Raw genomic sequence first — 72089 nt, 5'->3', positions numbered from 1 at the left:
TGTAAAGGTCGAGGACATTCACAAACACTAATATATGAATGTTGTCACACATTTGTGAACATTCTTAAGGATTATTTACTTAAAGAAGATTCACATGGCAGTTCATAAATGTCATACTATATATGAGATGGTAGTATCTTATATGCGGAGCTCAGCTAGAGTGTAAAGGTCCAGGATATTCACAACACTAGTGTGCTAATGTTGCCACATATTTGCAAACCTCCTTGAAGATCAATTACTTAAAGGAGATTCACACTGTATCTCACAAATGTCATACTATATATGTGAATTTTTGTATAGTATTTGCAAAGTTACACAAGTTTTAGTTACAAGAGGTTCTCAAATTTGGTTATGCGAAATTCGTAAGTTCTACAACATTATCGTGTGAATCTACTTTAGTGAGAAATTGAGAGATCCAAACAGCTTACCGATATATCGCGCGAACCTCAAGAGGTTTGCTCATTGTAAAAATGTCCTAAAAAAGTTGAAAATTTGTGGTTGTAGACACCATGCAAAATTTGCAATTTATAGGCTATTTTAGGAAATGTGCCACTTTTCGATGACAATATGATCATTTTTTGAACATTTTTTTATCATGTTTGCAAATTAGAAAAGGCATTGTATGGGTTCAAATAGGCAAGGAGGGCATAGTTAACAAATTGAGTTCTTTCCTTCTGAAATTGGTTTTCATGTACTATTTTAGACTTCTCCATGTTCTTTTATCACAAGAATGGTGACCTATTGAGACTTCTCACATATGTTGATGATATAGTCCTTGTAGAGAACAACTCATGTTTGTTAAATAATTTCATAAAAACTTAGAAAAGGAGTTTGCTATGATGGATTTAGGGAAGTTGCATTATTTCTTGGGTATAGAAGTTCACCTAAAGGGAGGATTATTCCTCTGTCAGTCAAAATATGCACAACATATCCTTGAGCAGGCAAAAATAAAGAGCTGCAAACCCATATCCACTCTCATGGCTACAAAACCTTAAAAGGAAGACCAAGATGCTCAAAATTTTGAGGATCCCGTTCGTTATAGTAGCATTGTAGGGACTTGACAACATCTTACCATCACCGGGATGAAAATATCTTACAATGTTAATTTTGTCAGTCAATAGATACATAAACCTACGGTTGGACACTATCAAGTTGTTATGTGCATCTTTTGTTGCATAAAAGGGATGGTTGGTATTGGGCAAATAATTCTTTCTCAAAGCTCCCCTATGCTTTCTCAGATGCGGATTGGGCAGGATGCCCACAAACTCGAATATTAACTATGAGGTTCTGCACTTTTATTGGAAGTAATTGTGTCTCATGGAGCGCAATGAAGCAGAATTGTGTGGTCAGGTCTAGTGTAGCGGCTGAATATGAGGCTATGGTTTCAACTGCTGCACATTTCTTACATTGGAGTTGGAGTTAAAGATGCTCCCATTTTGCATTGTGATAATATTAATTAGTGATTTGCATATAAGTGTTAATCCGGTTTTCCATAATCGATCAATGCATATTCTTTTAGGAATCTCTGATCGTAGATGTGCGTGGAGAGGGGTGTAGTAACAAAGAGAGAATGAGAGAATAATGGGTTTGGAAAATGGCTTGTGTCAAGGAGTGATTCTTGCTTCCATAGTCTTGTAGTGCGCATGTGTTGGGGTTAAATAGACCTCCCCTAAGAAGTTTTGTGTGTTCTCTCTTGCTCAAATTGCATACCGAGTCAATGACACGAGTGGTGGTCTTACACAACACTAATGTGTTTTGATTTGATGGTCACATATTGTACATGAGTTGTGATTTTATCATATTGGCTATGTGGTGAGCATTAGTCTCATATACAATTGATGTGTTTCTCTATCTCTATTAGATATTATGCACGTCTTACACCTATTCCTACTATCATATAGACAACATAAAAAATCAGTTGGGCCAATGTGTTGTTGATGACCTTAATGCACACGTTTTGTTTTTCCTTTTTTTCTCATGCTATTGAATTACAAACAGATAAAAAATGCTGCTCTAATAAAAAATATACAATCCATCCAAAAGTTGGTGGCAATAGCATTGATGAAATGGTAAAGTTGTTGCTGCTCTATGTTACCATAAAATGGATCGTGAAAGAGCCACTTACTGGATGCGGCTATGAACGATCTGAACAGTGCTTCGGTGCATGCTGGTGGTCGGCATTTTTTCCAGCCAATCGATGCCCATAATGAGCCCAAGCCAGAATATCGAAAAGTGAGCAGGACTCTTTGAACCCAGAAGTGGTGAGAGAGACCGACAATATGTTGATAGCACACATCACACCACTACAGGTCTCCTATTTATAAGGAGATCTCTTGAAGGTCCATAATAGGTCTATAATGGGCATTGGTGGAGGTCCATAATGGGCATACATGGACAGTTATGAGGCCTCATAACTATCCTGTAACCCCCAAAGACCCAAGAGCCAAAAAACATTGGACCCTTGATGTGCTATGGGTCACATCAAGGTTGGATATGATCTGACCCAAAATCCAACATTCACCCACTTGACCCATTGACATAAAAAAATACATAATCGAGGTTCTTTACCATTATCTCAATTCAATTTCTATGTAGAATTACATGCTATCATGTATCACAAGAATGAACCATACGAGTCATGGAGATGAACATCTCTATATAGATGTCATATTTTTTCATGTACTATAATATTATTCATTTTATGTATTTAGCATGTTAAGAATACCTTTATAAATACGTTGGTCTCTTAGCCACTCTATAAATCTTTTTAATATTGTTATTCTGCTATTTTTTCTTCACAAATGAAACATTTTATACAGAATCAATAATGCACAAAAATCATAGAGAATCAATTTAGTTTCATAAATGTGATCACATATAACCATAATGTATTGTCATACATAAGAAGGAATCAAATAGATTCATCCTCATTACATGTTAAGAATATAATCCTAGTTCTAACCCTTTAGTAAGAGGATTTGTAGTCATTTCTTTTGTACCGATTGTATCAGTACATACTAAATGATTCTCAGTTCCTTCTTTAATAACAATATACTTTAACTCTATGTCTCGACATGAGGTGAAGCTTTTGTTGTTATTTAAGAAGGACACGACAACTTCATTAACATATAAGATCTTTAGTGGACTCTCAATAGAGTACACTATAACAAGACCCATAATAAAGTTTTTGATTCATATGGCCTGAGATGAAGTCTCATATAGAGCATTAAACTCTGCCTCCATGATGTGAGTTGTAATTGTAGATTGTTTTTCGCTTCTTTACGAGACATCACCACCTGTTAATAGGAAAATGTATCCAGTAGTAGACTTTCTACTGTCGAGACATTCTCCTAAGTTTGCATCAGAATATCCAATGACCTTTAGGTGATCAACCTTTTTATAGGTAGACATATAGTCCTTCGTTCATTGCAAATAATGCATGACCTTCTTTGCCACCTTTCAGTGTGCAATGCCTAGATTAGACTGATATCTACCAAGCATCTCAACGATAAATATGATATCAGGTCATGTGTATGTCTGCATATATTGCAAACTCTCAAACACTGAAGCAGACATGATGCTTGTTATCTGAGCCTTTTTTATATCATCTTAAGGATAATCTTTTAAGCTCGATTTATCCCCTTTTACTATGGGTGCTGATCTAGGAGAATAATTCTTTATCCTATATCTTTTAAGAACCTTAAAGGATATAAGATTTCTAAAAAAGACCATGGACAACCTTAGTTCTATCATGATAGATCTTAATTCAAAGGATATAAGCAGCTTCACCCATGCCCTTCATATTAAAATAAGAGAAAAAAATATTTTTTGTCTCATGTAACATACTCAAATCGTTAGTTGCCAGAAGAATATCATCAACATATAAAACCAGAATTATGAACTTACTCTCACTAGCCTTAAGGTATATGCACTGATCAATAATGTTTTCAGTAAATCCAAAATTCAAAATCACCTGATTGAACTTTTTTTACCACTGACGGGAGGCTTGTTTAAGTCCATAAATTGATTTCTTCAATTTGCAAACTAAGTTGTTTGAGTCATCTATATTGAAACTAGGAGGTTGTTACATATATATACCTACTCTTCTAGAGCCCCATTTATAAAAGTAATTTTCATATCTATTTGATGTAGCTCTAAATCAAAATGAGCTATGAGGGCCATGATTATTCTTAATGATTCCTTAATTGAGACAGAAAAAAAGGTTTCACTATAATCAATGCCCTCCATTTGAGTAAAACCATTTGTAATGAGCTTAGCCTTATACCTCTCCATCTGCCCTTTAGAATATGTTTTGGTCTTAAAGACCCATTTATAACCTACATGTCTAACTCTATCAGGTCAATGTTCTAAATCTCATACTTAGTTCTTTGTCATAGAGACAAGCTATTCTTTCATTGTATTAATCTAATGGGATGATTTATCACTATGAATGACTTTTGCAAATGTTAAGGGATCATCATCAATATCTATGAAATCATTGGACTCTTATAAATACACCATATAATCAAGGTGGACAACATATCTCTTGGTTCTTGTGGACCTCCATATAGGAGCTACTGATAGTTCAAATTGAACCTCTGCATCATGTTGTTGTTGTATATCCTTTCAAACAACATGTTCTACTTGGGATTGAGGTTCATTAACATGTTTTTTCTAACATTATTCAAATGGACACTCATTAGAAAAATTGAGTCTTTGTCCTTCGTAGGTATGAAAACTGAATCCTACAATTCCTCAAATGCAAGACTTTGAGATGCATTTATCACAATAAAACTATTTTTTAAAAAATTTATTTTATCTAATTTCATTATCTGTAATATATGAGTTAGACAATAAAACCTAAAGCCCTTTAACCTTTCTAAATAACCAATGAAAAATCTACTATTCGTCCTATGATCAAAGACTTTTATATATGGGTTGTACAATTTAGCTTCAGTTGATGATCTACCAGTTCATAATTCCAAAGGAGTTGTTTAGACAGCCTTCGTAGAAACTTTGTTTAATATGTTCACTATTATCCAAAGAGCTTCTTCTCACAAGGTTAAGGAAGGATCTGAGTGATTTAACATCGTTTGAACCATTTTCTTAAGCGTATGATTTCTTCTTTCAGCTATACTAATTTGGTAGATACTGCAAGGCATAGTTTATTGAGGCATTGTGCCTTCCTCCTTTAAAAATTATGCTAACGACCATTCCTTTTATCTTATCTCAATGAAACAGCTATAATATTCACCACCTCTGTAAGATAGAACATAAAATGTATCAACCAAATCCAAAATGAATTCATACTCCAACACAACTTTGTAGGTCCCAACATTCTTCACATGTGAACATATCTTGTTTCTTGAGAATATGCTTTTTTCATACTCCAATGGTTTTCTTTTATTCAGAAATGCCTACAAAGAGTTGACAATGTGCACCGTGGCACCATAATCAATTCATTAACTATACAATGGAACATGAATTAAATTACAATCATGAGAAATAAATGACTTATTACTTTTCTTCTCGAGTCATTTCTTATGCTTTAAACAATCCAACTTCTTATGTCCCTTTCTCTTATAAAAGAAGCACTTTATAAAAGAACCTCCCGACTGGGATTTGGCATTCGTCTGAGAGTTAGAACTCTCTTCAGAGGCTTTTTTCTTGCTTTTCTTTTTGAAAGAACTCTTCTTTGCCCCAAACTTATTCCTTGCCCGATAATAAGTCATATGTGCACTCTGCACCTTCTCACCCTTCAATCTTTCTTCCTCTTCAATATACTTAATCAAGAGGTCATTAAAAGACCACTCATCATTATGTGTGTTGTAAAAGATTTTAGAGGATTTGTATTTTATAAGCAATGAGGTCAAAATAAGATATACTAAGAAGGAATTAGAATTGGAGAACTTCATAACATTCAGTTGAGATGCAGTGTTCTCCATTTTCAAAATGTGTTATCAGATGTTGCTATCTTTTAAATATTTCATAGATACTAATTTGGACATGAGAGTACTAGTCCTAGCCTTATTAGAACCGACAAACTAAGCCTCAATGACTATAAAAAAATTCTTCACTATTCTGCAATGGGCAATGACTCCTCTAATATTTTTAGTCACTCTAAATTGCAAAAGCAACATTTTGATAGACTGCACTTTTCTATGTTAGAGTGGGAGGTTCATCAATTCTTAAAGCTAAATCTAGGTCTATGTATCTCAAAGTGAATAACACTATTTCTTTCCATTTAGAAAAATTAGATCCACCTAAAATAAGAATATTACTAGAATTGTCAATGATAAAAACAATCTGGTATTGCAAGAATGAAGAAAAAGTACTAAATTATTGCTTGTACAATATTCATATTGAAAAGGTAGATATAAGACCATTTATTATTCACCTTTTCTAAGGAAAGCATAATGGAGTTATTATCGTTCCACTTTGGTGAAAACAATAACACAGAGTTGCTTCGCTCCTCAATTCTCAAAGAAATTACTTCAATTGGTGAAACTAGTAGATCATATAACCATAGGTAATTCAGAATTATACCTTTGGGTATAATCATACTTCAAGGACTGGTGTGCATCCCCACTATTATACCTTGTATGAATTTAGAACATAATGACTTACCTTTGGGTAGAATCATTGTTTCATAAAATCATATACATTCGCAATATCGAATCTTAAAAAACCCTTAATCAATATAACTCAGATTACTTTGGTGATTGCAAGAGTGAGTTGATTGAGATCTTTTACTACAAAGATATTCCTATTACAAAGCATGCCTATGCATGCATATTTATGATAAACTATGTAAAAAACACAAATTCATGCTACGTCACATATGCACAAATGAAATTTTGATGAAAGTATTACATATATCATGAATTGAGTCATAATTTCATGTTTAAACATCATGGATAACTTAAAATAACATAACATGCATGCAATATCATGAAAAAGTCAAGTGAACATTATGAAAATACACATAAACCATGAGAAAAAATGACAAGACATGCTTTACAGGTAATACCCTGGGTCCTAGTGTTGGAATCAGTCAAAAATTGCCTGTAATCGATCTTAAATGACCTGAAATCAGTTAAGAAAGATCCTAAATCGGTCTGAAACATGCATAAAAGCCTCTAAAGCCTTAAAATCGAATAAAAACCCCCAGAGTACAAGCCAACATGATCTACAAATCAAAGTGGACCAATTGACTAGGAAAGTTGATCAATTACTAGCCAACCCAACTTCATTAAATTCAATAGGAAAAGTGTGCAAGTTATACGCTAGCCCTGCACACTTTATTTTTAAGTGTCCGACAACACCACTCTATCCTGAATTCGTTCAAAAGCAAGTGAATATTGCCTAAGGTTTTGCGAGGCCGGTGCACGATCCTTATGCACCCACCTATAACCCGGGACGACAAAATTATCCCAACTTTGGTGGAGAAATCCACAAGAGCCACCCCCACATGCCTCCCTAGACACAACACAAACAAGGTAACCTTACCTCCCACAAGGTTACCCGTGACCCACATTCCCTCAGGCCCCTCTTTAGCTTAGCTTGCCTTCTCCTCAGGAGCCCACATTGAGTCCATCTTTTCAGAAGAAGTTGCTCGAGGCCTTTTCTGATATTAAGGTTAACCTCAGTTCTCACACGCAATCGATAGCGAAGCTAGAGATTCAAATAAGACAGTTGGTTGAAGCCTTGAGCAGGTGAAGCGAAGGAAGCCTACTGAGTTAAAACGTTGTCAACCCGAAGGGTAAGAAACCCATGTATCATGATCTGCATCTCACAGAATCCCACCAAGAGCAGGCCAACTCTATTATGACCCTTCAAAGTGGGAAGGCATTCCGCCCTACTCAGGAGTGGACTGGCGAGACCACTGCCACACCTTTTGACCAGTTGATCTCCTCCACTAGGCCCAAGGAGAACGGGCAGTGCCCACGGCCTGTGCTTTCTTCGTATATCTCCAAAGCCCCTTTTCCTCAGGCCTTGGACAAACCACAAGATTTTGGAAAGCAAAGGGCACACATGCAAAAGATGCTTAACATGTTCAAGCAAGTTCACATAAACATCCCCCTGCTTGATGACATTCAGCAGGCGCTTGCTTATGCAAAGTTTCTTAAAGAACTTTGCACACAGAAGAGAAAATCGAGGTCATTGCCTAAAATGACCTTCTTAACTAAGCATGTGAGCTCCGTGTTTCGGCACCAAGTCACACCCAAGCTCAAGTATCCTGGAGCACCGGTCATCTCGTGTGTTATAAGAAACATGACAATCGAGCGTGCATTGCTCGATCTTGGGGCAAGCGTGAACATATTATTGGGTTCCCTTTATGACACCTTTGGAATTAGGGATTTAAAGCTCACGACTATTGTCTTGCAGTTGAATGACAGGTCTACCAAGCGTCTGTGAGGAATCTCGGAAGACGTGTTAGTCAAGGTTGAGGACTTCTATTTTCTTGTTAATTTTCTTGTTCTGAACATAGAGAGCACTGAGGTCGCTCGCCAGCCCCCCATCATTCTGAGCAGACCATTCTTGGTCACTGCTCATGCTCGTATCGATTGTCATACTGGGGAGATGGATGTTTCTTTTGGCAACAAGTGTTTGCGCTTACATATCTTTGATCCTGCCAATAACGCGACAGGACATGATGACTGCTTCCAAGTGATAGATGTCACAAGAAAGCATTCTAATCCACAGTTGGATGCATATAGATGCTCGATTTATGACTCTTTACCCTTTGAGAATAGCCTCCACGCGGAGACTAATCTCATTCTTCTTGCTAGTCTAGAGAGTCATCTTAGGGTACATAGGGATAGAGTTGGAGGAAACACAGTGGGCAGGGTCATAGATGAAATCATTTTCCTCAAACCTCCCGATTGAGTATGACTTCGCGTCCATTGGTCTCATGGATGATAAAGGGTCACTAGAGATTCGTCTGGCTGAGGACGTAAAACTTAGCGCTTTATGGAAGGCAACCCATATTTGTGACGTACTATTAATAGTTTTAGTAGTTTGTCTATTTTTAGGTAGTTTTCTTCTCTCATGAGTTAGATGACAGATCATGTATGCATTGCAGTTTGTGCATTTTTTATGAGTTATATACATTGAGACAAGTGGAATCTCTGCAGAGCCAATACAATGCAACATCATGTAAGATTTTACAGTATGGATCAGGTGACTTCTACTACTTTCCTCCTACTTATGTTGTTCTCATGTCCATTCATATAATTTCATGCAAGGATTGGGGAGTGCCACTGAGGACAGTGTCATTCAAGCATGGGGGAGGGTGTAGTTTGCACGCTAAATTTTTTTTTGTCTTTGTACTTGCACTTTTGATGACAACTCATAAAAATTGGGCTTTTAAGGAATGAGTTTGATCTTATATGAATGCTTTGCAAAATCAAATATTTTTAGAGATTTTTTAAGCTCCACAAAAAAATTTTCTAACACTGATCTAAAAAACTGTGGTTATTTATGTGAATTTCAAAGAAATAATTATAAATACATATTAGAGTTTATTTTGAATCATAAGTATGAATATGCATAATTTTATTTTTGAAAAGCTAAGCAAATGAACAACATTGCATTCATGAGCTCAAAAAGTGAAAAGAGCATACGTTTAGTTGTTTGATATATTTGTATTCCCTAGTAGTTGGGCTTAGACACAAGTTGAAGTTTTTGATTCTCATATTGAAAAGGATAACAAAGAAAATCACTCATTTGTCTAAGTTAATATCTATAGCCTATTTTGTTCGAGCAAGTAGAGCCTGAGGGGTGTTTACACCTGGTACCCTAAAGACATCTGATTTGGTAGTCACCGACCCAAAAGCTTCTTACATAAACTTTATAGAGAGCCTGATAGATGTTGACATTGCATGTGACATAGAAGCAGACTATACGTAAAACTATAAAAATTAAAGTTATAGTGACTTGAGCAATTAAGTCTAAGGGGTACTTAGTATCTGGTGCCCTAAGGTTATCTGACCTGGGAGTCACTGACCCAAAGCTCATTACATGGGTCACAAAAATTGAAATTTGATATAGTGCTTAATAAAAGAAAGAAAAAGTGTGAAAAAATTGAAAATCTAAAAAAAAAAGAAAAACGATAAAAGAAAAAGTTCACTGCTTTGAAGCAAATATTGAGAAAACCTGTGCAAAAAATATATGAGTGATGATTAGTAAATAATAACATGTACATATTTGATTTTCTAAGAATAAAGCATAAATAATTATGATATTTAGAAAAGTGAAAGAAAATATTTTATTCAGTGATGGCATATAAAAGGCTTTAATTATGTTTTAAAAGTGTAATGACATGAAATATTTATGAAAAGCAAACTCCTTAATTGCCTAATGTTTTTTTAAGTTAAATTTTTATGTATACATGAGAGAGATGTTTGTGGGTAGCATCACTGTAAACCCTCAGGAGACCTTACTGGGGTAACCCAGGGGTTTAAAGAGCTTGTTGCATACGCTAAATACAACCGTGATTCCTACGAAAGTGAGTTAGATTTTTGTCTTGGTTATTTTGTTATTTTTGCTTTTTGCTTCAATTTGCTCGAGGACTAGCAAACAATAAGCATGAAAAAATTTGATCATGCATATATTTTACATTTTATTCATCTTATTTTATGCATGATTTATAGAAAAATCGCATTAAAACCCCATTTTATTGCTAATTTCGAGAAACCACATCAAAATTGAAAATATCAAAAAATCACCAATTTTAAAGCTTGCCCTGCGTTTTTCAGTGTTTTATCTAATTTAGGAGTTTTTAATTTGTAATTTAATTAGATTAGGAGAGTAGTTACTAATTTTAATTAGTTACGAAAACAACCTCTTTTGAAAAATACATTTTTGAGGAAGACTTGTTTTGGAATTTCTGATTTTTTTTTAGACTTCCATAAAAAATCGTGTTTGACCTAATTTTTATTACAAATAGAAAATTTTCAGCATACCACCATATTTTTTCCCTTATGAGAAAATGCATGCCTCTTCTCCCTATTCTCTTCTCTTCCTCCTCCTCTTCATTCCCAACCGGTTCTCCCTTGATCTCTTCCTTTCTCCCTATGATTCATCTTGCTTCTAACGTTGTTTCATCGCCGGTTCTTCTTGTCTTGATCGACAGAGGTTCGTGTAGCTTAGAGAGAAAACCACATTCTTCTTCACAACCCCAACATCGGAGGTAAACCATACGGTTTGCTTCTTTTTTCCCGTTTCACTGTAGTTTTAGTTTTTTGCATATCATAAATCATAGCATTGCATGTAGTTTCGTTTGATCATTGCATATTCATCATATGTAGATTAGATTAGTTTAGATTCAGCATCTAAAAATATAAAAATAAAAACAAATATATAACTTAATCTAGTTTAGCCATTTTTCTTGGTTTGCGCATAGAATAAGATTATTTTATTCAAATCGATAGATTTAGCATAGAATATTTTTATGTTTTCATGAGTTTTAATTCAGTTATGTCAGATCTAGGTTAGAGTTAGTTTAGATTAAGTTTTCTTTTATTTTTCATATCAATTAGATTTAATTTAGTGATATTTCTGAAGTAGCCGATTAGGGTTTTATGGCTTTTGTCAATTTATTATTATTAATATTTTTTTGATCAGATTATTGCATGTTATTTTTAATAGATTACTTAGTTCATGTTATCTCTAGTTTCAGAAATTTTAAGTTTGGCACTTAGAGTAGAAATTAGTTTTTAATTGCTTAGATTATTAGTCAAGTTCTTAGTTTTTAATTGCTTAGAGTAGATTATACATTTTTTTTACGTCATTGTCAGTAGGAAAATCGTTTACTTCATGCTGGTAACTCTTTATGTTTGCTATTTGTTGGAAGTATTAGTTTTTTTATTTTAATATAGCATAGAATAATCGGTTAGATCAATAGTCGTTGCTTGTTTTCTTTATTCCTTCATTCAGCCGAGTAGTGCAGTTTTAATGTTAGTTTTTTTTAGTAGTTAACGTCATGATTCATTTGTTTTAATGTTCAATAGGTAGGTAATCAGTTTTCATTAGCTAGCATCAATTTTTTATTATTATTTATTATCATCGAATTAGGGCAGGTAGTTAATTAGCCAGTTTTTGTGTATTAAGTAGTTAATTAGAATAGTTAGCATAGGCTAGTGTTATTATTTTTATTAGATGTGAAGTCTGTACAACACGTTGGTTATTGGTCATTGGTTTAATCGTTAGTTTTAATTAATTATTATGATTCAGTTAGCATTGTTATTTGTTTTGTTATTCATTGATTAGCTAGTTAACTTTATTCATTAGCTAGTTCTTGTTAATCTTTATTATTTATTCATGTTAGATTAGTGATTAACTATTCATATTAGTTGATTCCTTTCTTGACTTTGAGTTACTTAGTTTCTTGTTCTTTTAGTTACATTGTTAGATTAGTTGTTATAAATTAGCTTAGTTCTGGTTAATTAGTTTGTTTTGCAATTTTGTCTGTTAGTGTAGTGGGTTAGTTACAAGTAGTTAGTCTGTTTCATGTTAGTTTAATTCATGTTTTATGATTTTTAGTTGAAACTAACCTTAAATTTATGTGAGTTTTTGTGTTTTGTTTTGTGTTTCATATTTTGATTCTGGCAGGAAAGCGTTTAAAAGTGCAGAAGTACCCCTGAAGAGCCGTCTGAGGTCCCTAGAAGGTCCCCTCAAAGGGCCCTTCAGAGAGCCCTTCCGCAAAAAGATTAAAAACCAATGATGGAGAAATAAAGAAGGGAACACAATCAAATAAGGGACTAGAGACTCGAAGCACTGACGACTTTTTCTCTTCTTTTAGATTATGATTTATTTTATTAATTCAACTTGGGTTTGTAATAAGGCACTATTATTTTATTGGTTTCAGCCCTCTACTGGGGCCGCACTCGCTTAGTTATTTATTTAATCAATTATTTTTATTTTTTGGCAATAAAGAGTAGTTAATTGTCTGTTTGAATACAAAGTATTTTTCCGTTCCCTAAGATCAACCCTCACTCCACCACTCGTACGAGCCAGTTTTTATATATTTTGGTGTCTGACTTTCACACTTGTTTTTACTTAAAATACCTTATTAAAAATTGTTTTCCAAAACTCACACCAGCTGCTACAGTGAAACCTGACGTTTCACCCCCTTAGAGAGATTTTCTTTGAAACATTTTGCCCCCACCTCCACCATTCGGCCACTGCCGTGAGTGGGCACCATCGGCGGCCCACCATAGAAGCTGTTGGCGACGACCAGTCGCCATCGACTTGGGCCGTTTGCTGGTGGCAAAGACGGTCTGGTGATGGGGTTTATAGGGTTCTGCCCCCCTCCATATTCAACCTACAACGGTCGCCACTGGCGATCGACCTTATCAAATGCCAACAACGGTCGACCTTCGGTGGCCAGCTGCCAACATCCTCAGTCATCCGTTGGGGACAACAACCAACAAGAGGGCCACTCTGGTCGACTGTGTCTGTTTGCATCCACAGTCACCAGCAACCCTTTTAGCCGCCACTAGTGGCCCCCATGGTAGTCGTTGCCTGTGGTGGCAGGCCCAAACCCGACCATTCGGTGGCTACAAAATACATTTAACGATAACAGAAGGGGCACCTTTCGGGGGCTCTGAAAACTTGGTTGAAACCCTGGTTATCTGATGTCCCTTCTCGTCGATGGCAACCATCGCCAGCCTTCGCAGGGGAGCAACGACAACTGTTGATCCATAGGTGGTGGTGCTCCAGTCAATTCCTCCCCCTTCACCGCCGACTTCCCAAACTCTGAACGAGAATCCAACGAGAGAGAAGAGATGATCACCGGTGAAAAAAAATTGGTGAATGCCGGCGCACCCATACCCCAAACATGCACAGCAGATGCACAATATGTGGGCCCATAACCCAATATAACTATAAAATGGATCATGAAAGAGCCACTTACTGAATGCGGCTATGGATGATCCGAACGACGCTTCAATAGATACGGGTAGTCGGCGTTCTCCTTAGCCAATCCACCCCTACAATGAACCCATGTCAGAATTCAAGAGGTGAGTAAGATACTTTGAACCCAAAAAAAGTGAGAGAGACCAACAATAGGTAGATGACACACATCACACCATTACAGGACTCATATTTATATGGAGACCAAGTGGAGGTCCTTAATGAGCACCGGTGGAGGTCCATAACGGGTATACATGGATGTCCCGTAACTCCCAATAACCCAATAACCAACAGCCACTTGGACCTTTGATGTGCCCGAGTCAATGTGGGTCACATCAAAGTTGGATTCTATCCAACCCAAAATCCGACACTCTAAACTTAGAAAACAACACTTCGGTTTCTAGTTTTAATGGCAAGTGTACTTTGATACAAATATGCTTTATAGTGTACTCGGAACCGATCACTGAATCTGCTATGAGAGTCTTTGTCTGACTATCAAATCTTTTCTTAAATCTTCTGAAGATGGACGGCTCCCCCGCACGAGATCGAAACTAGACAACTACGCGGACGGATATGAAAAAAGGTGCCTCCCCACCTCTTCCACCCTTTCGCCTCGCGCGGATCTTGTTTGGCAAGCTTCTCTGCTTTCTCGGTAACCGACTTCGCCTACTGGCTGTCCGAGTAAGCCTTCCTCAGAATCGTTCTCTTCTCTCTCGTGTCCTTCCCAATAATGCGCCAAAAGCTATTCATTCGTTTCGTTGACACTGCATTTCTCCCACATCATCAGATGGAATATCACCCACGCATTTATTTGGTGCTTTCCTAGAAGAGGTGACTCTGTGTGTGTGTGTTTAACCATGAATCATGAAGACTTAGCTATTTTATATTGATTGTTTCTGCAAAGCGTGGGTGTGAGGAGAATTCTCTCTTTTGCAGTTGGGTGTCAACCTTTGGCCATGTAAGCCTTTCTCTAACATTCTCTTTGTGTAAGCATGTAACGCTTGGCGCATTTTGGCACTGTTCTGTTTCGGTTTTATCTCCTTCTCTTAATTTAGGATAGAGAAGATGGTTTCTTTTATCTTCTTTGCTTGCTTGTTGGTTATGGATGGGAAATTTGCCTTGCTTAAGCCGTCTCCAAACTCACGGGGGACGTGTCCTTTGCTGCGAGGCCAAAGCTGGGTGTACTCCCTGGTGGGCATAGGGGGCCTGAGGTTTAACCCCAATGTGAACGGGGCAGGCTTTTCGAAAAAAAAAGGGTGTCCCTACTCTTGAAGTTCAACAAAAAGTTGAATATCTGGCATTCGAGAAGTTTGAATCATAGAATGGTCGTTTTTCTTTTTTGGGGTTTTCGCCGTAGAAGCCGAAAGTGTGATTTTCTATTTGCAGGTATGTTCCTGGAAGGAGTGCAAGCCTCTGGTTTTCGTGAGGTAATGAAATGAAAGCTTCAGTAAATGTGCTTGGGCTTGTTATGTTAATCAGGGAATTGTGCTTGGCAGATGTTTCCAAAGAATCTCTTGAAATAGGTGAGAGAGAAATGGCTTCAAGAACAGAGGTTCATGCGAATCTTTAATCTTTCTTGATTCTTGATAGCTTGAGATTTTTTTCTATGCCCGTCAGATTCTTCCTTCAAGCAAATTTTGAGAAAACCTCATCTAAAAACAAACTTGATAGAAAATGAGCGATTGAGCAGAAACAATGAAGGTAAGCATAGAGAATGACAAAGACCAAACTCACAAAGAGCCTTCAAATGGACATGAACCTTGGACAGATGGGCTTATTTGTGCATTCGAGTTCATTCGGTACCACGACAGGAGAAGATATTTTAAACCAGGCTTGAAAATCCACTCCGTCAGACGTTGTGGGAGTCAAGAGCTGGACAACCAAGACCAGAAGGGTGCAGCTGCTGATGCTGCTCTTTTGGAAGAAAGTGAAGGTACTAATGAATGTATTTTTCGCAAGAGCCAAGTCACCAAAGAGATCTTGGAGAGCCATTGGGATCCAATTGGATGGGAAAGAATTTCTGAACTTGTCAAATCTGTGCAAGTTGACGAAGATAGAGTTGCAAAAATGATAGAGTTAAGCGATGACGATGAGGATCACACTGTTGCAGACATAGCAACCCCATACTGGGAAAAACCAGCTGGTCCTACATGGTGGTGTCATGTGTTTCCAGGCCATCCATTTGTCGATTCATGGTTACGAAATGCACAGTGGTTACATCCTGCAATTAGTACCGCACTAAGAGATGAAAGTCGTCTGATCAGTGAGCGGATGAAGCACCTGTACTATGAGGTTGTTTTTTGAACTCTTTCTAGTATCTGCAACTTCCTGTTTTTCAGAGTTCACAGGTTTGATGGGCTTTCTATTTTTCTTCTCAGTTGCTTAGTAGTTTTGCTTTATGAAAAAAAAATGTATCGAGTGTTTTCTTATTTTATCATGTTTTGTTTCGTTCATTCCCGATTATACACTTCTGTCCTTTAGAATATTCATTTTTGGGAGATCATTCTGTTGCATAATTTGTTTAATCCTCATCTTTGTGAGAGTTTAGTAGAATGTTAGAACATAACTAATCTAGATTGATGTTCAAAGATGGTAATTTGATCATTGCTATGCTTACTATAACCAATTTTGTTAATAGTTAGTGTGGAAGGCTCTCATAGGTTCCTTCCTTTGGCATCCTAGGCAAAGCATATGATGTTGGTTCTTGTGAATGGCTTGCTGCAGTATGTCTCTTCAAACTTGACTGATATGAGGCATTCAAAGAAAAATCCATGGACAGAATCTGTTTATCATATCTATAGGATAACCCCTGGATGCCAGAAGGCATCTGTGGATCATGGTTCAACCAGATATCCTGTTTAGATAGTGGAAAGATTAACCTTCATGCCCTCATTGGACAACAAGGCTTGTAGAAGCACCTGCCTATTCTCAAAATCAAAAGTGAAAATACCAGAAAGTTGGATGGACAAGGGAAGCTCTCTATTCTTGGTCCTCTTGTATTTGAACCAAATTTACGTACTAAAAAATTTTCCATCTTTCATTTTGCTCTTCTTATATGACAACAAAAATGAAAGTTTTAAGTCTATTTTCGAGCCTAGAGGGTGATCTTGTCTGCCATTGGCCTCTATGGTGGAATCTGTCTGGAGGGCCTTATAGTAGATTAGTCTATGGTAGATGTCAGTGGGTCAAGCTAATACAACTTGTGGTCTTAATTGAACGTATTTGTAGTTGAAACATTCTAGCTTTGACCTTAAGACGGTAACTGACTATTCACCTTTCACTTTAATGTAGAGTTAATGTCCAGGCATCCTATACATGTATTGAAATTTGTTCAATATACATTACACTTTAATGCCTTTGTGGCTGGGTATCCAAAATAGTATGTAAACGGTAAAGCCTACTTGTATTTTGTAGCATAGATAACCCCTTTGGTTACTATGCACCTTGGCCTTCATTGTTCCACAAGCCATGGTTTCATAAAACGGAAAATGACCATAATTTGCTAAAAATCCCATAATTTGCTAAAATCTGCTCGATGACCAAAACCTCAAATAACCAACTTCTTAGGACCTTTTTACCCTTAGCATGTTCGAAACTCACAAAGTTCGTGCGATATATCGCTCTGCTTGTTGGGTATCCCAAACTCTCACTTAAAAAGAGGTCTGTATGTTTTTATTGCAGACCCCAAGAAGCACACAAAAAATCATGTTATTTATGCGTCTTCTCTGTTTAATCGTAAAATCACAAATACCTTAGTAAAATCACATATTTTATACCAAAGTTGGGGGAAATTATGGAAACCCCTTTTCTCATTTCTTTAACCCTCACTTAAATATATGTTCACACATTTTTGCGATCTTTATGAAGCGCGCAAAAACAAGTGTTGTGAACCTCCTTATGATCATAACTTCGTAAATACCTTAGTAAAATCTTATATATCTTGTACCTATAAAATGTGATTTTCATGAGAAAAATACTTATTTTGTGTTGCGAACATAAGGAATTTTTGGACGTGACATATTTGTATCTCTACATAATTAAATATGCGATATTCTTATAAAATATGCGGATTTTCGTACGAGCATAGTATAAAAGCAAAACTAGGTTTTCAAAAAAACTAAGGTTATTGTGGTATCCAACCAGTAAAAAATTATGGCCATTTTCCTAGGGCTAAGCATCAGCGATGAGAACATCGACGAAAAATCATCGATGGCGGGTTATTCTAGTAAGCACTATAATGAAATGGTGATATTCAACTATCACCACCAAAGTCCACCAAATGAATACACAAGTGAACAATCAACGAAGAAAAACTCATAATGTAGTCCACACACAAAACCCAGGAAGGGGTATTCTCACAAAACCCACACAAGTGTCACACAAGAGATACAAATAGTATTATTTTATTAATGAGAGAATACAAGAATGCATAGCTACAAAGAGGGGATCATCCCCTTTTTATATACAACAAGAGAGACCAATAGAGCCGTTGGAGCCAAGTCCAACGGACTGTAAACCTTTCTAGTCAACTTAGGTTGACTAGAATAAAAAGAAGAAAATAAAAAAAACAAAAACAAAAACAAAAACTAAAAGACTATATACACTGTTGAGACTAAGAGGTTTTAAGTTAAAGTTTTTTCTAAACTAGAGGTTATTTGAAATTTAATGTTTAATGAGGGACTTGAGTGTAATTTCTTTCTTTGGCCTCTCTCTATTTAATATAGAGATTAGCCCTAATCTAAGTGAACGAGTTCTCTCATTTCTATACAGCCGTCTCTCTCCCTGCCTCGTTTTTTGTGTTTGTTTTCATATCTTCTACATGGTATCAGAGCGGTAGATTTCGGGAGCGTGATCGATCTACACCAACGAGAAAAAAAACCCAAAACAAAACAGAAAGGGTTGGAAACAAGTGTGCTGCTCTTCTAGTTTTTTTTTGATCTGATGACAGATCTGTGACACGATGATTGTGTGTCATTAAGATCGGGATATGACAAGTTTTTTTTAAGTTGCTCGAAAAAAAAACAAATTTTTTGGCTATCGTGATTTATATGGGAGCAGCTATCGTGATTTCTATGTTTCTACGTGCGCATATTATCATTGGTCGTGAATCTGGGTGCCGAGTTCTTCTCAGATCTTATTTGGGTGTTTGATTTCAGACGTGATTCCTTGCTGTGTCGTGAAATTTTTTTCAGCCGTAACATGCTGTCGTTGGTCGTGAATCTGGGTGCTGAGTTCTTCTTAGATCTTATTTGGTTGTTCGTTTTCAGAAGATCAATATCAGCAGTCGTGATTCCCTGCTGTGTCGTGAATTTTTTTTTCAGTCGTAACATGTGTGCTGTGAAAACAGAATGTTAATATCAATTTTTTTGTGGAAGCAGCAGGCGTGATCCCCTGCTGTGTGGAAACATATGTTGTTTGTGGGAAGTTTTTAATTAGTACAGCTGCTGGTCGTAGTATATGCTGATGTGTGATTGTACCACACGCTATTGTCTGGGTCACTTGTCGCCTGTCAAGATTTCATTTTTGGTGTGACAGCTTGTGTAGTCGTGGACTTGCCTGACGTGTGATTATAACACACGCTGTTCACGTGAGTAAATCTGATTTTTTTTTGCAGCTGAAATAGGATTCAATATTTAGTATGGGTGAAACTTCGAAATGTGATTCCAAAATTGAAAATATTGGGGAGTATAAGGCTTTTGCAAATCCCTTCTCGTATGGTTCCTCTGTAAGGTTAAATGAAACTAACTATGCCAGGTGGTCCAGAACTTTTATGATGTCGGTATTTGGACATCGTAGAAAACATATTTTGTTGGAAGATGAACCCAATGAAAAGGTTGGAAAATACGTTACTTGGGACGAAGATAATGACATAGTTATGTCATGGATCATGAATAGTGTCGAACCCCATATTGCAGGTGGTTTAATTTACTATCATACAACAAAAAAAATATGGAACAATCTTCGAGATACGTACTCACAAGAGACTAATGTGAGTCGTATCCTGCAAGTCGAACATGAGATATATAATTTGCAGCAGAGCGATCAGACCTTGGCCCAGTACTATGCCTCCGTCAAAGCTGCGTTTGAAAGACTCAATGCTCACAGGCCTCTTTGTTGTTCGAAGCAAAAGGATCATCAAGAACAAACTATGGTTGCTCGGTTTCTTACAGGTTTATCTTCAGAATTCTCTGTTGCAAAAGTCCAAATGTTGACTGGATCAGATGTTCCTACTCTTGCTGATGCATATAATCGTCTGAGTAGACTTGCGATTTCTCTTCCACAATCTCAGCCTGTGACCTAGTCATCTGCTCTAGTTGTCTCGTCTGGTTATGGGCGTGGAAATATTCAGAATATCAGAGGACGAGGTCGTGGGCGAGGTATAGGAGGGGAGGAAAACTTCAATGTACATTCTGTGGAAAATCTGGACATTTAGAAGATCGTTGCTGAGATAAGCATGGTCGGCCAACCTCTTCTTCATCCAAGTCATATGCTCCAAAAGCAAATGTTACTACACTAGAGGCAATAAATGTACATGATAATATCTCTGCAAGTGACAATATCACCCTCAATCGAGCAGAATATGATGAGCTGATAGCTCTTCGCCCTTCGAGTTCCACCCCTCCTGTAGCCGGTGTTGCCTACTCAACAGGGAATCATCTTCATCTGAATGATAGTAAGTGGATTATTGACTCTGGTGCATCCAGACACTTGTGTGGAAATTCGCTTGTCTTTTCAGATCTAAAGGATATTATTGTTCATCGAGGAGTCTCATTAGCCGATGGAAGTTCCTCACCGGTTGTCGGTCAGGGAAATATTTCTATATCCTCCACCTTACAGTTGAAAAATGTTCTTCATGCTCCTAACTTTCCTCAAAGTTTACTCTCTGTTAGTTGCTTTACAAAAGAACTAAACTGTAGAGTAATATTTGATCCGATGGGTTGTCTTTTTCAAGATTTGCTGACGGGGAAGAAGATTGGTGGAGGCTATGAAGAAAATGGAGTCTACTACCTACATCATCCAGTGGGTAATGTTTATGCTGCAGTGGAACACTCCAGTCCTGTTCAGTGGCATCGTTGTCTTGGTCATCCTTCATTGTCAAAGCTTCGTTCTGTCTTCCCTCAAATTCCTTCAACTACATCATTTTAGTGTGAAGCATGTCAGTTGGGCAAGCATCATCGAAGTTCGTTTCCTTCGAGTCAAAGTCAGTCTAGTCATAAAGTTTTTGAACTTCTTCATGCAGATGTATGGGGTCCTAGTAAGATTCCTACTAGGACTCAGTGTCGATATTATCTTGTTATTGTTGATGATTTCTCTAAGTTATCATGAGTGTTTTTAATAAAAGAACGATCTGAAGTTCCAAGTATTATTAAATCCCTAATTCTTGAAATAAAAACACAGTTTGAATCTGTTGTCAAGATTGTTCGCACTGATAATGCTCTTGAGTTTAAATCAAAAGTTCTGTTACAATTTTACCAAGATTATGGCATTCAACCCTAAACTACCTGAGCCTATTCATCTCAACAAAATGGGGTGGCTGAGCAAAAACACTGGCACTTGCTTGATGTTGCTCGGACCCTTATGATTCAATCCAACGTTCCTGCGCTATATTGGGGTGATGCGATTACGACTGCTTGTTATCTGATCAACCACATGCCTTCATCTTTTGTGGGTGATCAAATTCCATTACATATCCTAAAACCTAATGCCCCCACTCTTCTCTTTCTCGCAAAAAATATTTGGATGTGTTTGTTTTGTACACAAACTTGGCCCTGATCGTGATAAATTAGCTACTCAAGCTACAAAATGCATATTTATAGGTTATCCCAAAAATCAAAAGGGATATCGATGTTATGATCCTATTTCTCACCGAGAGTATGTCAGTGCAGATGTATCTTTCTTGGAATCCACTCCATATTACTCTAGTACCGGTTCCCCGCTGCAGGTTGATCCAGCTGAGTCTTTTCCATTACCTATACCTCCTTTTTCTTTGGAATCTGTGCCCTCATTACCGAACCAAACTTCATCCTCTTCAAGATTTAATAATCCTCCATTGGTATATGTGCATAGAGCTCCACCTCCGCAAGTGCCTTCATCTTCTTCTTCTCCTGAGGTAAGTACTACTGACAATAGTGATCTTCATGATGATGATAAGAGGCCTATTGCTCTACGCAAGGGGACACGACAATGTACCTTATATCCCATATCTCATTTTGTCTCCGATGCCAGAATTGGAAATCAGATGAAAACTTTTATTTCAGCCTTATCTGCTGAAACTATTCCTCTGAACTATCAACATGCAGAGCTTGATAACCGCTGGAAGCTGGCTATGCAAGAAGAAATGGATGCTTTAGTATCTCAGCATACATGGGATCTAGTTGATTCCCCAGTAGATGCTGACATTGTTGGATGCAAATGGGTATATACAATAAAGTACAAATCTGATGGTTCTATTGAAAGGTACAAGGCCAAATTAGTAGCAAAAGGGTATACTCAGACATATGGTATTGATTTCTTTGAAACCTTTTCTCCTGTTGCACGGATGGGTACCATTCGTCTTGTCCTCTCAATAGCTGTTCAGCATGGTTGAAGCTTGTGCCAATTAGATGTGAAAAATGCATTTCTATATGGGGATCTATCTGAGACAGTTTACATGCAGCAACCTCCAAGATTCGAGGTTGAGGGGGAGTGTCAGAAGGTGTGTAGATTGAGAAAGGCGGTTTATGGCTTGAAACAAAGTCCGCGTGCATGGTTTCAAAAGTTGTTTGAAGTGATGTCACGTTTTGGCTTTAATAAGTCAGCGGCAGATCATACACTATTTATCAAGAAAACTAACTCAGGCATAGTTGTAATGGTTGTATATGTGGATGACATCATTCTTACAGGAGACAATGTGAAAGATATTGAAGCCACAAAGGCTCATCTTCAAAAACACTTTGTTACAAAAGACCTTGGTTCACTTAGATATTTTCTGGGTATAGAAGTTGCTAGGAGCCATGAAGGGATAGTTTTGTCTCAACGGAAGTATGTTCTTGACTTATGAAAGGAAACAAGAATGTTGGGAGCTAAACCAACAAATATTCCCATGGACCATAAAGTTCAGTTGTTTGAAGAAGGGTTAAAACCGGTTGATAGCAAAAGCTATCGCTCCCTAGTAGGGAAGCTACTGTATGTAACTGTGACCAGGTCGGATAGTGCTTTAGCAGTAAGCAAAGTTAGCCAGTTTATGGGCAAACAAACTGAGGTACACTGAAATGCAGATATAATGATTCTCAGATATCTAAAATCTTCTCCTGGAAAGGGGTTATTGTTCAGAAAAGGTGGAACTCTGGAGATAGTGGCCTATTCTGATGCTGACTATGCAGGATCTGTAGTGGATAAAAAATCTACCACAGGATTCTGTGTTTCTGGGAGACAACTTGATTTCTTGGAGAAGTAAGAAACAAAATGTGGTTTCTAGGTCGAGTGCAGAATCAGAATATCGGGCTATGGCCCAAACTGCTGCTGAATTGATGTTGGGTTCGTACTGTTCTTCATGATCTTCAGGTGAAGGTTTCCTCTCCTATGACCATGATGTGTGATAACAAGGCTGCCACATATATAACGAACAATCTTGTCTTTCATGAGAGAACAAAACACATTGAGGTTGATTGCCACTATGTAAGAGATATGGTTCAAGCTGGTCATATCACTACCAAATATCTAAAGTCGGAAGACCAAGTTGCAGATATGTTTACAAAGCCTCTTGCTAGACCAAATTTCTCAAAATGTTGTGACAAGCTGAGCATGATTGATATCTATGCTCCAGCTTGAGGGGGAGTGTTGAGACTAAGAGGTTTTAAGTTAAAGTTTTTTCTAAACTAGAGGTTATTTGAAATTTAATGTTTAATGAGGGACTTGAGTGTAATTTCTTTCTTTGGCCTCTCTCTATTTAATATAGAGATTAGCCCTAATCTAAGTGAACGAGTTCTCTCATTTCTATACAGTCGTCTCTCTCTCTGCCTCAGTTTCTGTGTTTGTTTTCAGATCTTCTACATACACAAATATATATACATAATATATATATATATATATATATATATATATATATGCATTCCTACATATATGCACATTTTAACACTCCCTCGCAAACTTATGGTATGATAACCGAAAGTTTGCCTAAGAGAAAGTGAAATCAAGGAGCTGCGAGAGGTTTGATAAAGAAATCTGTCAATTGATACTCGGATATAACGTATAGTAGAACAATAGCGCCATTTAGATACTCCTCTCGAACATAGTAACAGTCCATCTCGATGTGTTTGGTGCGCTCATGCAGAGTTTGGTTGCCGACAATGTAGATGAAACTTTTGTTGTCACAACACAATCGTAAAGCTCCTGATATTTGAACTCACATATTGACCAACAATCTTCTAAGCCACGCTACCTCCATCATTGTTGTAGTTATAGCTCAATATTCAGCTTCAATTGAAGAAGGAGAAACTTTTTGCTGCTTTTTGCATCATGAAATTAGAGATTCACCTAAGAAAACACAAAATTTCATGGTTGTCTCTTATTAAGACCATCTCCCAAATCAACATCAGTATAATCAATTAAATCCAAGATAGATAAATGCCTTGATAAATAGAATGCTTAATATTTAATAATGCATAAAATAGCTCCCATATGAACATAAGTGGGAGCGTGCTGAAATTGACTCGCTATGTGTATAACATGTGTTATATCAGGTCTAGTGATTGAGAGATAAGAAAGAGCTCCGATTAATTGGCTATAAGGCGTAGGATCTGCAAGTGGTTTTTTTTTTTTGCATTCACAATCTCTAGAGTATCAACTTTCTTGTCATCTGGGATATTAGACCTGGAAACATCAAAGGCAAACTTAGACTGAGACAATAGATAACCTCTAGGAGAGTAAACAACTTTAATCCCTAAAAAATATTTTTAAAATCCGAAATCAGTCATTTCAAAATGAGCTTTGAGAAGCTTTTTAATGTTTTCAAATCTCTTATTATCTTCGGTGATGATCGTATCGTTCACATAGAGAAGAAGAATGACAATATCTGCATAAGACAACTTAATAAATAATGCAATGTTAGACAAACAAGATCAAAATTCAATATCAAGAATGACTTGACTAAACATATCATATTTGGCTTTCAATGGTTGTTTAAGACCATAAAGAGCTTTATCTAAATGAAGAACTTTTCCTTTTAAGAATAGTTACACCAGGCGGAGCTTCCATATATACTTCTTTAATTAGGTTTCCATTAAGAAATGCATTTTAACATCCATCTGGTATATAGACCATTTTTTAATAGAGGCTAAGGTAATAAAGTCCTAACAATGATCATCCTAGTAACTGGGGCAAAGGTTTCTTTGTAATCTATGCCATATTTTTGGAAATAACCCTTAACTAACCTAACTTTGTATTGTTCAAGAGTTTCATCACTCTTGGTTTTCACCTTAAATACTCATCTACGACCTATGAGCTTCTTTCCATGTGGGATATCTTGAATAGTCCAAGTCTTGGCTCTTTCTAAGGTTTCTAGTTATACTCTCATGGCTTCTATCCACTAAGGATGTTCTCCAACTTGAGCATATGTAGAGAGTTCTAAATATGAATGAATTAAAGCAATATATTTGTTATACTTAGATTAAGGAGTCATAGGACAAATTTCCCTGGTGGTTTTGAGATTCTAGGCAACCTTATAGTTGATACTTCAGACTGGCTTTCAGTGTTGAAATATTTTTCTAATGTACATGGTTGTTTAGGATCCCTACACCTAGAGTATTTTAAACAATTTTTATCCTTATGAGATTGCTCTTCATTGTCATGTGATTGGTCTTTATTTACCAAATCATTTCTAGGTTCATAATCTTCACTAAGATCATACTCACAATCATCACCATATTTTGGAATTAGATCTAACAAGAAGGAATACTCGGTTATTTCCTTAAGACTTTTAAAGTAAAAAAATCTTTTCTTTTCCAATACATTTTTAGAAATATACAATTTTTCATTTTTAAAATCGAAACACCTGTAGCCTTTTTGGTTATCTGCATAACTAAAAAAGACACAAGAAATAGCACGAGGAGAAAGTTTATTATTTTTGTTGTTATAAATGTTTCCAAAAACTCTTAATCTAGAGTAATATGAGGTTAATTTAAAAAGTTTTTCAACTGGTGATATATTTTGCAAAATGGAAGATGGCATTATATTGATAAAATATACAACAGTTAAAGTTGCTTCGGCCCAAAATTCTTTTGGTACTTTGTTATAAGTATTAGAATATATTAGAATATGGGATGGATATGGATCCATTCAATAAAGGATCCATATCCATTCCCGGGTTTTGTATTTTAATGTAATATGAGTTACTAATACAGGGACACTTTTGTCCATGTGTAAATTATTGTAACCCTATTAAGGCTAATGAAGTATTAGCGCAACCTGTGTGAAGAATACTGGCTGTCGATTCCCAACAATATCAGAGCTCTCTCTCTCTCTCTCGTCTTTGATTTCCGCAGGAGTTCTGACATGGTATCAGAGCAACGACAGGTCTGGGCATAAAAATCTCTTCATCAGGAACGTGAAAAGCACATCTTCATCTCTTCTTCAGTCAACCGAGTCTTTCTCATTCAGAGACTAAGATCCTTCAGCCGAGTCCCCTTCATCTTCTTCAGCCGAACCCAACAGTAGATCCTTCAGTGAGTCCCCTCTATCTGCATCAGCCGAACCCAACAGCCCAGTCTAAAGCCCTCTTCTAAACAGGTCGAGTTTCCTGTTTCCCATCCAGTTTTGCTTTATCATCTTCTAATATCTATTTTTTCTAGTTTCTACCGTGAAAATTTATTGATCGAGTTTTCAATTTTCCATTTGTTTTGCTTCATCATCTTCTAATATCTATTTTTCTAGTTTCTGTCGTGGAAATCTATTTTTTAGTTTCCTGTTGATTCATCGTATTTAACATCTAATATTCTGATATTAGAAAAGTCGAGTTTCCTGGTTTTCCAACCAGGAATCAGCCTGTGATATCCTCATTCATTCGACCTTCGTTTCCTCATTCATTTTCTGTCAAACTTTCCATACACTAAATATATATATATATATATATATATATATAACTCTCATTTCTCTTGTCGTGACATTGTGCCGATTTCTGTCAATTGTGTCAGTTTATGATAAAACAACCCAGTTTCAGCCACTAGTGTTATTTTCCAAAAAAAAAAAATTTGTAACAGTTGTCAACAAGCTTACAAATGGATACTTCAGCCAATTCGGGTTTTTCTTCCAATTTCCTGGGGCAGCTAGTTTCAGAAAAGCTAACTACAAACAACTATCTGACTTGGAAAAGGCAAATTGCTTCTTTTATTCGAAGTCAAGACCTTTCAGGTCACTTGGATGACTCCACTCCAATGCCCCCCGAATTCATCACAACCGAAGCCAAAGAGGATGGAGGATTGCCGAATATTGTTCGCAATCCTGCATTTGTTTCTTGGATGAAGCGCGATCAGGCCCTTGTCGCATACATCACTTCCACGTTATCACAAGAAGTACTGATTTCCATTCCTGATGATTGCACATCCAAAGTTTTGTGGGAGGATTTAGCTCAGACCTACTCTCAGATATTGGAGGCCAAAGTGCTGCTTCTCAAACACGAATTTCAGATGTTAAAAAAAGGGGCAATGAGCATCATTGAATTCTTAAATCAAGTCAAAAGCATCACAGATCAGTTAGCCATGGTTGTATATCCAGTGTCAGATAAAGAAAAGGTGCATCAGACACTAAATGCTCTAGGATCAGAATATCATGTTCTTGTGACGTCTTTATTGTGCCTACCTACGCTACTCAGTTTTGAAGAATTACGTGCCAAACTCTTTCAGTACGAGATGACTCTGAAAAGCATGTCTGATGCTTCAACAGGACAATCATCTACGCATGAGGTTCTTGCCACAGGGATAATAGCTGATCGTTCACGAGGAGGACGTGGCAGAAGCAGGGCAACTCCAATCCAGGGTGGACGTGGGTTACTACCTACACCAAGTTTCAATGTCAGTTTTTCAAAGAATGTTCCCATATGCTACCAGTGTAACAAACGTGGTTACATCAAAGCCAACTGCTGGTTCAATCCACAAAATCGGAATAGAACACAAAATAATAGAAATGCTGCTATATCAGGAACTGCAGGTACATTTCGAGTCAGTGATGGTGCTAAGGATCTTCTCTTATCTGCGATGACCAACTTGAATCTGAAACAGAGTGATGATGGAATATGATATGTTGACTCTGGGACAGAAGCTCATGTCATTGGCAATGCAGGTAAGTTCTCTATTTTGACTCCTTATCTTGGTAAATCTAATATTGTAACTGGAGATGGGACTTACCACCCTATTTCAAACATAGGCAATGTCCTCATTCCTTTGCCCGAGTCATCTATTCCTTTATCTGATGTTGTTCATGCGCCAAATATAAAGAAAAATATTATCTCTGTTTCTAAGTTTGTTGACTCTACCAATTCATCTGTTTAATTTACTCTTACTTTTGTCTTTGTCAAGGATCTTCAAACGAAGGAGATGTTCGCTAAAGGAGAGCAACGTGAAAACATGTATGTCTTCAATGAAGATCCAGCCTCCAGTGTCCTGAAGCCCAAGTCTGATCATGTCTCCAAAAGCGTCTTAAGTATATCCAAATGTAATAAGCCAGATCTTTGACATTCTCGTCTTGGTCATTGTAGTCAAGTCTTTATTGAAAAGTTAGTGTCCAGTGGTTTTCTTTCAGAGTCTGTTTCACCTTCATTGAAGGATAAAATGTGTCTCAGTTGTCAGGTATGCAAAAGTCATGTACTTTTTTTCATCAAATAAATAAAAGAGCCTCCATGCCCTTTGAAATAATATGTTCTGGTGTTTGGGGCCCAACCCCCAATCCTTCCTCTTCTGGAAGCAAATATTATGTATCTTTTATTGACAGTTTCTCTCGTTTTACCTGGATATTCTTTATGAAATACAAATCAGAGGTTTTTCTCATCTTTCGTCACTTTCATGCCTATGTTAAAACTCAATTCTCCCAAAACATTCAAATTCTCCAATGTGATGGAGGTGGTGAGCATTCTTCCAAAGAATTTTTAGATTTTCTCTAAGATAATGGGATACATCGTAGAGTTTCTTGCCCGTACACTCCACAACAAAATGGAATTGCTGAACATAAACATAAACATATTGTGGAAAATGCAATGAGTATGATGCATGGTTGTAACTTGCCCATTAATCTTTGGACTGAAGCTTTTCACACTGCCACTCATGTGATAAATCGTCTTCCTATGCTTATCCTTGAAAATCAATCTCCCTATTATCTTCTCTTTGGTGTACATCTTGATTATGATGAGTTACGAGTTTTTGGATGCACATGTTATGTACACATTGACAAATCCATGAGAACTAAATTTCAGGACAAAGCTTCCATATGCCAATTTGTTGGTTATGCAGATGAACATAAGGGTTACAGGTGCTATGACCCTGCCAATAAGAAAATCAGAATTTCCAGAAATGTTGTTTTTGATGAAAATAGTTTTCTGGACAGTAAAGCAAATCACAATCGAGAACATAGTGACGCAGCTGGTAATTGGTACGATCCATGGCTTAGTGCTGAACTTATTTCACATACTAAGATACTATTTTGACCTCTGAAGGCATACATGGTGAGACAGTTTCAGATGATGCACCACAAACAACATGTCTGAGATACAAAGGTAATGTGTATACCAGGAGACCCAGAGATCAAACAAATGTACTTGCTGAAGAACACGTTGCATTGTCTGATAACAGAGAAGCACCAAGAAGATCAGGCAAGGTAAAACATTCTATTGAAAAATGGGTTAGCTATGACAACTTTTCTATGGACTTTCGAAATTTTCTATCCAAGATTGAAAAACATGATGAACCACTTGGTTTTCATCAAGCTGTCCAATCCAACAAATGGATTGAAGCGATGAATGAGGAGATCGAGGCACTTCATGAGTATCAAACATGGAAGATAGTTGGCCGTCCTCCAGATAAGAATGTTGTTGGTTCTAAATGGGTATATAAAATTAAATATAAACCGGATGGTAGCATTGAACGATACAAGGCACGTCTTGTAGCCAAGGGTTTCACTCAAGAATATGGTCAGGATTACGATGAGACATTCAGCCCAGTAGTGAAAATGAGAATTATTCGCATCATACTTGGCTTGGCAATTGAACATGGCTGGATCCTTAGTCAGCTTGATGTTAAAAATGCATTCCTTTATGGAAATTTAATGGAAGAGGTCTACATGGAGCAACCTCAAGGTTATATAGAGGGAGACCCAAAAGAGTATGTATGCAAATTAACCAGAGCTTTGTATGGTTTGAAGCAAGCTTCCAAGTCATGGTTCGAAAGCTTCTCCTTAGAAATTAAGAAGCATGGTTTCTTTCGTTCCCAACTAGATCATTCTCTGTTTATATACAGGAATGATACCACCCTGGTTTTCTTACTCATATATGTTGATGATATTGTGATCACTGGTAATGCTCCAGACCACATTCAACAAATTAAAGCTTTATTGAGTATGCAATTCAAAATGAAAGACCTTGGGGAACTGAGATACTTTCTTGGTGTAGAGGTGGACAGACAAGATAACAAAATGTCATTAACTCAACACAAATACACTCTTTATCTTCTGGCTAAAGCAGGAATGACAGATTGTAAACCTCTACCTACACCCAGTGTTGTCAACCAAAAGCTTAGTATTTGTGATGGTGAGTTATATCTTGATGCAGTCAAGTATCGCAGTTTAGTGGGTATGTTGCAATATCTTACTTTTACTAGACCAGACATTGTATATTCTGTTAATCAAGTAGCTCAGTTCATGCATGAACCAAAGACTGGTCACATGGATGCTGTCAAACGCATCCTTCGCTATCTAAAAGGAATGGTAGGTGATGGACTTACATATATTCAATCTTCATGAAAGTCACCAAAACATAACATACTGGCCTATACAGATGCAGACTGGGCAGGGGATCTAGATGAGAGGAGGCCTGTTTCAGGATACTGTGTTTTCATTTGAAGAAATCTTGTCTCATGGAGTAGCAGAAAACAGAAGGTTGTGGCAAGGTCTAGCACAGAGGTAGAGTATAGATCTATGACAACCACCACTGCAGAAGTGACCTGGATTAGGCATCTACTTACAGAGATGGGAGAGGATATCTCAAATTCGACACTTATGTGTGATAATAAAAGTGCTATACAAATTGCATTCAATCCTATTAATCACAATCGAACTAAGCATATTGAGATTGATCAACATTTCATCAGACAAAAGATAGCAGACAAAGAGATTGAGCCAGTTTATGTGCCTTCAGAAGACCAAATTGCCGATATGTTTACAAAAGGTCTTACAAGTCACCGTTTCTGGTATCTGAAGAACAAGTTGCACATGGTTCACTCCCATGCACAACTTGAGGGAGGGTATTAAAATATATTAGAATATGAGATGGATATGGATCCATTCAATAAAGGATCCATATCCATTCCGTGGTTTTGTATTTTAATGTAATATGAGTTACTAATACAGGGGCACTTTTGTCCATGTGTAAATTATTGTAACCCTATTAAGGCTAATGAAGTATTAGCGCAGCCTGTGTGAAGAATACTGGCTGCCGATTCCCAACAATATCAGAGCTCTCTCTCTCATCTTTGATTTCTGCAGGAGTTCTGACAATAAGGTCCTTGTGGTTTCTATAATATGCCTATGCTTTCTTTCAATCAAACCATTCAGCTTGGCGTGTGAGAATATGATATTTGGTGTGTAATGCCATGAAAATTTAGATAATCTTTAAACTCTTTTGATAAAAAATCTTTTCCTGAATCAGTGCGTAAAAAAAATATCATTTTTAAATTTACTTTTAACTAAGTTATAAAATATTTTGAATTGAAAAAAAACTTCAGATTTATGTTTAAGAAAATAGATTCAAGTATGCTTAAAAAATCATCAACGAAAATTACATAGTAAGCATATCCACCTTTAGATATATACATCTGAATGAATTAAATCAAGTGGTCTAGAAGAAAAAAAAGTTCTTTCTTGGAAAACCAATCTCTTCATTTTGCCAAGAATACAATATTCACAGGTAAAACTTTGAGAATTACAAAATTTTTCTAAATTCAGGAAGTACTGAATTTTAGATACATTAGGGTGGCCAATTCTCTTATGCCATAAATTCAAATATACTTTCTGAACATTATAAAACAAAGTATTCCTGGGAATTTTCAAAAAAACCATGTAATATAGGCCTTTCCTATGGCCTTCCCCAATCAGCTTCCCTAACTAGCAATCCTGCACCCAACAACCATTAGAGAAGGAGACGTTACATCCATGATAAGATATTTGTGAAACAGATAAAATATTCAAATTTAATTTAGGAATAAATCTGTCTTTTGAAATAATGTTTTTTTTTTCTAATTTTGATAAATTAAAAAAAAAATTATTCCTTTTATCTCAAGAGATGTACCATCAGCAACAAACACATTGGACACACTTGAGTTTCCGTGACATTCAGATAAAATATCACTATTAGTTGTCATGTGAAACAAGGCATCAGAGTCAAGAGGCAAAGGATTTTTACTGGGATCTGAGAAAGACAAAACAACGACTCCGGTGGATGAAGATGTTCCTTTGAGAAGAGGTTGAAGAACTTCTATAAGTTGAGCAAGGTACATGATTCTTGAGTAAGAGTAATGTCATTTGGCTCTTGTGGAGAGCTAACCGAGGCAACTTTTTTCTCATAAGTCATTCTAAGTTTCGGACATTAGGGCCTTATGTGTCCTGGTTCATGCCAATAGTGGAAAATCACTTTTTTCTTATCATACTAATTTCGTTGTCTTCTATAGTACAGTGGTTTGTAAGTACGTATGTAATTTCTTGGTCTAGACATTGCAAGAACCAAGTCATCCTCATTCTTGGTGGAGCGTTTCTTTTACATATTCTCCTCCATACTTAATTCTACTATAGTGTTTTTAATAAAGAGAACTTTTCCTCTATGAAGAAGAACGGACTTAGTGGATTTGAATTCTGACCTCAATCCATTGAAGAATTGGTAAAAATGCTCTGCATCTATTTGTTTTTGGCAGAGTTTTATATCTTTGGGACAATGCCATTTTGGTTTTAGAAGAGCCAACTCTTCCCAAAGCTCGGACAATTCGTTATAGTATTCTCTAATACTTTTGTCTCCTTGAGTTATATTATAGATTTTGTCTTGCAAATTGCATCTTAAGAGAATACATTTTCTTAAGGTAATCTCATGCCTTGTTTGCTGGTTCAAATTTGGCAAGGCTAGAGCACCTTTTTATATCAACACTACTAATAAGTCAAGACCTATGTCACATGGGTGCGAGTGCGGGTGCTCGGCACTTCCAAAAAACCTGGGTGTGGCAGGGGCAAAAATGTATATATATATATATATATATATATATATATATATATATATATATATATATATATATATATATATATATATATATATATATATATAAGGGGGTCCGGGGGTTCCCCTGGCGCGGGTTGGGAGTCCAATTTTTTTTGCTGGTGTGTGTGTTTGTTTGAAGACTCGTTACCCACGTTCTGCTTGTTGTGTACTTTGAGGCAACAAGACAAAATTGATGAAACGAAAGGATTGGCAATCCCAGCCTGCTGCGTTCTGCTGATTGTCATGATTCAATCATGTCTGAAACTCCCTATCACGAAAAAAAATATAAGCGCAAGATTTGATGCGGTTTGTTGGAGAGAGAGTCTTCATGAGGCCTACGACTCCACTGCCGATTTTTCAAATTTCATTTTATATACAGCTGCACAAAGATGACAGCTAAAAGAAATTTATTGGATTTGACATGTGAAAAAGAGAGGTCTACACAAGGCTACAGCTGGAGCACCGAGATACTAATAGTTTTTATTCTACACAAGGCTACATCTCGTCAGGAGAACAATGAATACTAATAGCCAGCAAGGCTACCACCATCATTATTATTTATTATGGAGAGAGAAAATCCTTTACGAAAAAGAAGGATCTGGATGGTTTTAAAAGTGCCCCTTTACAAAACAAGAACAGTAGCAGCAAGCAGCTGTTAGCAGATTTTTTTTTTTAAATTCCGCAGCCCATTTCACAGGGCAATTTTTTTTTAAAAAAAAAATTCAAAAAAAAATAGACCAAAATGATCCTGGGTGCGGTCAACGCACCCAGGATCAGGTTGACCGCACCTGGTGCCGCACCCGCACCCGTGTCGAGTCGCGTCGACGCGGGTGCGGCACCCTGCTAGCCGAATCCCTGTGACATAGGTCAAGACATAATCTTGACATGCCCCATTCTCCATTCCTTCAATTTCTTCTCATAGGTGGCCATAGCCTTACTTTTTTCAACCTGCGTAAGAGATACTTCTTTTTCATCCTCTACCTTGGGTTCTAGATCGGTCCCATCAACTAGACCCCATAACCCTTTTCTCCGTATAAATAATTAAAAGCATTTAGTTTTATGGGTTTAATGATGACATTTTCTTTGTCATCCATTGTTACAAGGCTTAAGAGAGATTGAAAGAGAAGATAAGGATAAAGAAGAGAAAATGAAGAAGAGACAATGTGAAGAACACGAGCGCACTCCACCACTAAACAAGCACCATCGATGGATCACACAATCACTTGAATCTTTAAATGCACAATAACAATCACACGGGCACTTGCACAATCACGATCTCACGAACACTTGAATAAGAGTGATGCGAGCTTCAACACATACAAGCTCTGATACCATGTAATGAAATGGTAATATTCAGATATCACCACCAAAGTCCACCAAATGAATACACTAGTGGACAATCAACGAAGAAAAACTCACAATGGAGTTCACACACAAAACCCACAAAGGGTATTCTTACAAAATCCACACAAGATATAAAAATAATAGTATTTTATTAATGAGAGAATGCATAGCTACAAATAGTGGAACCATCCCCTTTTTATATACAACAAGAGAGGCCCATAGAGCCGTTGGAGCTAGTCCAACGACTATATTTCTAAGTTAACTAGAATAAAAAAAAGAAAAATTAAAAACTAAAAGACTATGCAAAAAATATATATATGTATATATGTATTCCTATATATATACATTTTAACATCTTATTATGGGTGGGATAGGAAACAAAAGTCCGCAAGTTGTTCGCAAGTGTTGTAGTTGATCATCTGAAAATCCGTTCTCTATGATAAGAATGTGAATGATGATGATATAGAATCGATGGGGGTCCGTGGCTGTAACGAACTGTGATAGATAGATTTGTTGGGTGATGATAATATAGAATCGATGGTATACTATATTTTTTCCCCATCAACACGGATGACGTATCTTACAGTTAGCGTTTGATCACATGGTATAGGTGAGAGAGGAAAAATCAAGACAACACAGAGTGTAGGATTAACAATGGTATACTGTGTTTTCTCCTTATCAAAGATGCGGTCACATCAAACATTCTTGAGGCCCAAGAGATGGAGGTACCTCTGCATATACTCTGTTTTTTCCCCATCAAAGAGGCAGTGATAAGCAACATTCTTGTGAAAGAATGAAATGAATGCAATGTATGAGCGACTTCATTTTGTGAAAGAATGAAATGAATGCAATGCATTACTATTCATTCATTTTGTGAAAGAATGACATGAATGCAATGTATGAGCAACTTCGTTTTGTGAAAAAATAGAATGAATGCAATGTACGAGCGACTTTATTTTGTGAAATAATGGAATGAATGCAATATATGAGTGCTTTCATTTTGTGAAAGAATGTAATGAATACAAACGAGTCCACATATATTTTATGCGAAGATGAGGAAGCCTTCATATATTTTTATCACGAAGTCCTCATAAAATATAGGCAGACTTTCTCATCCTCACCAATATTGGTCATTTTTCGCCTATATTTTATGCAGATCCTTCCGAAGGGGCTTGAGCCATCAGTGAGATACCACTTCGTGAGGTTCGCAAAAGAATTTGTGTGATCTACCTTTTAGCCAGAGGATGTGATACAACTTCATTCAATTCATTCAAACTAAACTTGTTCATGCATATATTTATTATATTCATTCCATTCATTTAAAAATGGACCATGCATATATTTATTATATTCATTCCATTCATTTAAAAATAGACCTGCTCATACATATATATTCATTCCCGTCATTCGAAAATGAACCTGCTCATATATATGTTCATTCTATTAATTAAAAAATGAATATGTTACAAAAAGTGTTATAAAAAACGCGCTTTAAGGCGCAAAAGGCACGCCTCGCCTTGAGGTGTGACCCTCTGTGCCTCAAGGCACAAGATTTCTGAGACATAATCAACAAGATTTTTGTAGGTTAATCTCATATATTTTCCAGTTATTTTAGTTATGTAATAAGTTTCTTAGTATATTACTATATTTTAACTTTTGTTGGTTAATCTCGTATATTTTTCAGTTATTCAGTCATGTAATTAGTTTCTTAATGTATTTTAATTTTTGTTGGTTAATCTCATATATTTTCCAGTTATGTAATCCGTTTTTTAGTTACTTTTATATGTTAATCTCATATTTTTTAGAATAATCTCATATGTTTTAACTTTTGTAGGTTAATCTCATATATTTTTCAGTTATTTCAGTTATGTAATCAGTTTCTTAGTATATTTTAACTTTTGTTGGTTAATCTCATTTATTTTCCAGTTATGTAATCAGTTTTTAGTTACTTTTATATGTTAATCTCACATTTTTTAGAATAATCTCATATATTTTAACTTTTGTAGGTTAATCTCATATATTTTCCAGTTATTTCAGTTATGTAATCAGTTTCTTAGTATATTTTAACTTTTGTTGGTTAATCTCATATATTTTTCAGTTATATAATCAGTTTTTTAGTTACTATTATATGTTAATCTCATATTTTTTAGAATAATCTCATATATTTTAACTTTTGTTGGTAAATCTCATATATTTTCTAGTTATGTAATCATTTTTTTAGTTACTTTTATATGTTAATCTCATATTTTTTAGAATAATCTCATATATTTTAACTTTTGTAGGTTAATCTCATATATTTTCCAGTTATTTCAGTTATGTAATCAGTTTCTTAGTATACTTTAACTTTTTTTGGTTAATCTCATATATTTTCCAGTTATATAATAAGTTTTTAGTTACTTTTATATGTTGGTCTCATATTTTTAGTACTTATTTGAGATTTTCTATTTCTTATTGGTTGTTATTTCATCAATAAAGCATTTCTTTATTTATTTGTATTTTTAGATATTTTTGTTATAATTTTTTTTATTTTAAAGAGGTCGGGGTAGGCCTAGGAAGACTTGGATGGAGATGATAGGAAAGGATATGAATGCTTTGAACCTCACCGAGGACATGGCGTTGGATAGAAATGATTGGAGGAAAAGGATTCATGTGGAAGACCCAAAATGAATTTCTTTTTTGGTTCATATCGCTGACCCCAATTGTTTTGGGATGAAGGCGTAGTTGTTGTTGTTGTTGTTGTTGTTGTTTGTTATAATTTTTTTTAAAGTTTTAAAAAAAAAATTGAGGCTTACGCTTTACGCCTCACCTTGGTTTTTTGGTAGAGCGCCTCGCTATGCCTCAATGCTTTTCACAACACTGGTTACAAACATTCACAGTATATAGCTCATTATTAGAGGGCTTGGTGGACTACGTCACATAGTTTCATTAATTGATAAAATAGGGAAAGACTCAACATCTGGGGGTTCGTTCTTTGGCTTCTTAATGCCAGTCGGGTTACTATTTTTATCCGTAGACCCTCTCTTCTATCGAGCAAATAATAGAGGCAAAACTGTCTCCTCTACAGTGAATCCTGCAATCCGACCTAGAACATGCACTTGTTCTTCCAAGGGCCATGTCATCCATCCCTTGTTGTTCCAAAATCTTCTACACTATCGCTTTTTAAAGGCGAAAACAAACCCTAAAATGCAAAATGCCACTTTTTTACTATCGAAACGTCGTTGCAAAAATCAAAGCGTCACAATTAATGTTGGTAGGGATTTTAACAAAAAAATGGAGAGATTCACATTTATTAATTTATTAAAATTTAATATTTTTTTTCAAAAATTCCAAAAAAAAATCATGAAAAATAAAAAAATTAGCAAAAATTTTAAAAAAATCATAACACATGAAACAATGATGAATTGCACAAAATATAACCATAAAATCACATATAAAGCATTTGTCTCTGAGCTGCATAAGAAATTCTCAAACATCAACTATCTCACAAGAACAATGCAAAATGTTAAATACGTTGCAATTAAGAACATGTCACAATACTCATGCTTTCATATTACATAAATAAAAATATTATGGCAATAGCTGCACTTGATTTTCAAACAGTTTTCACTCATTACTTGAGCACCCTATTGCCATGCTGGATCATTTGATGCCATCTTTATTGGAGTGTGAAACCTGATTTCTACCTTGATATAAATCCCTAATTTTCGAAAATCCAAAGGTAGGGGTTTGAAGGTGTGAGACCCGAGGCAAAATTTTTTTGGAGAGTATTTTTGTAATTTTACTCGTAACATAGATTTTTTTACCTTAACCCACTTCCTTGAGTGAAAAAAATGTGAAAATGCACTCTTGCTTGGGCAAACCGCAAAAGCCTTCTCTTTTGCGCACGGATCGACCCCTAAATCGCTCTCACGACTCCTAGGGTGCGTGGATACCCCTCTAATGGCCTCGACACATGAGGAAGTCGGCCCTCAACAGGTCTTTAAAACCTAAAAAATGAAAAACAAGTTTTGGTCCTTTTTAAAGTGTGTCAAAGGTGTATCTACGATATACCCTGTATCGTACTATACATATGATACAGATGTATCGTGTCGCTTTTGCCCATAGTAACGATACAGTACGGTACAATACTTACAACACACATGAAGAAGCGAATACAATGTGAGAAACACAGACACCAGGTGTAAAATGCAATTAGTGCCTTGCAAAGACCCTGTATCACCCTATTTTGTTGGCCTATATTATGTGTTTTCTATCCATGCTTTCACTTCCACAGCAAGACTATGTTGTTCGTGTTTCTGAAGTGACTACTACTTTTCTTGTTACCATGAGTAAATTTCAGCTAATAAATGGTGGATTTCGTATAGGTTCCAGTCAGGGTTGCTGGCGGCCTATTGTTTGAACTCCTGGGGCAGTCTGTAGGTGATCCATTTTCTTTTGAGGATGATATTCCGATTGTTCTTCGATCATGGCAGGCACAAAACTTTCTGGTCACTGCATTACATTTGAAGGGAGTCTCGTCAAACATTAACGTCTTGGGGATTTCTGAAGTTCAGGTACTTCATTTTAAATTAATGCAATAATGCCCTGAAAGCGACGATCTATTTTTGTATCTTTCCTCTGTCTAATCCTGGGTTTAATAAATGAGTACACAATTTGTTTGTAAGCATGATTTCTTATTGGAAATGTCTACTTAGCTTTATCCATCGAGTTTGCTTCAGGACCTTCTTCTTGCTGGTGGTAGTAAATCTCCAAAATCAGCTCATGAACTAGTTGCAAATTTAGCCTGTCGCCTCACACGTTGGGATGATAGGTACTGACTTTATGCATTCTTCTATTGTACATGATATAAAATTCTGGACTATTGGAATGACTTACTATATGCATGTGGTGAACAATCCAGTCATATATCAGTATCAATTAGGTGTTGTCAATTGATGTTGCTGGTCTATTTTCTATGAATTTCAAAAAAACAGAAAAATATTTATTCATCAATCTATTTTTATGCTTATATTTAGCAAGCTATGGTTACTAAGGAAATTTGTGATCGTTAAGTTGGCTGCTTCCTACTAAATTACCTTGGTGTGATATTTGACCAGGACCGAGTCTTCTTATTTATAGATATTATTTTGTCCGGAATTTCGACCCTATGCAAGAAATGCACTATAATGGTTTGATATGCTTTCATGTGAAATGTATCATTTGGAGGGCCATCTGTTCCAGCTTGAAGGGTTTAGTTCTTGAGAGATTCCCGTTGTGACTATATTTAGGGCTTTAATAGTAACAAAGATGTATTTCTATGATCACTTCTTGGAACTACATTCCATTGCATGTTTTCATTTGAGCTGCTTGAGATGTCAAAAGCTTTAACATAGATCCTCATTTAGATTAGCCTGATGTTGATTATACCTCTTGTTATTGGATTTTTTGATGTACTTTTCAAAGAGGCTGGACATTTTTTTTAATATTGTTTTGATATTTGTTCCTTAAGGTTGTTTCGGAAGAATATATTCGGAGCATCAGATGAGGTTGAGTTGAAATTTGTGAACAGGTAATTTCATGCCCGTCTTGCTATATTTTTCTTTTTTCTTTTTTTTTCATTGTTGCCATCTTGCCAGGGATACTGATTTTGGACCAATAATTCATGCTTGCCTTTTTTTTTTGTATTTTTATCTTTTGAACTAAAGGCATAAAGATTAAGGCTTGAGTACCAGAGCGCTTCACATCATTGCACTTTGTATTGAATCCTCTATTTTGAGGAAATTTCCGTGGTTTATTTGGATTATGGCTTTCCTAGTTAGATATTCTCCTTTCAACTTATACTTTTGGCATTTGGCCTGATGAAATTATTTGTCGATAGGAGAAACAATGAAGACCTGAATCTGATGAGTATAATTTTAAATCAAGAAATTAAAAGGTTGTCAACTCAGGTATGTTCATCTAGTTTTGATGTTATAATTGCTCAATTGAATGCTAATAAGTGTTAATTTTCATTCATAGACTCTTTATCTATTGAATTTTCTTGATATACACAAATGTCTATTTTCTAGATATACACAAATAAGCTCACATTATAGCCCTACACTCCTACGCATTACACTTTGGATTGCTTAGCACAAACTTGTTTAATGAGCATGCAGACGGAGGGTTGCTTTTCAAAATAAGCAAATCTAGCACAAAACATTTTATTCATGTAACCACAGTAGGTGCTGGATACTTGTCAACTTTGACCGGTTCCGTCATTCTTGCTAAGATTGGAACATCCTAGGTCATCCGAGTGAAGTGGTCATTACATGCAAGGGAGGAAATAATTTTTGAGCTTCTTCAGCATTTGAGAGGCCATGCTACAAAACTTGCACTAGAGGACATACGAAAGAGTACAAGAGGAATGATAGAGGAGCAAGAAGCAGTTCGGGCTCGTCTGTTCACGATTCAAGATGTCATGCAGAGCACTGTCAGGGCTTGGTTGCAGGTACATTTCTTTTCTAATTATATACCTGCAAGTGCAATCTAATGCTTTCGTTGCAGGAATCCACATGCATGCATTCCCTTGTAATACAAATGCATAAAGAGCATTGCCTGTTTATGTGTATTTCTCATAAATGTATTGATATTTTGCTTTCAGGACAAAAGTGTCCGCATTACGCACAATTTGGCTGTTTTTGGGGGCTGTGGACTTGTGCTATCAATCATCACTGGGCTCTTTGGAATAAATGTAGATGGTATACCAGGAGCCACATCAACACCCTATGCTTTTGGTCTTTTTACTGCCATTCTTGTCCTAATAGGCAGCATCTTGATCGGGTTTGGGATGTTGTACCTTGGGTTAAGGAAACCCATAACAGAGGAGCAGATTAATGTGAGAAGAGTAGAGCTTCAAGATATGGTTAAAGCATTCCAACATGATGCAGAGGCTCATGTAAAAGTCAGGCAAGGACCACAAGGCTTCAGTAGGCATGACCTTCCACCTACAGCTGCTGATCTGCTGCCAGATGATGCTGATTACATTCTTATTGAGCAATAACATTTTGCTTGAATAAGAGCAGCTTTACATAATCAACATATGCATAGTATAAGGATTTGCTTTCTTTGTTATCGAATAAGAGCAGTTTCTATTTTTTTTTTCTGTCTACTCTGCCTCGCAAGGGCTTTGTGGCAAAGGCAATTATGACTTAATTTAGCATCTTTGGGAATTGTCTCAACCGATAGGCAAAGTTATGGCAGTATGATATAACGTTGGGCCTTGCTTTCTTTCAGGAAAGAAGGAAGGCAGACGAAGTGAAATCAGCTTGAGTGGCTTTCTTGATCAAGGTAAAACATCATTCATAGGCGAGCTAATTGTCCTATGTCTAATTGAGAGTGCAAATATGTTAGATGAATGGTATGATAAAATGATTACGATGATGAATTGATACATGTTGTAGGTGGTCTTGGGACTTTGAAGATGAATATATGTTGGCATGAAGTTGCCGTGAGTCCCATCTCTTCTAGCATCAGTAATCAGCCTTGCAGTAATGTTTTTTCTCTCTTTTCTTGCTAAGCCTTGTACGAGTGCATACTTGTGGAGTCCCTAGTACTTATCCAAGGGGCATTACTGTAACTGGCAATTACTTGTATACGTTAATGTCCATAGAATTAAGAGTGTTAATACATCATAAAATAATGAATATAGTGGATCTCTACACAGAACTAGACTCTCTCTCTCTCTCTCTCCAAACTTATTGAAAATCATTATCTATTTCTCTAGTATTATGTTACTTTCACTCCAGATAAGTATATTTCTCTATTATTATGTTACTTTCACTCCAGATAAGTACGTATGGAAGACATAATAATTTCGAGACTCCCATTATTCAGCTTGGCATTTGTTATGATACGGATTCAATTTCTTGCACAAATAGCACATGATGGATAACGCAAGGATGGATGACTTCATATAAGGTGTCACGATCCATGAACAAACAATTTCATGTTCACATTACCAGTGTAGGGGGGCTTAGTGATAATACAGAGCGATTTAATATAGCCTTGGAAAGTAGACATGGATCATCGATTCATCAGATGACACAAACTTCATGATTATTGCGCCAAACTCTCTTCCCGTTTGTAGTGCTTCTTATAACAGGGCCATGTAATAACAAAAAGCATTTCCATTCAAGTGCATCTATACAGCCTTCTAAAATGCCATACAAGTTTTCTATCCATTCAAAATAAGAAAAAATAGGGAATAATAGAAATCACTCGGACAACAAATGACTACCATCCAGAGATGTTACGCTCGATGTGCTGTTACTGTCGCAACAATCATTTCATTAGGAAAATTCCAAAATTTCTGGTAAACTTATTTTTGTTACTTCATCATGACAACACTAATAAATCTATACAGTTGCATGATGGAAAAAATGTAATTTTCATTATTCCAAATTTAGAATATTCTTTCTGCAGTAGAGACAGGGCGAAGGTAGATAACAATAACAGTGACATTATCTTTGCTGCCTCTTTCAATAGCTTCTGTGGCAAGTCGCTTGGCACACATGCTAGGCTCTTTGACAGTATCCCTGATGATGGGAACCACCTCATCGTTGCCCAACACATCCCACAGACCATCACTAGCCATCACCTGTGCCATCACGGGAAAATGTGTTGTGTTACATCTGCCCAGAAGAAAAAAGCACTGTATCTGTATTTGTACTAACTACAAATGAAATAACACACAAATGCAACCATACTTAAATATGAAACCTTTAACAAGATTGCTTGATTTCAGCGACTGTATTTCCAAAATAACTTCAACACAACAGTTCAAACATTCGAAACTATTGAGAAAAGAGAAGTTCCTTCAGTAGTCACAGCATTTAGATGCTTATTCAGACCAACTACATAGTGCAATATTTACATACCTAGACGGCTAGACCCTATTCTAAGACTTGGAAACCTAAGTACAATTGAAACCACAACATAAGAGAACAATAGAAAATAAAAAAACTAAAAAATTCATTTAGTCCAACAAAGATCTACAATACTCATTTGAAAGGCAAAATCACAAGCCACATAATGTTCGCATCAACTTGTTAACTAGGTCAGGTCAGGTCAGGTCGAATCGAGTCCAGATTGACCCAAAGTCTAGCTTCTCCATGGAAAAAAGGAAAATGCAAAGCAACCCTGTATTTTGCCTTGGGTTATTCTTGGTCTAGAATGGATCTTAGTAAGGCTCAGAAAACTACCTCACATTCAGTTCCATCCAGAAGAAGAATAGTGCTTATTTTTATACATGTGATACTGTGAATTTGCTGTAAGAAATCATTTCAAGAGAAAAGTCCAATGCAAGATTAGCTTTTAGAAAACCTTGAAGAAGGCAATTTATTGAGATGCGGGTAGTTCCAATATTAACTCTAGACTGAAAATCCAGAACATAGCAGAAAATGATCATACCAGAAATTCATCATCCGCTGACAGATTAGTCTCTGTTATCTCAGGCTCTGCAGTTACAGCAGGCTTCAAGTCATCATCTCCAATCGACCGTGTCACCTGTGACACATGAAATGTTTCAAGACAGGAAATGGGTGCTGAATGCAGACCCTCCTTTTGATAAAATAATTGTGGTTGTACATGATGCAAGAATCCAATTTCACAAAGTTTACTAGGTATGGACTAGCATTGCGGTCATATAGTGCTGGCAAAGTGGTGGCAAATTAGTGAACCATCTTTACTGGCTTTTTGAAACACTCAACCCCCTGTGATGGCTGAGATATTAGTATATAAGTAGATGTGGTTTATTTTTTATGTGGATTTTCCTTCTGTTGTAAAAAATAAAAATCATTCAAATATTGAGCTTAAAACTTTAATAATATTATAAAATAAAAAGAAAATGACATGAACAAATTGACAGCCGTATCAAATCATTCTGCTTTTTGTGTGTTTTATTTTATTTTCTTCTTTCACTGTTTACATAGAGCTCCGACATTTGCTACCGTCTGTGGACAAATACAACATAATCTATGGACAGACAAAGCAGATAAAGAAAACAATGTCCACCTTATCATTTGCAAAGAACGTTTGAAACTTGTTAATCAAACCACTATTGACAACATTCTTTGTACAATGACATTGTTGATATATGAGATATAGAATAAAATGCTATTCTCTTTTTTTAAATTGCATTGATGGAGAGAAGTTGAGGCCTAAGAGGGCCTCCACACTCAACGAAGACCTTAGAACATAAAGACTCCCGCATGGTCCTCACAGATGGGAACTGAATCTATCTTAGGAAGGTTGATTCTATGCCAGGCCAAGAAAAGTTTCTACTTTAGGGGTGTGAGCCACTAGTACTAGCGGAACAAATATCATCAAAACTCCAAAGCTAACCATGTTTGGGCAAGAGTAGTACGAGACAGTTGGCCTCCTGAGAAGTCCATATGTTGCAACCCTTGTAAGAGGGACATTGCCTGGTGCAATCATAAATGGCTCAGGCTGTCAACAATATGATGTTGGTTCAAGTTCTGAGAGTGTCCACTTGCAAAAATGCAGAAGGTTTGGCCCACTCCAGTCTGCCCCTTTTCCAACACCCCAGAACACAGGATAGGACTGAGTATGGATCTTTTTTAGTTTTGTGACCCAGTTCCAACCTGAATTGGATCGATGTCATCTGTTTGCTAATCATGAAACAGATATAATTAGATATTCGGGGCAGACCCTCATGGTCTAAGTAGTATATAGACCTATTCTGGTTAATGAGATTTCATACCAGACCCAGTCCCACCTGAGTTCCACAAAGATCTGCAAGTTTTCAATGTAAAAATTATAGAAAAGTATTATTTCATCTAGTAATGTTTATGCTGTCCATGTTTGTACCCGGGTATGTTTTGCCCACCAGACTGTTAAAATATATGTAATCTATATATATATATATATATATCATACACTACCCGATAAGGGGTAGTTCTGTAAACTCGCCCAATAGGGGCATTGTAGACTTTTTCTTTTTCTTCTTTTTTTCCCTTTTTCTTTTCCTATTTTTTTCTTATTTCTTTTTTGTTTTTTTTTGTACCTTTTGTGCATTAAATGCACAGCCATTGGGGGCCCCAACAAAGAGTCATTGGGCCCCCAACAGTCACAATTGTGACCGTTGGGAGCTCAACGACTCCTTGTTGGGACTCCCAATGGTCCCTCTCTCTTTCTTTTCTCTAACTCTCCCTCACTCCTCTCTTGCCTATAAATAAGTGGGGTCTCCCCCTTTGTATGGTGTGGCTTCTTCAAGCCTCTTAGTGCCTTTATAAGATTTTATGCTTTCTAGCCATTATTGGCTTTTGTGTATGTCCTCTTTTGGACTTGTTCTTTGATTTCTATGTGTGAATGTCCATTGTAGGACATACATTTCTTTTCCGCATATTTCATTACATGGTATCAGAGCCTTGGTTGTGCTCTTGATTCATATAGCTAGTTATCTAATTTTACCTCTCTCTTGGTTTGTCCTCCATTCTTGATTATATGATGGAAGGAGAACAAAAGATTGATCTCTTCTTCAAGCTTAATGGTACTAACTACATGATGTGGGCCGCCACCATGTAGAACAACCTCAAAGGTAAAAAGCTTTGGGGATATGTTATGGGCACCATTAGGAAACCTCAACTTCAACTTACGAAAATGGATGGTGATCAAGAAAAAGCTCTAGAAGGAAATGCTCGCATAAAGGCTACTGAAGATCACCAATCCAAGGTAGAAGATTGAGAAAGTAAGCATGCAAAAATTCGTGCATGGTTCATGAACAATGTGGAGCTAAAGATTTGCGCCAACATTGCTAAATTCCGCCTAGCCAATGAAGCATGGTTCTTTATGAAAGGTATGTATACCAAAAAAGACCTTGCTCGTCAATTCTTTATCCAAGAAAAAATCCGTACCATTAAGCAAGGTGAAATGAGTGTAAGATATTACTATAGCACTCTTGAACCTTTATGGGATGAACTATCTCTTCTTGAACCCAAATGGGTATCTAGTGAAGATGTGGAAATGCGAAGAGAACAAATGGAAAAAGAACACTTTTTACAATTTTTACATGGGCTTAGGCCCGAATATGAACAAGTTAGGTTCTCCCTTCTTCATAGATCTAAACCGCTTCCATTGGAAGATGCCATAGCCGAAATATGCCAAAAAGAAACGCGTCTTGGCATGATTAAAGGAGGAGATGAAGTTCTTGCCGTGTCTAAACCCGGCAATCATATGAAAGCTTATAAGCCTCCACACTTTGGGAGGCAAAATAACTATAATGGCAATTATAGGAAAGCCATTTGTCATCATTGTCAAGAACCGGGCCATATAAGACCTAATTGTCCAAAGATAAATGAACCTCCAAAAGGTAAAGTTGCTATTATTGAAGAAATCTCACAAAAGAAGGAGGAGCCAATGAAAGGGAAAGAGTCCTTTTCTCTTGCTCAACTATCCGAAGCACTTCAAATTCTACTCAAATCGCCGTCAACTTCGGGAGTCGCCATTGCCTCTTCTTCTCCTCCAGGTACGCTTTCTTGGATTCTTGATTCTGGAGCATCTTTTCATATGACCCCTATTGAAAATGGACTATCCAATGTATGTAGCAACTCCAAAAATTCTTTTGTTTCCACCGCCGATGGTACCTCTTTACAAGTTAAATGTTTTGGAACCTTAGACTTTTCAAAAGATTTTTTTGTGCCAAATGTAAGAGTAGTACCTCAACTTAATTTAAATCTTTTATCTGTCTCTCAAATATGTGATCATGGATGTGAAATCTCCTTCTCAACCAAGGATTGCTCTATACAGGATCTCCAGTCCGGGAAGCGGATTGGGCAAGGCCATAGGAGGAGAGATCTCTACTACATGAACAATTTGAAACTTCTCACTAACTCATTTTGTAATCATGTCCAAGATAAAAATATTGAAACTTGGCATCAAAGACTTGGATATCCAAGCTTCTCAAAAATGTACTCCTTTCCTTTTGGAAAGAAATTTTGTAATGAGAAACATTTTGTTTGCAAGAGTTGTATTTTTGGAAAAATGAAATCCACCCCTTTTCCAAAGAGAACATTTGTGTCCAAAAGACCCTTTGAATTAGTCCATTCGGATGTTTGGGGTCCTTCTCCGGTCATATCAAAAGGAGAATACTCATATTATGTTACTTTCATTGATGATTTCACTTGATATGTGTGGATCTATTTTCTCAATCTAAAATCCAAAGTTTTTAATTTCTTTAAAAAATTTCATATGATTGTCAAAAATCAATTTTCAAGTAATATCTCCATTCTTCGATCCAATTTCGGTGGAGAATATCTATCAAATGAATTTCAAGAATACTTGGAAACCAATGGCATTTGTCATCAAAGGTCATGTCCTAGGACTCCCCAACAAAACGGTCTAGCCGAAAGAAAGCATAGACACATTTTGGAAACCACTAGGACTTCTCATTTCCAAAGAAATTCCAAAGTGCTATTGGGCCGAAGCCGCCTTAACTTCCACTTATTTGATAAATAGAATGATATCCTCATCCCTACAAAATATATCTCCATATGAAAAACTCTTTGAAAGAACACCCGATTTTAATAGATTAAGAATTTTTGGGTGTAAGTGTTTTGTCCTTACACATAAAAGAGACAAGTTATCTCCAAAAGCTATTGAATGTGTTCTTAGGATACGGAGAAAATAAAAAAGGTTTTAGGTGCTTCGACCCCAAAAAGCAACAAACTATATATATCCAAAGATGTTACCTTTTTAGAAAATGAGAACGACTTTGAGAAAAATAAAGATATTGATGAAAGCGAATATGCTTTCTTATTTGATCTTCTCTCTCAAGAAGATGTAACTCCTCACGAAGAGGAAGTTCCTAATGATTTAGAGGATACGCCTCTTAGTAATGTTGAAAATAGAAGCAATAATTTTGAGAATAGGTCAATTCAAACCTATGCCAGGCGTGGTCAAGAAGCTCCCATAAGTGCCTTAGAAAAATATTCTCAAGATTCCAACATAGAAGAAACCTCTTTAAGAAGATCTAGCCGAATCTCCAATCCTCCTAATAGGTTTGTTTCTTATGAGTCCCTAACACCTAAATATAGGGCATGCCTAATTGCATTACACTCTTATCATGAACCATCACACTATAATGAAGCCAAAAACATTCCTCAATGGGTTGAAGCCATGAAACTAGAACTTAGTGCCCTTGAAAAGGCTAAAACTTGGGAAATAACTTCATTACCCACTGGAAAGAAGTCTATTGGATGTAGATGGGTCTTCAAAATTAAAACTAAAAGTGATGGGTCATTAGAACGTTATAAAGCTAGGTTGGTAGCCAAAGGATATGCTCAAGAGTACGGAATAGACTATGAAGAAACCTTCGCTCTCGTAGCTAGAATGACTAGTGTTAGGACTCTTATTGCGGTTGCATCCGTTAAAAAATGGTCTATCTATCAATTGGATGTTAAGAACGCATTTCTTAATGGCGAACTAAGTGAAGAAGTCTATATGGATCCTCCACCAGGAGTATCTATTGGTGAAAATAAAATTCTTAAACTAAAAAAAGCACTATATGGGTTAAAACAAGCTCCAAAGGCTTGACATGACAGATTTAGCAATGTAATGACTAGCTTAAATTTTCGTTCATGTTATACTGACACTGCGTTGTTTGTGAAAAGTGCAGGGTCCTCTGTAGTTATTCTACTACTATATGTTGATGATATGATCATCACTGGAAGTAATGAGTAAGGAATCCATGATATTAAGAAAATTTTGACATGTCTGACCTTGGTTTCTTAAGATATTTTCTAGGTATTGAAGTTGCATATTCTCCCCGAGGGTATATTCTCTCTCAGATGAAACTTGTTGCTGACATTTGTTCCAAGTCTGGAATTTCGGATGATAAGAAGACAAAAACCCCTGAGGTTATCAATGCAAAGCTAAGGCTGGAAGATGGAACACTTCTCGAGAATCCTACTCCCTACCGTCAACTCGTTGGGTCTCTGACATACTTATCCATCACTCGGCCATACATAGCTCATGCAGTTCACTCCGTCAGTCAGTTTCAACATGCACCTACAACTGTGCACATGAGTGCAGTCTTAAGGATTGTCAAATATATTAAAAACACTATAACTAAGGGAGTTTTTCTTTCCTCTTCATCATCCCTTGATTTAATTGCTTATACAGATGCTGATTGGGGAGGAAATCCCAATGATAGAGTCTCAACCACTGGTTTTTGTGTTTTCTTAGGTGACTCTATGATTTCTTGGAGATGCAAGAAGCAGCATAAAGTGTCATTATCCTCAACTGAAGCGGAATATCGTGCAATGACCACCACAACCATGGAGCTTGTGTGTCTTAGAAGTCTCCTCTGTGATATGGGCATCGTCATCTCAATTCCTTCGAAGATGTGTTGCGATAACAAGAGTGCTATCTATATTGCAAGCAACCACACCTTCCATGAGCGTACTAAACACATTGAGATGGATTGCCACTATGTTCGAGATGAATACCTAAAAGAAACCATAGCACTGCCTTACGTCACATCCGAGTACCAGTTGGCGGACTTTTTCACCAAAGCTCTTGCTGCTCCTCGTTTCATGTTTCTTCTCAACAAGCTTTCCGTTGTATCCCCGTAAAGCTTGAGGGAGGGTGTTAAAATATATGTAATCTATATATATATATATATAAATATATATATATATATATAAATATATTTATCATACACTACCCGATAAGGGGTAGTTCTGTAAACTCGCCCAATAGGGGCATTGTAGACTTTTTCTTCTTTTTTTTCCTTTTTCTTTTCCTATTTTTTTCTTATTTCTTTTTTGTTTTTTTTTTTACCTTTTGTGCATTAAATGCACAGCCATTGGGGGCCCCAACAAAGAGTCGTTGGGCCCCCAACGGTCACAATTGTGACCGTTGGGAGCCCAACGACTCCTTGTTGGGACTCCCAATGGTCCCTCTCTCTTTCTTTTCTCTAACTCTCCCTCACTCCTCTCTTGCCTATAAATAAGTGGGTTCTCCCCCTTTGTATGGTGTGGCTTCTTCAAGCCTCTTAGTGCCTTTATAAGATTTTATGCTTTCTAGCCATTATTGGCTTTTGTGTATGTCCTCTTTTGGACTTGTTCTTTGATTTCTATGTGTGAATGTCCATTGTAGGACATACATTTCTTTTCCGCATATTTCATTACACAGACCTGGACAAAATACCAGCACCTCATCATCAGACCAGGTCTAGGGCAGGTCCAACCTGTTGAAAACCTTATTCAGAAGTACATAGTATCATGCATATTTAGCAGTTACACAAACACTACAAATGAATGGACATCAAAGTAAAACAAGTAACCAGGTCCAAGGTTTTCTAATAGCTCTTAGGTTCTATTAGCACAAAATTTCACAAGATTGAATGCATTTTTCTGTCAAAGATGTTGAAATAACCTGCAATGCAGCTGGACCAACCCTCCATGTGTCTATCTGCCATTTGACTTCCCCACCAGCATGAACAATCCGTTCCCTTTCCTCAGGACAGCTAGCAACATGATCCTGTAAATTTAGTAATTCTGGTACACTTAAAATGCAATTCATTTTCTTAATTAAAGGTGCATCTCATTCATAATTTGAAGGAGTCTGAATAGATATATTTGACCTTTGAAAGAGCATAGGCCTGTGCATTGCGACATATAATTGATCTGCAATCACCAGCATTTGCAACAAAAAGCTTGTTCCCAACTATCAAAACAGTAACTGCTGTGCAACCAGGATGGAAATTTTTCTGGTTACTCCTTGAAAGATGATGCAGTTTCAACTCTTTCCTGAATTCAACATCAGTCCTCAGGAATGCCTCTGATAGTGCATCTGATGGGCTGCAACCACCACATTCAAAGGTTTGGAAACAGTTCTATATATCACATGGACGCATATACATTCATCTCACGAGTCAAGGAGAATATCTAGAGCATAAGCTTTTTGAGAGAGAGAGTATGTGCCTGTGCAGGTGTCATCATATAGAGAAAGAGGGAACAAGACCTTTTTGTTGTGCCAGAAGCTTGCAAGAATCCTGGCATAGCCTTTACAGCAAATTCTGCAGCTGCCGCACCTGAACAAGGTTGCAGTTTTAGTTGCAGTTGTAGCATTCATCTGTAGATAGGAAGATGATGATGAGCACAGTTTCACAAACCTCTATGACCATCAAATATCCCAAAGAAGGAGATGCCTTTTATGTTATCCATATGAGGCAGTAAAAAGTGTGTGTCCTCCATGGACTCCCTTCTACCACATGTTGAAAAGGACCCACATGACAATGTAGGTTGATAAGCAAAAGAGTCATGAGAAGACCCAAGCCACGTATTCAAATTCACACCATCAGTTGTTGCACGGTTAGTGGATGCCATTCCCCTAGCTGACCAGTTATTGCCTTGCTGAGTTTGATGACTGTAGCCATCAACTGAGTTTTCTTTCAGCAAAAAGGTATTCATTTTCGGATCATCTGATTCTTTTATGATTTCCTTCATGATAAAATTTAGTTCCTGAACTATATCAGCAAATGAAGGTCGCTTCTGAGGATCTGCATCCCAGCATCCTTTTATTAATGACAGCAAGCTTAATGGAGCACCTGATTCAGGACCAGCTAACACCGGACGCAACCCTTCAGATACTATGGCTGATGTGAGTTGCTGCTCAGTATAGGTCATTTCTAGAACTGTATGGGCCTGAAAGCAAGGTTAACGAGGAGATGCCAGATGTCAGCATACAATATTGATGAATAAGGAGCAATCTGTGTCACCCATAAGCACTCATGTACCACATTTTGAAAAGGATATGACAATATTGAGTGATCCATCAGAAGAATCAAGCTGAATAAAGAGGAAAGGGGAAATATCATGAACACAGGATACCATTTAAAATAGTCCAACAATTTAGACTTCCTTGTAAAACATTTAGATTTCAATTGGATTAGCATCACAAAATCAAAACAATTTGAACAAGTCCGAAGATTAAGATTCATGCAGGATTGACCATACTCAAGTGATGCACTGACCTTATTTGAAAACTTAAACAACTGAAAGCATACAATTACCTGGGCTTCTGCACGAAGGTCCGTGTAAGGAACAACACCTGTAAGAAGCTCACTGCAAAAAAATTATAGAAAAAGGTCAATGGAACACCATCAACCTTATGACAAATTCTATATCAATAAGCTAAGGCTGTTTAAGGTTGCATAGGGTATAGTAATTGCAGCTAGAGGACCACACAGAATGGTGTAAGACTTATTTCACATGTCAACATCCACACATTCACACACACACACACACACAGAGCAAATATATTATAATACAAAATTTTGGGGTAATATATATATATATATATATATATATATATATATATATATATATATATATATATATATATATATGCGCCTAATGCATTTATATTTTAGGTTTCAATGAAGCTTCATAGTGATGCCATGGTTTACAAGAATCACATTTGGACATAACATTTTTGTAAAACCTAATGAAGAATAATAGCTCCATAAGCAAAAGGCTCCAGTCATGATGAACACTGATACAGATGAAACAACAGATATGAGGCCCATTTCGTGCTTTGAGAGAATTTCACTCCTAGCCCCTAACCATGTAAACCCATAATGATTTAACAGGTCTTTTACTCAAATCTACCTTCAGAGTTTTAAATATCCCTGCAAAGTCAAATTGCAAACATCACAGTTACCTTAATATTGGAATCTATGTCACATAGGTGCAGGTGCGGATGCGGCGATTTAAAAAAACTTGGGTGCAGGTACGGGTGCGGATGCGGCACTTTAAAAAAACTTGGGTGCCAGGAGTGTGTGTATATATATATATATATATATATATGGACTTGATTAGGGTTAACTGAATCTACTTTTGGATAGAAATGAACCTCAATGTGGTTGACTACACCTAACACAAAGGAAGCCGCGTCTAAGTGTCACACCTGCACCCCGGCGGGTGCGACGCGGGTGCAGTGCCCTGTTAGAAGAGTCCGTGTTACATAGATTGGAATCAGATGACCAGAAAGCTAAGGTTTAAATTAGAATTCATCTGCTTTGTAGGTCAAAATATGATGCAGAAATCAACACTGAGTTTTCTGACAGTAAGTTTTCTTTGCCCACAAAGCAGTATAAGGTCTTATTCCTCAAATGATTCAATACACATATATGTTGTGCGTGATGATTATATTATGTTGTATAGATTGTTTTTTATATCTGCTTTACAAATTACTTCTTACTCTCTTGCCGATCAATCATAACAAATTTAAAAAAACAACGTACATAATGGTAACTGAGATTGCAATTTGAACATATTTGCATGTTTTTCAATGTGACCAAACATGATAGTCAAACCTTTGAAACACTGCTCTAGTGATTCATAATGAGAGCACAAGTATGTAATTCTAGAGTCTTGCTTCAAGCGCAAGTTATAATGATGAATGAGACAATGAAATAGAGCAGCATGGTTGCTCATAATGTATACAACCAAGATAAAAGGTAAGAAACACTCCTATAATAAAATCGATTTTTACTAAAACATGCTGCAAGGATTTTTCTTTTTTTAATAGGCAAGCTGGGGTTAGGCAGACCCCCACCAGTTAACCCAACTGTACCATTGGGTTTAGAACTTGCAACATCCCAACACAAGGTGAGGTGCACTAACTGCTCCTACAAAACAAGTGGAGCCCCCATTGCTATGCTGCAAGAAATTAGGAACATAGAAACACATAATAGCTGATCACTGATCACTTGAAATGCTTACTTGGCTGTTATTGCAAAACTATAGACATCTGACTTCTCTGTGTGCACATCCTTTCTTAATATTTCTGGTGCCATATAAATTAGAGTTCCAACCATGTTCTTTTTATGGAAACCTCCAGTTGGCTTGCCAGAAGATTTCCAATTCTGGGAAGAAATGTGCTGAAGATCTTTCTTAAATGCAGCCAAACCAAAGTCTGAAAGATGTGGCTGAAGCTCACTGTCAAGCTGCAACAAATAATTGCCAAAACAATAAAAACGGAAAACCTTTGTATCTTGCTATAATATACTTCAGAACTCAAGACTCTTTTGACCTGCTCAGCATGGCTCAGTACACACATAAAGGTGAAAAATGATCATTAACAACTCCTAGATGCAAATGCCTTGGTAATTCCCAAGCCAACACAGGCTTGAGTTACAACCCTAGCTCTAAATGTCTCGTCCCCTAACTTAAAGAGTGATCCAGTAACTATATAATATAAGTACAGCTTAATCATCCATGTTATAACTGATAGAGAGAATGTAAGGCAGATACATACAAGAATGTTTGCTGGTTTGACGTCCCTATGTGCAATCCCAACGCTATGTAAGTACTGCAGTGCTTTTGCTGAATAACAAAATAAAAATCTGTTAGGAATGCTGGTTTTAACTTTCTAAGCTTTCATAAGTTCAGATAGATCAGTAGTCACGATAAATAAAAATCCAACATAAACAAGCTAGACAGAGAAAATATTTCCAAAGAAAATTTGAAAAGGCATTGTCCAAGCAATAAAATTGCAGAAAATGACACAAACAAGAATTAAGAATACCAAAACTAGGGCTCTGTTTGGGAGCCGTAGTTGGGAGCAGTGACGGGGGATTCACCAAATCCCAAGCGTCTTCCGTTGATTGGAGTCACCGTTTTGTAAGGGGAGACGGAGATGGAGCGGTCTGAGGAGGGGAAATGGTGTTATAAATGAGTGGATTTCAAAAACGTCCTCATGAGGATGTTGCCAAATCCACCGATTTCATCTGAAATGGATAAAATTTCTTGTGCCCCACCAATTGCCACCATCGTAGCCATGGAACTACAAACTGCTTGAATCTTTTTCTTTGATAGTCAAGCTGGGGGGTAGCACCTGTGCGTTTCGAACCCGAAATCCCTCGACCTAACTTATAAGTGTACAGCTATCATTCAACCCCACAAAACTGCTTGAATCTTAATCACAAGTAATTCAACAAAAAAAAAGAAAAATTCAAAAGAAAAATAAAAGAGAGATTCTCAATCAGAAAGCTTAACCACAAATGCAATGCCCAAATTGCAAAACAGAGTAAAAGAACAATTCAATCGCGGCTCAATAAGCAAAACCTTCAAATCATATGAGGAACGAACCGAGTACGATCATGATGGACAATGATTGGTGGATCATCGGGCTCCATTCCTGAACGTGTAACGCGTCCGCCAAGTTCCGCCCCTCGTAGAATTCGAAGAAGAACATGTAATTCGGCGGCCTGGCATGCGCTGCGATCAATGTGGCTATGCCCGGATGATTCACCATGCTATAATTCAGAAACCAACATCAATAACCACCAAAACTCAAACACCCATTTCACAAAAAAACCCAAACTAACGAGTTCTATTGAATCCACGGACCACAACAGTTGGAGTTCGTTGTGAAATCGATCGAGATCGTCCGACGTCGACAGAACGGGTTTCTTGGCGGCAACTTTTCTGCCAGCCAGTGCTGCTTCATAAACAACGCTCTCAGACCCTTCATTGGAATGATAAGAAGAAGAAGAATAGTGAATTCATGATGGGTTTTGCTATTCAATAAAAAAATTCAAAGCAAAGACTGTTGGGGATTACCTCGGGCGATTGGAGAGGAGAGTGAGTAGGAGGAAGGGTGGAGATGCAAAGGGATGGTGCCGCTTCTGCAACACCCTCTGATGCAAGTGTTGGGTTCCAAGATTTGCACCATCTCTCTCTCTCTCTCTCTCTCTGGTGGCTTTGCTTGCACAGTTTTGGCTTCCGTTTTCAGAAAAAGAAGTCAAAGAGGCAATGCATGAGATGCCGGAAACATCCGTTCTTGAGTCCAGTGCTGATCAGATCAGAAGTAGCTGTGACCGTGACCGTGACCGTGACCGTCACCGTCAGGAGCCCCTCGGATGCCGTTTATCCACGGCGACAAACGGCATCCAACAGTCAAGGGCGGATTGCTTATGTTTCATATGATACGCGTTTTACAATTTTTTTATTTTTACTCTTGCTCGCGATGAACGGCGATTATGGCACAATGAATGGCGGTCGAAAGAAAAGCGAAGATCGGTCGTTGTTTGATGACGTAATGAATGACATCTGAGAGACACTCACAGACTCGCAGTCTGCCGCAACCTGTCTGTGATCTAAAGTGATCTACAGTACTTTTTTTTTCTTTTTCACGATGTATCGTCCCTTGCTTATCAACATGCTTTAAATAGTATTTTTTTCAAAGGAAAATTTTAAAAGATAATAATGAAAAAACTTCACATTATATCCGCATGACGGACATGCATAGACTTTATTGACAGCCACTCATCTTGTTATTTCTTGAGATGGGTATGTTGTCCATCTCCAAAAAATGTTGAGATGGATGGTCATCAGTACTTGAACTGCATGCAGCAATGCATAAAAAATTTACCTTTTAATTGATAGCATGTAGTAGCTTAGATGAACGAATTTAAAAAGGAATTTGGTGGAAATGGAAGTGGTTAATTGAGATGAAATGAAGGCTAATAAAGTTTATTCACTTACTCTTAATGGTGAAATGTTAGATCAAGAACTCTTTAAATAGAAGTGAAGATCCTCCCAAAACTAATTTCACCAAAGAAAGAGCTCTGATTATGATTCTAAAGATGTCTCAAATAAATGCGCCATACAAGAACTGCCACTTATTTTATAAAGTGATGTTGTTAAGTACATAAAATTTGAATCTTAAGTCTCTTAATGAATTCAATCCAAAGTATAAGAAAGTACAAACACATGTACACCCAATGAGGCGAAGTAAGCTCTTTGGCATGGATGGGCAAGGTGGGATCATAACACTAATCCAAAGTACTTGTGTTGTTTCCAAAATCTTAAAAGCACAGGTAAAACTTTTCTTGGTTAATTAAAAAGCCCAATGCCTTAAACCATGGTTTTAAAACTAGTTGACTCGTTTGTCAATCTGCTCCTCCTTGAATGACTTATGACTTGGTTGGATTATGTTAACTTTATATTTTATATAAAATATATAAATATATGTATATATATATATATTATATTATATATTTTATCAATATATACATGATATTTTATATAATTGATAAAATATATAAAACTCGTTCCTCCTCTTCTCTGTCTTGCTGCTTCTTGTGCAGTCGTTTGGAGACCGCCAGGATGCCTCTCAATGTCATCACCTCGCCTTAGGGGCTCGAGGATCCCGGCAAGTTATCGTAAGGGTGCACCGACGTCTTTGTAGGTCGGCACCCAGCATTGACCTTCTTCGTAAATGTGAGCTGTTTGCCCTGGCCCACTCTGATGTTCTCCTGGCCTTTGGAGTTCCGTTGGGAAGCCCATTTTTGCACTTTGGATCGGGTGTGCCAATTAAAGGCCTCACCTGATTCGGGATCCATATCATGGTCCTCATTGACCGGTAGTGGTCTCATTTGGATTCCCAACACTCCTTAGCCATCTCGATCTCCATCCTTCGTTACCCGCCTTTTGTTTGCTGCCCCTGCGAGTCGACACCATTCGAATCTGCGTGTCCATCTTCATCCATGACTGGTTCTTCAATCGATTGCCACCGGATGGTGACTCTGTAATATCCACAAATATATAAAAAAAGGAACATTTTCTTGTTTCAATATGTTTTTTTTGTTAAATATATATACAAAGAAAAAGGGGGTTAAGGACCAAATAATAATTTTACAGATCTACTTTCAAAATTTTAAATACTGAGTTGTGTTCCTATCGAAATTCTAAGACAGTTTTGATTTCATAAAAATCAATTCATTGAGTGCCCAACAAGTTTCGGAGACCAATTTTTTAAACATATTTGACCTGAGGTTCATAGTCATCCATATTCTTGTTGACCAAAGCTCAGTCAAATAAACATTTTTTATCAAAATTCTTAATTAATTAATTAATTATTACATTTGAATTTAAAAATTCATTAAGAATTTATTAGAAATATAGTTAGAAAGTTAAAACCTAAATAAAACTTTAACTAAACTAAACTAAACTAAACTTAACCAAATAAAGTTGGATGTGAATTGAATCTAACTAGGTTCCAGTCTAGACCTACAACACCACACCCAAGAGCATAGCCCACAGTTTTTTACCCTTAATCTCAAAAAACAAATACGTGCTTCTCCTTCCCCCTCCCAAGTGTTCACTCACCCCCTCCCAAATGGCTCCCTCTTTCATGCCGCCAGCTCCTTCTTTTCTCACCTCTCTCTTATCACCCCTCTCTCCTTTAGCCCTCTTGCACCACCTTCGGTGGTTGCAACTTTCTCAGCTCTCCTTTCTTCACTCTCTATCATCACCTCTTGTGGTGGTTGCAACTAGCAACATAACCCCAACCCTCACCACTTTAGGTGGTGGTGACCAAACCTTTCACACCCCTTGGTATAAGCCCAGCCTACTATCAAACTCCAATCCAGTTTCGATAAGCTTACATAGCATAATAAACCCTTGTCAGCTCATTCAAAGTTTTCTTTGTAAATGCTCACAGTAAAAGTTAAATAATCACACTACATACCTAATACAAACCAGACTCTCAAGATTTATAAACACTGTGTTTAAATAGTGAACATTATGCTTTTTTATCTAAAATTGATAAGACACCCGTTTGATTTTGTTATTATAAAATTTTAGGTTCACAATAAAGAAGATGATGCAATGCAAAGTCAATTTTCAGAACTAATAATTTTCAGGATCTCGAGACCAACTTAAGATATTTTTTGTATTATTGTGAATCTTAAGCTTTTTAGAAGTTGTAAAACTATTTTTGAAAAAATATGCAAATTTTGTTATGAAAACTTTAAATAAGACCTGATCTTTGAAAAGTGTTTGAGAGTTTGAAACAACTTTATTTTCCACTGCTTGAGAGTTTGAAACAAAAATTTCCAAATTTTTAAGTAAAAATCTTTCAGGGCCTGACATACTCCCTTTGTAGCGTCGCCTCCACTAAATCCTCTACAGTCACTTGACGTCCAATCTTTTGAGATTTGATAGCAAAATGCTCTTTCATCATGCACGCAACAACATAACCGACAGACTGAGTCAACAGGATCTCGTTCCTCTGTTACACATGGGAGGGTGGTGTGTGTTCTCCCCCGAATATGGACTCTTTGCTACAGTGCATCTTTGAGGGTCTCAGTGAGCGCCACGTATGTAAGCACATGGGGCTCGTATTTCTGTGTGTGTCGGCATCACTTAGCATTGGAGTCCAGTGCAGTTACAAAGACTTAAGCCCTTGTTATTCTTGTCATGAAATGATGGTTCGAGAAAATGACAAAAATATCCTCCATTCAAAAAAAAGGAAAATAACGGTTCAAAAAAAGGACAAAAATACCTTTCATCTAGAAAGTCGAGGAAGATGTTAACTCTTTAAAGTCCAAACAACAAAACAAGCATGAAACACTCTCTTTCTTTTTTGTTTGAACTTTTCGTCGTATCTTCTTCTTCTTCCTTCTCCATGAAACACTATAAAACCCTCTCTCTCTCTCTTTCTCTCTCTAGAGAAGAAATTAAGGGAGGCAAAGAGCGGTGATCATCTTTCCATTTCTGTTAGCAATGGCCAAAATGTTGCCCTCGTCCAGTGGGCAACCGAATGCGGCGGCCCCTCCGCTGCCTTCGAGGGACACCTACAACAGAATCTTCCTTCAGTACACCTACAACTGAGTCTTTCAAAGTACAATCCATCTACCCCTACATCGGCAATACTTTCGATCAGGGCCATGCCTTCCAGGCCACCCTAACGTTGCTCAACACGAGCATTCACACCCTCAAGTCTTGACAGGCATTCGTCGGGTTCTGGCACCGCGAGGTCCTCATCTCGACCTCCCCGCCAATGTCAGGAATGACAGGATTCTTTTCGGCTTCCCCATCACGGACCTCAAGATTGCCATCGGGACGGTTAGCAACTACAACTTGGTCATGACGAAGATCGTGTTCAAGGGGGCGATGTTCGACATCACAATTTATGATTTACACACAGTAGCGATTTACGAAAATCACATAGCGCAAAAAAGTGACAAATCGCAAAATCGAGTAGCAATTTATGAAAAGCGCGTAACAAAAAAAATGGCAAATCGCTAAATTGAGTAGCGATTTACGAAAATCGTGTAGTGAAAACAAAACTAGAAAATCACGAGAAAGGGTATTACAAAAACTTCGAGCAAGAAACAACCGAAGGAAACATATGAACACCACGATCAAACAAAACACTTTATTGCTCATTTTCGACAGTCACAAAAGGGAAAGAAAAAAAAAGAATTTATACAAGGCCCATTTTTTTTTGTTATAGGGGCCTCTCAGAGACCCCCCGCCAAGGGCGGCCCCCCTGGACCCCCACCCACTGACCGCGCAGCGGGACCCATGCTGCGGGGAGCCCTCAGACCCTCCTCCTGTATGGGCAAAAACTATGAATCAGACTTCACAACTCATCAAGTTGAACCATGCTATAGTCAGTGTGCAGGTCAGTCGGTGCTTGATAGAGCAGTGTAGGATTGTCTGTTGGATGTGCACACACACACACAGAGAGAGAGAGAGAGAGAGAGATTGATGTTCATGGCTTTTTTCAGAGGGGATTCCTTTCTCGGATAATCCTGTAGTGTAGGAACTGGGTCTTAAATAACCATCTTTGGGTACTTAAGTCTTTGCAATCGCTCCTTCTTTAGAATCGTTGTTTTATGGCACCAATGGAGGAAAGGATACTTAAGTCTTTGCAATTGCACCAGACTCCGATGCTAATTGATGTTGACAAACATGGGGATATGAGCTGCATGTGCTTACATACGTGGCATTCATTGGGACCCCCGACCACACGATGTAGCTAACGGGGGGAGGACATATAACCTTCTTTGGTTACACATCCTTTTTAGCTCGTCGCTGGGGTTTCCTGCATCTTCGTTGCCTCTGCTCCTTGCAAAGTCGTGGATGTGTTTTTGTTTGCTTGCCTTGCTTCCACTGTGGTCTTGCGTTGGTTCTAACATGACACTCTCACTTGCATCCATCTCTACTGGGGCTTCTTTATCAGCTCCCTTGTGGGATTTGGTTCCTCACACATTTCTCTAGAGGGTGGGCGATGGAGCCGCAGACAATGCAAAACCTGATGGAGTTTTCATATACCACTTCTTGTAAGAAGGTTTTTCCCTTTTCTATTTTGATCTTTGTCGTCGATCTTAAAAGAAAATCTAGGGGAACCTCTATTTTAACTCTTGCAAATGGACATCTTTATCTTGATTTGGTGTAGGAATCAATCTTGGTATATTCACCTTCCATTGTTGAGGCAATGCATTCGAAAACTTCCTTGTTCCAGAGTTTTGGAGATAACTCTAGAAGTTAGAACCAAAGGAGAACGGTGGACTGAACTTCAAGTAATATCAGTGATCTTGGTTTCCATCTATTGGTCACCAATGTCTTCCCAACAACACTTCATGCCCCGCTACTTGTAATAATATGAAAATGATCTTCAGACTGCGATGTGATAAGAAATAAGCCCTCCTTCAGTGTAGAGAGCTTCAGTTTAGGCAGTGGGGGCCATTGCGTATACAAAGTTTCAAACATGTTATTGATATGCTAGGAACCAATCACCCAAGCTCCTCGGGAAACCCATAATAACTGTCCATTTGAAAGGTTCTAGTAGCTTTGCATATCGACTCGCATGAATCTTCATCCACCCGATAGGACCTCACAGGTTCCATCTCTGGATCTATAACCCCTTCAACCACCTGTCCCACGACACTTTCCCATTCGGCTGAACAGACAAACATACATTAGTGGTAACGATTGGGACTACCTCTATAGGAGACATCACATTGTTGTTAGCAGTTAATGGGGGCCATCATCCTTCCTTTGTCTCCTTCAGTTTTTTCTCTCTGTCTAGGTCTTAGTCATTGGTAAGGATAGCATGTTTTTTCTATACTCTCCCTTCTACCACACCTGCAAAATGACTACTTCGCCTCTCTCTCTCCCTCATGCAATCAGTGCATTCTTGGGCCGAAGAATCCAACCCAAATTTTGAGAGGAGTCTACAACTACTTTCCTACTTTTCTTTTTCCTTTTTTTGATAATAAAACTAGGGTTAGGCAAATCCCTACCTATTCATGTTGGAGGAGTGTGAAGCCTGTTACTTATCTAAATATAATTTTATAATTTTTTGTGGATCCAACTTCATGATAAGTTAACTCGTGGTTGCAGGGAGGGTGAGCTTTGCCCGTAAAGTGGGGGTTTAGGAGTGTGAACCCTCAAGATGAATTTTTATCGAGAATAGTTTTTGTAATTTTACCATAGGATCTTTGTTGTATCCATGGACAATAGTAGACTTCATGTAAAATTCGTAAACTCCTTCTATTTAAGGAGACATTATCCTCAGTATTGCATTTCTCAATCAATACAAGAAGAAAACTATGTAGGCAGTTTTTGCCGAACTACTTAACATCCTAATTTTTGCATGTGGTTGATTTTTTTTTGTTTGTTTTTCCCATACTTATTTCTTCGATGATCTATCAATAGGTTGTAGTTTTTATGTTCAGACTACTAGGGAATCAATATGGTCATTTATGTTTCCAGATGGTACATATATGGTAAATTGATTCACAATAACTAATGAAGCTGCAATTCTATCAATGAGGAGTAGGGGTGGCAATTTCTGACACGACCCGCCAACCCGACCCGCCAACCCGCCTCTTAGGCGGGTTCGGGTTGGGCTTAAGCCAACCCGTTTAATAAACGGGTCGACCCGTGTAACCCGTTTATTAAACAGGTCGGGTTCGGGTTGGGGGTATGCCAACCCGCCAACCCGGCTGACCCGTTTAATAAACGGGTTAGGCGGGTGGGTCAACCCACCAACCCGCCAACCCGACCAGCCAACCCGTTTGCCCGACCCGTCAACCCGATCCGCCAACCCAACCCGTCAACCTGACCCGCCAACCTGCCTACCTGCCAACCCGATCCGTCAACCCGCGAACCTGAAAACCCGTTTACCCGACCCAACCCATTTATTAAATGGGTTGGCGGGTCGTGTCGGGTTACCCGTTTATTAAACGGGTCGGGTTCGTGTTTGCCACAGCCGACCCGTTTAATAAACGGGTCAGGTTCGGGTTGAGGTATGCTGACACGCCAACCCGACCCGATTGCCACCCCTAATGAGGAGACACTATTTAAGGGGCTCTAATCACCTCACTTGCACAAATCAATAAAGAGAGCTCAATAAATCATCATCCACCAAACCAGGGCATCCACAACCTTCTAATTGAGCATTACGACAATTTACTAAGACCCTCCTGGATGCCTCTACTATAAATTTTCAAGCCTCATCTACAAAATTGAGGAATTCTTATCCAATATCACCATTCTCTCTACCTCATGTTGCCTTCCTCTTTGATCCATCCATCTACCTCTCGAGTGATTGCGAATAGTAAAACCAATATAAAATTATTTTGATCCATTAGTTGTAATTGAAAGAATTGGAAGAAGAATGAAAAATCTGTATGTTATTCCATACTTAAGTATAACATATATACACGTAGTAGCTCCTCTATCTAAGGCATGGTGATAAACATGATCAGCTATACAAGAGGTAACAGATCTTAAACATAGTAGGTAGGGTCTACAATATGTGGTAACTGTTTACAAAAGACAATACCAATCATACGTTATAAATCACAACCTGTAACAAATTGTATGTTATAAATTACAATCTGTAACAGTTATGAGGTCATCATCTATATGTATCCCTCCAACAATTTATAATTGGATGCAAACAACACTTGCCAATGAGGATGAGTTCCCTCACTGTAACTCTTTTCCATGTGAGCTTACTTACCTTACATGTGAAGAAGAGATGTGGTGCACTCTCACTCTTACACAAGTAACAATTAGTTTTAAAATAATATTTAAAATTTTTGTGGGTTGTTTTGAAATATTATTTGAGGTTGTTTATAAATATCTAAAAGTTTTGTAATTAACCCCATTTTATATTTTGTCTTTTAGCAAGATTTGTCTTTATAACCCTATTAGGAATGATTTCAACTTAGCTAAAGTAGTTTGTGGAACTTATATTAAATTATTTGACATTAGTCTTCATATATATTGAGAATGAGGGGAATTCAAAATGGGTTTTTATAGGCGGTTTGACTGAAAGGGCAAGCCTTTTGCATTTGCCTATGCCTATGCTCAGATCCACGTCCGGGCCTTGGCTTTGGCTTGGTTTGCTTTAGTTTGGATTGGGTTGGATTATAGTCCAAAACCCAATGTTTTCTCTTTTGACGATTTTGGATAATCAAGATTGTTGGTGGTCAAATGAAACCAAGGGTTGTAGCTCTTCATAAAACTTACAAAGAAGGTCAAAACTGTTCTTTTGTTGGATGGGTTTGATCGTTTGGACAAGATTGACTGTTGAGATTATTTGAATCAGACACTAGCCATTACTGTATATTGACCTGAATAGACAAAACACATGAAATTTCACTTAGCTTCTTGTTTTCTCTCTAACTTTCTCATTTCTTCATATTTTTCAATTCATTTTTTTGCATTGGATTGCGGAGAATATTGTCTCTTATATGTAGTAGAGAGACTGTTTAAGCATCTTGATATTTTGTCAAATTCATGGATACGGCTATATTTAAGAGAAAATAATAAAAAATCTATAAAAGTCGTGGTTCACACATTAGTTTCCATATTTTCAATTCACATATTCTAGTGAATATATATATATATATATATATAAAAGCATAAACACGCTTTGTTGATCATACTGTGACCTAACCATCCACGTGGATCTGAAGGATATATATTGATACTGGATTTGATCTCGAAAATCAATCTTTTTGCATGTAAAAATGTGCAAATGATTTAGACAAGACACTAATCTGGACCAATATAAAACATCTAAGATCCAAATACAAAAAATGATCCCAATGTGTATATCCAATTTTGATCTTAATTCCCTGTTGGATGATATTTTAGCAATCATATACAAAAGTAAAGTAGTGTTCAATTCATATTGAAGATCCCATCTATTTGCAACCCTAATATCATGATATTTTAAAGGGTTAATATTTGGTGCTATTGAAGGCACAAAAATATTGACATGAAAATCACATAAGTTCAAGATCTATGGATGTATTCAACATGGTTTGTTTGCTAAGGTTTAAATCTTGGATCGTGTTATTTCAATCTAAAAGTATGAATTTTTTAGCGATAAAATTTTAGTATATTATGAACCATTGATTTTTGAAGCCCTTAAATATAAAAAACACAAAAAATACATTTTTTATATTATTTTAAAATTATTTTATTAGTTTTAATACGTGATAAGTTATGATTAACAAGTAATAATTTTTATTATTTTTTGGACCCATACAAAACGGTTCACTTGAGTATCTGTATCTGCCGATACAGCTGAATAGGTGGCCAAACCGATACGGACAACATTGATCCAGACACCGTACCATACCAATAAATAGAAGAGGAGAATTAGGGCCTTCACTGTGAATTTCTGGGAGTCTGTCCGTTTTGAAGCGTGACGGCGCTGAAGGATCGTCCGCGCGTTTTCGCTACGCGGGAAGAGCAGAGCAATCGAAGAAGAAGACGCAGACTCTCCTAATAGTCAGTAAGCCCACACTCTGCTTCCCCTCTTCTCTATCAGAGAGAGAGAGAAAACGATTGTAGTCTTCTTCTTCGTCGTTTTCTCTGTCTTTCCTTGTCGATCGTTCTTTTCTTTCTGATTCTCTCTCTCGACCGCCATCATTTTCGTTGTAGTTTTCGTGTTTACTTTTATATTTCGCTTGCAACTTCCCCACGTAACCCAAGGGTGCGTAGTCTGCTCAAGCACAATGTGGGAATTCTCTTTGAAAAAAGTTCTTCCTCTTTTCTTTCCCTTTTTCTAATACTCTTTTCATTTCCTTTTTCCCTCCCCCATCAATTTTGACCTTAATTGTTCTTTTTCCTTTCTTGTGTTCTCTTTCTTTCTTTATTTCATTTTGTTTTTTCAACGATGATTTCGTATGCTTAGTGCCAAGTGCATCTTTGTGTTGATTTTGTTGCCTTTTTTCTTGAACTTTTTTTGGGTTCTAATTTGGTGTTCCATTTTTTCGTTATTTTCCCCCTCTTGTAATTTGCGTTCTTTCCCCTTTTTGGTTAGTACGATACCTCTGCAACCATGAACGCCGAAGAGGTCATCGCCAAGGGCGGAAATGAAGAGAGCGTAAAAGAAATCGTCATGAATTCGAAAGGCGGACTGTTCCCTAGCGATCAAGCCCTCGCCTCAAGGGACCAAGAAGTGGAGGAGTTGAAGAGGAAGATTTCCACTCTTGAGGCCGAACGCGCCAATCTGCAAAGCCTGGTGGAAGAGCAGGCGTCGAAGATGATGTCTGCGATCGAGTCGAGTGAGAAATCTGCGCGGAGGGCAGCGGAGACGAGTTCGAGATTGGAGGAAGTGCTGGAGCAGCTTGACCGAGCCAACTCCACCGTGAGCGACCTCGAGCAGGAGCAGAGAATGCTGAAGTCAGTGGCTTCGAGAGCGGCCGAGCTCGAGATCCAGGTCGTGCGCCTGCAGCACGATCTCATCTCCACCATGAACGAGAGGGACGAGATCGCGGAGGACCTTCAGGGTCTGAGGGTTTCATTTCAGGATGTCCAGGAAACTTCTGATTCGAAGGATTCGGCAATCAAAGGTCTCGAAAATGAGCGGGATTCGCTGAAGGTGAGGGTGGAAGAACAGAGTCGCAGGTTCGAAGTTACCACGAGGGAATTGGAAGAGAGTTTATCTGTGTCTAAATCCAAGTTGGAAGAGGAGAAGCATACACTTGATAAGGCTAACGAGAAATTAATATTCATAGAGAGCCAAATCGAAGTGCAGGAAGAGAAGATCAGAGCACTCGAAAGTCGTCTGAAAGAAAGCGAGATCAAGCGAGAACAGGCTGCCCAGGCGTGCATGGAGAAGGAAGCCAAGGTCGGCCAGCTGCAACCAGAATTAGATGAGTTGAGGTTGCAATTGGAGAAATCATTGAATGAAAAGAGGATTATTGAGGAGCTATCTAAAGGGAATGAGGTAAAACTGAAGGAAGAGAACGAAACAGTGAGGAAGAAATGGGATGTTGAGGTGGAGAGATTGAGGTCGAAGGAGATGGAGATCAAGGGTTTGGAGAAAGTAGTTGGCAATCTTAATTCAAGGTTGGAAGCAACTGAAGCGGAACAGAAGAGCCTGATTGAGAAGCCGGGATGCAGTGGAAATGGGGTCTCCAAGGAGACACCTTCCCAAGGAGTAGTTGGGAGGCTTCCATGGCCTATTGCGGCAGCAGCATCAACCGGGACGGTGGCAGCCGCTGCCTTCATGGCTTATCTTAAGTATTCCAGGCAGAGGTAGGCAATTTTTCTTTTCCTCTTCATTTTGTTCTCCTTAAATGTTGTTTTTTGGGCGTATTATCGTCTGTCTGTCTAGCAGTAGAGTGATCTTTATGATGGAAGAAAAGGTCACCCAGAAAATGGTTGACATTTTAGTTGAATAAAGATGCTGTTGCTACAACATATTTATAATAGTTTTGGGAATGAAGGATGTTTTGAGAAGAATGCTTCTAAGTTGAAGAACCTTATGGTTGCTGCCATATCAGTTGATGATAATTAAATACTAGTTATGCTTCCTTTTATCAAGTTATGCCCAATTAAAGCTTTATTTGCAGATGATAGACATGTTTTTACTTTCTTTTGTCTCTTCCTCAATAAATTTGAACATGTTTGACTTGATTTTTTGGTGAGAAAGCATATTGTAATTGCTTGTTGGCGAGCACAAGAAGTTCAATGTGTCGAGAACTTTTATTATACAAATATGATACCGCCATTTGGTTCATGGTCAGCGAGTGATCAAGAGACTTTATAATCAGTTTCAATGAAGTATATTGTGTGTGTGTGTGTGAAGATGGAAAAGATTGAAATTTGGAAAGCAAGAACAAAAGTGTGTGTGTGCGCATGCATGTGCGTGTGTGCGTGTGAAGATGGAAAAGATCGAAAATTGGAAAGCAAGAACAAAAGTGTGTGTGTGTGTGTGTGAAGATGGAAAAGAGAAATTTGGCAAGCAAGAAACTTTTGTTCTTTTCATGTTATCATCTATCCTATAAGCCTAATGGAGTTATTACTTCCATAAGGGCTTCCTCCAATTTAAAGTTTAGACTGCACCAAAATGGATAATCTGTTGGGTAGCTGTGCATGTGTGTGTATTTGCATGTATTTGAATACAAAAGCATGGATGCGAAATGCATCCTCTGAATAACTTGTTCAGACTTCAAAGAAAATCCTGCATTCTGCTTGTGCTGGATTATTATAAATTTGTACTTTATTTAAGGTTTGTCACTGGTCTAATATAGCCATCCTAGATCCAGTACTTCAGTTCTCTCCTGCAAGTAGACATGGAAGATGGAAAATCATCTTGCATGATGGCACAAAAAATAACAGGAGGCAGCAAGCCTTAAATGCATGGCCAAACCAAGTAGCCTTTACCGAACAGTCATATTTCAATTTATCCTGCCATTGGTTTGCACAAATCACCAAGAAAGTCCAGAAGCATGCTTCGTGTAAAGCATAAAACATCATCCTAGAGAGAGTTATTTGGTAGGTGGAAGGGTTTGTTCCAGCAAATACCAATTTACTGAACCAATAAACAAGCAGCTAAGTTTGTGCAGAGTTTATCACTGCAAGCTTGCCTTTTTCTCAATCATGCCTCTCCCAGGCAACTCGAGAATCTACTTGGCTTTTGAATCTCATAACCTTAACTGTTCTATCTTTGTCCAAAGCTTACACACAGTCAATCGAAGCAGCTGTGTCCATTGTTTAGAGGAATTTATTGCTTGTTTGTGGGGAACTTTGTGAAATAAATCTAAAACAACCTCACAATATGCAAAACACGTCTACTGTTTATCATTTGCAATTACTTTTGTGTGTGCATATGTTCAAGTTTATGTTTGACTATCAGGTTCCATTCCCAGTGCAGCTCCTACCCTTGCAATTGCTGTATTCAGCAACAACTTATGTGTTTCTCATTTTGTAGTCATCTTTCATCTAGTAAGTACAGATTATGGATATGATGATCTGGAAGAGTAGGTTAAAATGAAACTGTTTGGGTAGGTCTTGCGATTAGGCACTCTTGGTACCCAAGTACTTAACTGTTAGTGAACAAGTAGGCCGCCCCATAGTGGAACTCCAGTCATAACTTCTTCCTCATTTGAGTTCAATGGGATTGTCGACCTGCTCTCACTAATCTCTATACCTGCACTTTTTCCAAAACCTTGATAATTTGTTACAAGGGCATCTTACGATTTCTGATGGTTGTGATCAAAATTCTGTTGGACATGGTCAATGCTTTGTCTGTTCAAATCCATCCTTAAGATGGATTTATTTTAGCTTTTTTTTTTTGCTAGTCAAGCTGGAAGATAACCTTGTGGAATCCAGAAATCCTGGAAAGTTCACCCTCAAGGGGAGATGTATAACCTTTCATTGTATCTGTTTTGTGATTATGCTAATGGAATCTGGTAAGGGTCTGCCTAACCCCAGATTGCCTTTCATAAAAAAAAAGCAATCACAGTTAACCCAATAGTTAAAATTGGTGTTGTGGGCAAAAACCTGGGAAAATTGGGATTGTGATCCTGACCAACATGAGGCCATGGGACTGATCTTCCAAGGATTGGGGAAAATGATGGAATGAATCCACATTAAATGAATAAGTCGTTCCCCTCCAGCTGAAGAGTTGCCATGGCATCGGAAGATGAATTTGATCCAGAGGGATGGCTTGACCAAGTAAGCGGCTTCCATGTTTGTGTTGCCTGGTGGGGCTGGCGAAAATGGTATGGGTGCAGTTGCATTTCCATGGAAACCTTTGTTTATCCTCATCCTGCAAACAAACCCTAGAGATACGGTTTGACTGGAATGATCATAGATGCGAGTCCTGGATCTGACTTTATCTATCAACACCATGCAGGAATTGTAGTACGGCATGTTTGCTTCGGTCACAGGTGGGGATGAACAATTACAAGGTCAATCTTTCTTCCACAAGATTCTAGGCAAAAACAATTGCAAGTGTCGATCATAATTACTTGTACTTTTCTCATGTTTAACTAACCTGGAGTAAGCGTTGTGATTTTACAATCATAAGATCTTGAAAATTCCAAGAATTACAGGGCACTGCAAGCATGCCCTAATAGTTCTTTTCTCAAAAAATGAAAAGAAAAGGTAACATTGGGTCATAGGACATAATAATCTATTGGATTAGAAATGCAAGTCACAGGTTGATTAAGATGCAGTCCCTTTTTTTTTCTTCAAAGTTATGAAGTAGTTTTAGCTAGGATTTTAGCCAATGTGGCCGATGTTTCATGATTAAATTTGCAGGATTAATTCTTGGTTATCCAGCAGCTGTAATTGTTCGTAATTGTTATTCTTAAAGGAAAGTATGTGAAAGTATATGAACGTCGTATATTTAGGTGGAGTTTAGGAGGCGTCCTCAAGTCGAGAGCATTTGCCTTAACCAATTTCAGGTCATTAAGTTGGTTTGAGTTTATCAGTTTCACCTTCCTTTCAAATGGTCTGCTTTTCCTTTGTTGCTAGTTTCCTATCATATTTCTTGATACACTGGGCCAATATATGCGGGTTTGGAATGTTATAAGTTAGTATTTTTTTTTTTTGAAAAATGACTGTACTATACAACAAAAATTGACCCTCAAAATCTGTCTAGTATCCAAATTCACGAATATTCGACTTCTTTAGGATCATTTTACCATTTGCACGAACAAACTTTTTGAAATTCACGTGATGTATCAGTACACCTTTTAGGTATCACATACTCTCACTAAAAGGTAGATTCATGCGTTTACGTTTATTTTTGCATACCTTACGATGAACAAATATATATGCAAACTTGTAATTGAATCATGCAAAAATTCACAAATATTATACTAAATTTGAACAAAGTACAAAATACCATCATCGTGAAGCACAACAAACCCGTTAGATTACAAAACTTGCTCAAAAATTAAGAAAAAAATTGAATAAACAAGCAAAAAACTGTCAATATCAACAAAAGCTATGCAATTTAAACATAATTTGAATTCTTAACAAATACATACACAAAAAAACAAAAGAATCTTTTCAGTTCTTTCATTAAAATATGGACAAGATGAGCATGACAAAAATGTGACATTGCATTCAATTCATATAATGATGACATGATTCTTTATGCAACAAAAAGTCATCTTCCCCAAAAAAACATATTTGACAATGTATGAATTTCTAACAACAACATGGTCCATTGCAAGTATTATCAAGCCATTGAAAGAATAGCTTCAATACATAGACAATCCATGTATAAAAAAATTCAA

The 72089-nt window shown here is 37.3% G+C and overlaps 4 protein-coding genes across 6 annotated transcripts; 3 read left to right on the top strand and 1 right to left on the bottom strand.

Annotated features, from left to right (window-relative positions):
- Positions 1-7773: 7773 nt before the first annotated feature.
- On the top strand, positions 7774-8418 carry LOC149834154 (uncharacterized). Its single transcript, XM_090009290.1, has one exon. The coding sequence runs from the start codon at positions 7774-7776 to the stop codon at positions 8416-8418; it is 645 nt and encodes a 214-aa protein (XP_089865416.1).
- Positions 8419-14555: 6137 nt separating this feature from the next.
- LOC149834153 (uncharacterized) lies at positions 14556-41841 on the top strand. 3 transcript variants are annotated; one of them, XM_090011252.1, is made up of 9 exons: positions 14702-14748; positions 14822-14875; positions 15304-16209; positions 39103-39291; positions 39457-39548; positions 40227-40286; positions 40596-40665; positions 41004-41207; positions 41361-41841. In XM_090011252.1, the coding sequence occupies exons 3-9, from the start codon at positions 15613-15615 to the stop codon at positions 41757-41759; spliced, it is 1611 nt and encodes a 536-aa protein (XP_089867378.1). In that variant the 5' UTR covers positions 14702-14748; positions 14822-14875; positions 15304-15612; the 3' UTR covers positions 41760-41841. The 3 variants fall into 3 exon arrangements, with proteins under 3 accessions (XP_089867379.1, XP_089867377.1, XP_089867378.1); XM_090011253.1 differs by having other exon boundaries at positions 14556-14875; positions 41064-41207; XM_090011251.1 differs by having other exon boundaries at positions 14556-14875.
- A 1178-nt stretch (positions 41842-43019) lies between these two features.
- LOC149834152 (protein kinase family protein / protein phosphatase 2C (PP2C) family protein) lies at positions 43020-56500 on the bottom strand. The gene is made up of 12 exons (XM_090009998.1): positions 56350-56500; positions 56137-56254; positions 55876-56042; positions 55043-55110; positions 54508-54731; positions 52794-52845; positions 51894-52425; positions 51743-51812; positions 51363-51579; positions 51155-51259; positions 44168-44263; positions 43020-43355 (listed from the first exon to the last, which is right to left on the bottom strand). Exons 1-12 carry the CDS (start codon positions 56459-56461, stop codon positions 43161-43163), a joined length of 1956 nt encoding a protein of 651 aa, XP_089866124.1. The 5' UTR covers positions 56462-56500; the 3' UTR covers positions 43020-43160.
- Positions 56501-66217: 9717 nt separating this feature from the next.
- On the top strand, positions 66218-68373 carry LOC149834151 (uncharacterized). Its single transcript, XM_090009997.1, has 2 exons — positions 66218-66340; positions 66872-68373. Exon 2 carries the CDS (start codon positions 66890-66892, stop codon positions 68093-68095), a length of 1206 nt encoding a protein of 401 aa, XP_089866123.1. The 5' UTR covers positions 66218-66340; positions 66872-66889; the 3' UTR covers positions 68096-68373.
- The last annotated feature ends 3716 nt before the right edge of the window (positions 68374-72089 follow it).

The sequence above is a fragment of the Nuphar pumila genome, chromosome 6 (assembly GCF_984573655.1).
Source record: "Nuphar pumila chromosome 6, dmNupPumi1.hap1.1, whole genome shotgun sequence".
NCBI lineage: Eukaryota > Viridiplantae > Streptophyta > Magnoliopsida > Nymphaeales > Nymphaeaceae > Nuphar > Nuphar pumila.
This window is presented reverse-complemented; position numbering and strand designations above follow the sequence as displayed.

What these genes read in the sequence shown, in the direction of transcription:
- LOC149834152 (XM_090009998.1), bottom strand. Translation starts at nt 56,461, where the DNA reads ATGGTGCAAATCTTGGAACCCAACACTTGCATCAGAGGGTGTTGCAGA. An exon ending in AGTTTTGCAATAACAGCCAA is followed by an intron (nt 52,846 to 54,507) that starts GTAAGCATTTCA and finishes ATTTTTTTGCAG; the next exon opens with TGAGCTTCTTACAGGTGTTG. An exon ending in CAGCGGATGATGAATTTCTG is followed by an intron (nt 43,356 to 44,167) that starts GTATGATCATTT and finishes GTGATGGCACAG; the next exon opens with GTGATGGCTAGTGATGGTCT.
- LOC149834153 (XM_090011251.1), top strand. Translation starts at nt 15,613, where the DNA reads ATGAAGGTAAGCATAGAGAATGACAAAGACCAAACTCACAAAGAGCCT. An exon ending in CTCACACGTTGGGATGATAG is followed by an intron (nt 39,549 to 40,226) that starts GTACTGACTTTA and finishes TTGTTCCTTAAG; the next exon opens with GTTGTTTCGGAAGAATATAT. An exon ending in GAGTTGAAATTTGTGAACAG is followed by an intron (nt 40,287 to 40,595) that starts GTAATTTCATGC and finishes ATTTGTCGATAG; the next exon opens with GAGAAACAATGAAGACCTGA.
- LOC149834151 (XM_090009997.1), top strand. Translation starts at nt 66,890, where the DNA reads ATGAACGCCGAAGAGGTCATCGCCAAGGGCGGAAATGAAGAGAGCGTA.
- LOC149834154 (XM_090009290.1), top strand. Translation starts at nt 7,774, where the DNA reads ATGTATCATGATCTGCATCTCACAGAATCCCACCAAGAGCAGGCCAAC.